Raw genomic sequence first — 72,089 nt, 5'->3', positions numbered from 1 at the left:
ATGCCTTCCTCTGTTTTTCAGCAGAGAGGAGATAGATAAGTGCATGATTAGGCACCTCTGATGATAGGTTCAGGATGAAGCATTCAGACGTGGCCAATGTGTTGATTAGTTTTGCATGATTGTACATACTCATTCCGAGGGAGGGTGAGTGAATAAAAGAATGAAAAAGCATTTAGTAAGCACTTACCAGATACAAGAACTGGAGATAAAAACAGAAATGGGAGACGGTCACACACTATCTCTTTTTTTTTTAACCAAGCATAATTCATTGTTTTATTCATATTTCCAAGTTGTTTTCATCTCTGAGATTCTGTGACTCTCTACAATTCATCACAGAGTTGCATAGATCATGGAGTTCAAATATTACCAAAACTTCAATCCTGCTCTCAACCTACAATTGGTGGTCCAGCTTTCAGTTAAATATCACCTATGACAGGAAAGAACTACTCCCAAGGCAACCCAATTCATTTTTAAAAAATAATTTTATTGGTATATTTTGGCTTTATATTATATAAATTTCCCCCTATACTTTCCTCTCCCAAAGAGCCATCCCTTATAAAAAAGAATTTTTTTTTAAGAAGAAAAAAGAAAAGGAGGAAGAATAGGAAAAAAAAATCAGCTAAACTTATCAACAGGAAAAATCTGATAATGCACAAATTTTCACAGCTGTGGACCCCTCACCTCTGCAATGGACTAGGAGGGTATGTCCTTTCATATCCCTTCTCTGGGGCTAAGGTTGTCCTTTGTAATTTTGTTACATTCACTTTTCATTATTTTGTTGTTCTTTTCATTTACATTGTTGTAGTCATCACATCTATTGTTTTCTTTGCTCTACTCACTTTTCATCGGTTTGTATAAGTCTTTCCATGCTTTTCTGTATTCATAATATTTGTCATTTCATACAACACATTAATAATCCATTCGTGTACACACCACTTTTGGAAAAGTTAAGATTGCTAGGAATTTGTTCTTTATATTGAGCAAGTTTCTCTGATAAAAGTATCATTTGCAAGCCACCTAGGGAGCTGATTTTTTTATAAGAAAAATAAGGCCATTCCCCAATCATATAAATTATCTAAGGATATGGACAAACAATTCCCAAGGAAAGAAACCCAAGTTATTTATAGCCATGTGGGAAAAAAAATGCTCCAGATCACTACTGATTAGAGAACTACAAATTAAAACGACTCTGAGGTACCACCTCGCACCTATCAGGTTGGCTAATATGACAAAAAAGGAAAATGATAAATGATAGAGGGGATATGGAAAAATGAGACACTAATGCACTGTTGGAGTTGTAAACTGGTTCTATCATTCGGGAGAACAATTTGGAACTGTGCCCAATAGTTATGCCCCAACTATAGCCATATAAAACCGTGCCTACATTACTAGTATATGTATCTACTACTAGGTCTATATCCCAAAGGGATCAAAGAAAAGGGAAAAAGGCTTATTTGTACAAAAATATTTATAGCAGTTCTTTTTGTGGCAATAAAAATTGGAAATTGAGAGGATGCCTGTCAAATGGAGAGTGGCTAAATAAGTTGTGGTATATGATTGTGATCAAATACTACTGTGAAGAAATGAGCAGGATGGTTTTGGAAAAACTTGGGAAGACTTATATGAACTGAAGCAAAGGGAAGTAAACAGAACCAGGAGAACACTGTACACAGTAGTAGCAATATTGTAAAGATGATCAACAGTAAGAGACAGCTACTCTGATTAAGACAATGATTCAAGACAATTTCAAAGGACTCATGATGAAAAATGCTATCCACCTCCAGAGAGAGAACTGTTGAACTCTGAGTGCAGATTGAAGTATACTTTTTCACTTTCTTTATGTTTCTTGCTTTTGTTTTTATTTTGGGTTCTTTTTTGCAACATGGGTATTATGGAAATATGTTTTGCATGATTTCACATGTTTAAATAATATATTGTTTGCCTTCTCAATGAATAGCGAAGGAACAGGAGGAAGAGAGAGAATTTGGAACTCAAATTTTTAAGTGAGTGTTAAAAATAAATATATATATATATATACACATACATAAATATATATATATTAAAGAGGCAGTTCCTGCCCTCAGGGATCTTATAATCTAACAGATTATAATCCACAAAATGAGACTAAATAATATCCAATGTTCCTTCTAAGTCTAGTATTAAGGTTTTGTGATTGTATTTAAGTGGTTGCCCCACAGAAAAGAGACTAGATGGGTCAATTTATCCCTTGAGAGCAAAGAAAGGACCAATGGATGGCAGTTATAAAGGCAAATCTTAGCTCAATATCACTTTTGAGTGTAGGACTATCAGTGATATAGTCAGGTCAGAAGGCACATACTATTTAGTAAATTGTAAATAATTTCAAATTGCTTTGCAGAACAGGGAGGCCATTTTGTAGATCTACTAACAGTATATGAGCATCCCTGTTTCCCCACAGCTCCTCCTTTTTTGGGGAGGTCATATTTGTCATTCTGATAGATGGAATTTCAGAATTGCTTTAATGTGCATTTCTCCAAGTAGTACTGATTTGGCCAGTCCCACTCTCAAGAAGCTCCCTCTGCAATTGGGGGAGACAAGTTCAGCAGCAAGGTAACTAGAAAGGCCCTCAAGTCCTGAGAGCTCAGTACATAGGTGCCTGACAAGTCTCAGTGGCCCTGGCTATGTCAGTAGGTCAGAAGACAGTATTGGGAGGTCTGCAGGGTGTAGAGACATCAGAGATTGTAAGGCAGGGCAGCTCCATCTCACCAGAAGGAATGCAGATGGTGACTCCCATTTCATCCACACTGTGGGAGCATTCAAGAAGCTGGGATAGGTTCTGAGGGGCCCTGCCTAGGAAGCTGTTGATGGAGGAAGGCCATGGGGCAGAGGATACTTGGTGGTGGTGGATGTGTCTCCAGTGGGTTCTAGTATGGTCCAGGGCTGTAAAGGGGGGATGCGTGGGTAGGGAGGGGTAAGGCAAGGGGAGGGGAGGATTCATTGAGAAATCTGAGTGACACAGAGAAGGGAAAGGAAAATAATAAGAGAGGAAAGAGGTGATAAACTCCTGAATTTTATGATTTCCTCAGTTTCCCAGGAAAAAAAAGCATAAAGGAGAACAGTCACTTCTAAGTAAGGAAATATCAAGTCCTGTCCTAGGATAACTACTCTGTTTTGTAGTGTTGCCACAAAGACCGAACAAAATCTTGGAGCGTCAACAAAAGTATTTTACTGGGTATGATTGGTAATTAACCTTGTAATCTCTCCCTTTGAAACAACCTTTTTATAAATGGAGTACAACCGCATAAGAAACCAACATTTATTTGTCTGTATCTTACTTTAAAGCTTTACATTTTGAATTTGGATAAAACCATCTTCTTTACCCCCATAAGAGGCTTCGAAGGCTAGATGAGGTGAGCACCCTGTTGCCAGTTAAGAGAGCTGTCTGCCATGATAATGAGACTGCAGAGAAAATGGTAATGAAAAGAGAAGAGGAAGAAGCAGAAGGGGAAATTAAAGGTAGCGCGAACATAGACATGTAATATGCATGAGTATTCTACCCTGGCAAAGAATGATGGGAGTTACAGCCTGTGCTAAATTTGATTTACTAGTAGATTAAAGATGATCCATCTCCCTCCCACCCCCACACTCACTCCCTGAGGATAACAGAGCTTCAGACAGGGGGCAAATATGGCAAACTATGGTTAATAGGTTTGGATACTGCTTTCAAACATTAAGCCATGGCGTTGCTTTACCAAGTGTTCCCACTAGGTGACACTCTCATCCTCAAAACTGGATTCATATTTTCCTACGTGGCCAACTTTTCTGTGGCTAATCGACTCGGGTGTTAGAAACACCCCTGCAGCTGGAACAGGCCTTGAAGGTCGTTTGATCCAACCCCTTCATTAAATAGCTGAGAAGGGAAGCTGCTCAACGGAAGTCTTCTGACTATAATTTCGTATTCTTTCCCCTTGTGGCACTTACTGAGATAGAGCTGGAAACTCAGGAAGGAACCGTAATGGCAGAGGATGGTCACTCCATACCATCCTTGGAGTGGCAAAAGCTTTCCCTGACCATCCACTCATTTATGTGTTCATTCAACATTCATTCATTAGACATTTATTGGCACTATGTATGAAGGACTGTACTAAGTCCTTGGGGTTGATACAGTCCTGTCAACAAGAATAAGTCAGTCATGTGGCATCCAAGTCCATAATTAGGAATTTGGGCACCCAGGGCTAATTCAGTTGAGGAGGATGGGAGGAGTGTTGGGAGGAGCTGAAGGGAAAGAGATCTCATGATCCTGCTGGGAGAGCTAGCATAGGTCCACCATCTCATCTCACCACCATTCATACCTGCCTGCTTGTTGGGGGAGGGGCGAAGGGCAGTGAAGGCAAATACCAGGAAAGAAATGTGATAGTGAAGAAGGGGGGTGGGGCACAGTGCAGGGCTGGGCAAGAAGACAGGTGAGGCAGTCAGGCAAGGAAGTACAAGACTATCATAGGACTGCGTAGTACAGAAGACTGTCACGAGGAGGAGCTATACTCTTCCCATCCCCAGATATTGGCATCCATGGTCTTGCCCCATACTGATTATGGTCTGGCAGAAGCCAAAAAAGCTAATGTTATTTTAGGCCACATTAACAAAAGAATAGTAGCAAGAATAAGAGAATTTAGAGTTGCTAACCTCTATCTTCTCTGCTGATTAGACAACCTCTAGAGTATTAGGTCCAGTTCTTAGTCCGTACTTGAGAATGGATATCGACAGCCTGAACAAAGGTCCAGAGGGCAGTCGCTAAGGCGGTGACAAGACTGGAAATCCAACCAATATGAGAAGCTCATTAGCCAACAGGGGAAAAGCAAAATGGCTTATGCAAGCCAAATACTTGAAGATTTGTTATTGTTCAGTTGTGTCCCACCATAGAAAACCATGGGGTTTTCTTAGCAAAAATACTGGAGTGGTTTGCCATTTCCATCTCCAGTGGATTAGAACAAACAAAGGTTAAGTTCAGATATGAACTCAGGTCTTCCTGACTCCAGGCCCAGCACTCTATCCACTGAGCCACCTAGCTGCCTTCCATACTTGAAGATAGTGATCGTTAAAATTAAGAGCTGTCATGTGGATGAATTTAAGAATTGTTTTTCTCAAAATGTTAGAAGTTATGGAAATGTAGACTTCAGGTCAATACAAGGGGGAAGGGAAGGAAATAAGCATTTATTAAGTGCGTACTGTGTGCCAGGAACTTTGCTAAGCACTCAGTGCTACAGTGGGTAGGACCCTAGACTTCAAGTCCATAGACCTGGGTTGGAATTCTGCCTTAGGCACTTCCTAGCTGCATGACCCTGGGCAAACCATCCAATCTCTTTCAATTTCCTCATCTACAAAATGGGCACCACAGTGGCACCTCCCTCACAAGGTTGTTGTAAGGATCGAATGAGTTCCCTGACCTCCTTCCAGTCTCAGCTATCATCCCATCTTTTACAAGAAACCTTTCTTGTCCCCCTTAGCAAGTGTTCTACAACCTCAACATGCTGTCTAACTCATGTTTTAGGGATTCGTGATACAAAAGATCCAGATTTGCTTTCAGGAATTTTACTCTTTTCTTACTCGTTGCCGCTACCATGAATGTTAGGTAAAGAAGGAAAGTTTTATGGAAAGACAGAGGCACAGAAAGAACAAAAAAACAAAAAGCCTCCAATGTTTAACTCTCTTCTAAAGATCTACAGAAATCTCAACCACTCTGTTCCAGATTTACAGGTTTCCTTCTGCAGTTCCATTTGCTTCCAGCAGGTGTCGGTAGACATTGTTCTCCATTTTGGTTTCTTCTGGTAATGACCTGTTGCTGTCAACTAGGGAGGGAGGGGTCGTTCTCTATCCACCCCAACCCCACCAACTTAATAGAGGAGTTAGTTACTGATAATGTTAAATTGCTGTGCAAAGGTGATTCCCTGTGCTGCACAGTAGCGACACATCCCCCTCTTGTCTTTCTTTTTCCCCCAAGGTAGACCAAATATGCTCTCATTCTCATTCTCACTCATTTTTGACCAGGAGAGTCCAAGAAAATCCTCTCTGTCAAGGAGAAACATTTTGGATCCAGTCTTCTTCCTCAAGGGGAAAAACCTCACAAGTTCTCCCTTCGTCAGGAAACACCTTTCTCTCCGCTCCCTGAAATGCACAGCAATGTAATCCCTACCTTCAAGGAGCTCAGTTTGATTTTATATGCCCAACTCATTTCCTCTGACACTGCCACCACCCTCGTGCAGGTCCTCATCACCTCGTACCTAGATTAACTAATGCCAACAGCCTGCTGGTTGGTCTGTTTGCCATAAGTCTCTCCCTACCCCACTCAGCTGTCAAAGTGACCTTTCTAAAGAGAAAATCTGGCCATTTCACCCTATTCACAAGGAGAAAGTGAGGCATTGCACAACCCTCCCTCACTTAAATCCGATTCACTTGCATGTCACAGTCCTTTCTGACAAACAACAGCAACCTCAAATAATTTCAGTGGCTCCCTTATAACTTCCAAGATTAAATATAAAATCCTTTGTTCGGCATTCAAAGCGCTTTATAACCTGGCCCTCCCTACCTTTCCAGTCTTCCTACACCTTAGGCCATTGCCTCCACCCCCAAAATGTACTCTTCAATCCAGTGACACTGGTCTCCTTGATATTTCTTGAATAAGACACCCTATCTCCTCACTCCGGGCATTTTCATTGTCTGCTCTCCATTCCTGGAATATTTTCTCCTATCTCTATCTCCTGGCTTCCCTGACCTCCTTCAGTCTCGGCTATAATCCCATGTTTTACAAGAAACCTTTCTTGTCCCCCTTAATTCTAATGCCTTCTCTCTGTTGATTAACTCCAATTTATCCTGAATACCTCTGGTTTGTTATGCTGGTGTTGTTTCCTCTGTTCCCCAATGCCAGCTTCTTGGGAATAGGGACTGTCTTTTACCTCTCTTTGTATCTCCAATGCTTAGCACAGTATCTGACCTATGTTATTCAGTTGTGTCTGACTCTTTGTGACACCATTTGGGATTTTCTTGGCAAAGATTTGGGAATGGTTTGCCATTTCCTTCTCCAGTGGTTTAAGGCAAACAGAGGTTAAATAACCTAGGCTCAAACAGCCAGTGAGTATCTGAGGCTGGATTTGAACTCTATCCACTGAGCCTCTAGCAAGTCTGCATCTGACAGGTGCTTAATAAATGGTTATTGACCCACTAATTGACTCTCAGCCTCTTTGTCTCTCAGATGGAGGTAATAAGAACAAGTCTCATAGGATTGTTGTGAGAATCAAGTGAGATAAGTAAAGGCTTTGTCCACCTTGAAGCACTGTATAAATGTGAGTAGTTAGAGCATCTTCCACCCAAGAGAATGTCCCCAAATTGTCCAGGAGCTTACAAAACATCCCAATTTTTTCCCTAATAGCTCTATGAAACACTGCAAATTGCTGAGGTTGTCAACAATCTTGCAGCAGTTATCACCAGACATTCTTCCCTGTCTTGGCTCCTTCGGTCATTGCCTCTTGCTGCCAACTGCGGAGGGAGGAGACTCTTCCCACCTAAAGTGGGGGCTGTGCTTCTAACAGCCTTCAGGCATGAGCGCTCTTGGACAGATACCATTTATGGGGTGACATTCTTCCAAGTTGCTTACTAGGAGAGGGGGAAGGGAGAAAGTTCCCACTCCCTGAAGGCCTTCCCACCCCTCCACTAGTAGGTTCCTGACACTTTCCATTCATACTGTAAATATCTTTTATTTCCCTCCTTACTCACATATTGTCTCCCCCATTGGAATGTGAGCCCCTCGAGGCCAGGGAGCTACCCCGTATCTTTGTTTCCCAGAGTGCTTTGGCCAGCATTATTTCAAAGAGCTAGGCATGGATTTTCCATGATTTACTCTTGGTTTATTCTGCTGTAGGAAACTGTTTATATAGAGGAATGGGGAAGAAGAGAGGAGAATGAAGGAAGAGCTAAAAAGAGAGGAGTGGAGGGTGATTAGATGGAGGGCCCTAGAAGCCAGTACACTGGTAAACAGAAAATCAATTAGTGGGGCAGAGCATTTGCCCTGGCCCCTTCAAGCATATTACATCTATACTGTTAGAACTGAAAGGACACCTCAGTTTAACAATGCGGAAACTGAGATGCACCCCGCCCCCAAGGAAAATGACTCATTCAAGAGCACACAATGGCAGAGGTAGAACTAGACCATCCAGTGTCTCCTAATTATCCCTTCCTTATCTGAATGTGGATTCTTCCTACCAAGTTTAACAACTGGTTTAGGGCCTTGCCTTTCTGCCCTTCATTTTATTTTAAATTGTAATATTAGCCACCAAAGAAGCTGTATGTTTAGCTTTAGAATACAGTAAATGATCCTATCCCCACCCATGGCCCCCAGCAGATTTATCCAGTGTTTAGAGAGCATCCAGTTCAGGTCAAAGAGCATCAAGCAGGTAGATAGATAGAGCACCTTTAGCCAGGAGCTCTCCCTATGTCTTTGACAAGCCCTTCAGAAAGGACTGGGTGGTTTCTCTGCATTCGCTGACTACACACATTAAGTTTCAGGCTCAGAGTTCTTAGGAATCTTGAAGAGCTCAGATTTCAATAACGAGCTCTAGGCCTGGAGGGCAGCCTGGTAAATGCCTAAATCTTTGATAATAAAAAAAAATGATTGGGAGAAGGAGACAGGAGACAAAAATTACAAGGGGGAGGGTGGGGGCAGCCGGGGGTGACTACATGATGCTATGTCAGCGGGAAAGCTGCAGACACAAAGCAAGGAGCAAGATTAATAAAGTTCAGATTGAAAAAAAAAACAACAAAACAACATTAAATGCAAATGCCTAGCCATAGGATATTATCCTGGGTTCCTGAAGAAAAACAGAAAATAAATTAACCTTTCTCTGTCCCTCATCTGCCACCCCCAACCCCCCAACCCCAAAGCCATATTGCTCCCGTAGGGCCTCAGGCCTGCTTTGTTACTATGGGCTGAACCTTGGTTTCATTAGTCCCTTGTGGTGGCTGATTTCATTCCCTTCTCTTTATTGAGAACGGGGAGGGAGTGGCAAATAAGATCACGTCAAAGCTGGTTCTGGGCCCAATATGTGTGGATGATAGAAAGTAATGAGACTGGGGTCTGAGTTGCTGGGTTTGTTAAAAGGAAAAGAAACTGCTCATTGTTTCAGAACTGTACATCCAAATGAATGTTGGCCCTCCCACTGGGAGGCTGTTACTTGTTATAGGTAACAGCACCAGCATCAGAAACATCTTTATGAATGTCATCCTTGCTAGAGGTGCTTAACCAAAGATATGTGGCCAGTGGGTTGATTTGTTTTGTTTGATTGTGCTTATTTGTGAACAATCTGTGGAGCAAGGTTTCTATGGCAGGCATGAAGAAACCAGTATGATTTAGTGAAAAAGTGAAAGAGATATAAAAAAAAACAAAAGAAAACAACAATATAAAAACAAAAGGAAATATAAAAAGAAGTTCAGAAATGGACACAGAAGCAAACTGAACAATTTTATTTCTGCCATATTAAATTATATATATGTATATATGTAAACATGTAAGATGTTTCAAACTATATAACAAAAGTTTATAGTTTCACATACAATCCTCTTTTGCTTGCATATAAATGAATTTGTTGGTAATTATTAAGTTTATAATTAGCTTAAAAGGGCTAAGGTCTCCCACTGCCTTCTGGGCCATCTCCAGTTGTCCTGATCAATATCTGACCACCTTGACTTAAAGAATACTTGAATCCATGAATTCATTCCAGATGACCCTCTCCCATACTTCAGTCCTTGAGGGGTCCCTGAAATCCCCCTTAAACTGCATCAGACCCAGATGGCCCTGGAGAAGAAAGTGAGGCTGGTGACCTTGCACAGTCCTCCCTCCCTCAGATCAAAGTCAATTTCAAGTCATGTCATCATCTCCCTAATGTCATGGTCCTCTTCAAGAACGAAGGACAAACCACAACTTGTGAGTAGTCTGAGCTGCCTGAATGGGGACCCAGCTGGCCAGTTCCAGTTGGGCAACTCAACTCATTTTCCCCTCCCCTTTACCTGAGTGTGTTCTACCCAAAGGAAGGTAAATTTTGTTGGCCAAAAGCTACTTAGTTAACTTGGGGTTTACTGGCTAGATTTCTTTCTAAGACCAAACCTTAAAGACAATTCACTTGGCATCTCCTGGATTGGACAACAATAGGTCCCTGCCCAAGCATCACTTAATGGTTGTTTTTGGGACCCCCCCCCCCCAGCTCAGAGTAAATATAAATAGCAACTTTTGGTCAGCAACCCTGAGGGTCTTCCTCTCCCAGTTTTGTTTTGTTTTTTTATTATTAAAAGGGCCATCCCTTGACTCACTTCTTAAAGAGGCCTATTCACTGAATGGTCATTGCCTCACTCAAAGTAAGAACCCACAAAGACCTGAGCTTCAAAGGGCCAGGGTCTCCCACTTCCTCCTGGGCCATATCCAGTCATCCTGGTGAATATCTGGTCACTGGACCCAGATGGCTCTGGAGGAGAAAGTGAGGCTGGTGACCTTGCACAGCCGTCCCTCACTCAAATCAAAGTCAACTGCAAATCATGTCATCATCTCCCTGATGTCATGGTCCTCTTCAAGAACAAAGGACAAGCCACAACCACAAGTTCATAATTTAAAAGAAAATGTTTAAATTTTAAAAAGAAAGAAAAGGATCCCCCCATATCAGAAAGTCTCACATGACACAAAGAGACCCATGAACTCTGGGGCACTTTTTGCCATCCCAGACCATACCATCCACCCAGAAAATACGTGACAACATCTTCATGAGTCCAGAGTGCACAGTCTGCAAGTTTCTCAAGTGAAGTTAGTAAGCTTCTACAAAGGTTTCTCTAGTCCTTCTTCGCCATTTTCCAAATGCAGAAACTGAGATGAACCCCTCCCCCCGGGGAAATGACTCATTCAAGAGCACACAATGGCAGAGGTAGAACTAGACCACCCAGTGTCTCCTAAGATGGTTGCCATCTTTCCTCTCCTCCCCCTTGATGTCACTCCCAACAGGGGATCTCACTGACACAAGCCAAAGGCATTGAGTGCAGAAAGTTATGTCTGTGTGCGCAGTGGAATATCACTGTGCTATAAGAAATGACACACAGGATGATTATAGAGAAGCTTACATGAACTGAATCTGAGTAAAGTAAGCAGAGTCAGAAAAATTATATATACAATGACAAAAAGAAAAATAGCCACAAAATAATTCTAGCTTGTTGTTGCAAAATTATAAAGAACGACTTTGACCGCAAAAAAGAGATGTGAAAGGACATTTACTCCAACTCCTTTGCAATCCTTTGTAAGGGATACATGGGTGTGGGAACATTATAGATGATGTGAGATTTGTTCAATATATTGATTAGTTTTGCAGGATTTTGTTCTTTTTTCTCTTTTCCTTTTTAAGTTCTTTGTAATTAGGGATGATTTTGGGAGGCAGAAGGGAAGAGGGTATAGAATTATAATTTTCATATTAATGATATAATAGATGTAATGAATGTACTAATAGATTTGATTTTTAGAATTTCTTTTTCCAGCTCTGGATTCAGAGCTTATAATGCAACTTGTAATGATCCATCAGAACTTGACACTCCAACGATCACTGACATCACTGCCTATGTACCTGAAGTACAGCAAACCAAAGATTGTAGAAACTGTTCCCGTCACAGAACTATGGTCCTGTGACCCACGAAGTAACAACCCCCAAAGACTTAAACAATGCTGTTCCCAAAGAACTTCAGGACACCTGTGCCTTAGTTTTGTGGCCTGGTCCTGGGAAACCACTCTGGCCCTGGGAACCATTGTCTGTAATCCACCTTCCCTCTTCCATTCCCATTGTGATTTACATATATTATCTCTGTCTTCACTTCAGCCAGGTAGAATTCTGGCCAAGAAAATTTCAGGGTGGGGGATGGGAGGGCGGAGTGGAGCCAAGATGGCCCAGTAAAAGCAGGGACTTGCCTGCGCTCTCCCCCAAACCCCTCCAAATATCTGTAAAAATGACTCTAAACAAATTCTAGAGCTACAGAACCCACAAAATGACAGAGTGAAGCAAATCTCCAACCCAAGACAACCTGGAAGGCCAACAGGAGGGGTCTATCCCACCAGGCTGGGAGCGGAGTGCAGTCCAGCCTGGGCCATGCTGGCACGGACAGGGCTGGAACAGGCCTCAGAGGATTGAATCATTGGCAGCTGTGGCAGTTTCCAGACTTCTCAATCCACAAACACCAAAGACAAAGTAGGTCAGTGAGGAAACTGTCAGACTTGGGGGAGAGAAGAGCCAGCTGGGCCCCAGTCCCAGGGCAGCAGAGGTGGCTGCAGAAACAGCAGCAATAGCTGCTGCTTCCAGAGCTCCAGGAGCACAGATGGGGGCAGGGATCGAGCTGCTGATCAGAAGGGGATTGCAAGGATCTATTTGCTGGGGCTAAGGCAGGATTCTCTTGCTTTGCCCTGGTTGGATCTGGGTTGCAGTCCTGGGTGGTGGCCCTGGGGTGAGGAGGAGTATTGGTATGGCAGAGCTTGTGGTAGCTGTGGAGAGAGAATCCTCCTGACAGTTCCAAGGCAGAAAAGAGTGCTTGTGGTTACTCACAGGCCAGGAAAGGAATAAACACCTCTCCTTTGATCATACCATCTTGGAAGAACTGAAAATTTTTACAGGTGCCTAGAAGTATCTTTGACAGCAGCTGTGCAAAAACCCTGAAACTTGGGACAGAGCACTCACCACTCTGGAAGCAGAATCCTACCTTGACAAAGAGCTCAAAAGACAAGTAATTGGCTGGAAAAATGAGCAAATAGCATAAAAAATCAGACTATAGAATCTTACTTTGGTGACAAAGAAGATCAGAACATACAACCAGAAGAGGACAACAAAGTCAAAGTACCTACATCCAAAGCCTCCAAGAAAAATATGAATTTGTCTCAGGACATGGAAGAGCTCAAAAAGGATTTGGAAAATCAAGTAAGAGAAGCAGAGGAAAAATTGGGAAGGGAAATGAGTGTGATGCAAGAAAATCAAGAAAAACAAGTCAATAGCTTGCTAAAGGAGACCCCCCCCAAAAAAATACTGAAAAAAATAACACCTTAAAAATAGACTAACCCACAAGAGGACCTGAGTTCAAATCCAGCCTCAGACTTGACACACTAGCTGTATGACCTTGGGCAAGTCACTTAACCCCAATTGCCCTGCCTTCCCCCCTCCAAAAAAAATAGATTAACCCAAATAGCAAAAGAGGTCCAAAAAGTCAATGAGAAGAATGCCTTAAAAAGCAGAATTGGCCAAATGGAAAAGGAGGTCCAAAAGCTCACTGAAGAAAATAATTAAAAAATAGAATGGAGCAAATGGAAGTTAGTGACTTCATGAGAAATCAAGAAATTATAAAACAGAACCAAAAGAATGAAAAAAATAGAAGACACTGTGAAATATTTCATTGGAAAAACCACTAACATGGAAAATAGATCCAAAAGAGATAATTTTAAAATTATTGGACAACCTGAAAACCATGATCAAAAAAAGAGCCTAGACATCATCTTTCAAGAAATCATAAAAGGAAAACTGCCCTGATGTTCTAGAACCAGAGGGTAAAATAGAAATTGAAAGAATCCACTGATCACCTCTTGAAAAAGACCCCAAAAGGAAAACTCCTAGAATATTGTAGCCAAATTCCAGAGTTCCCAGGTCAAGGAGAAAATATTGCAAGTAGCCAGAAAGAAACAATTTGAGTATTATGGAAACACAATCAGGATGACACAAGATCTAGCAGCCTCTACATTAAGGGACTGAAGGGCTTGGAATATCATATTCCAGAGATCAAAGGAGTGAGGATTAAAACCAAGAATCACCTACCTAGCCAAACTGAGTATAATACTTCAGGGGGAAAAATGGACATTCAATGAAATAGAGGACTTTCAAGCATTCTTGATGAAAAGACCAGAGATGAACAGAAAATTTGATTTTCAAATACAAGAATCAAGAGAAGCATGAAAAGGTAAATAGGAAAGAGAAATCATAAAGGACTTATTAAAGTTGAACTATTTACATTCCTACATGGAAAGAAACCTTTCTCAGTATTAGGGTACTTGAAGGGAATATATGTGTATGTGTGTATGCACATGTGTGTATGCATGTGTGTATGTATATGTATATATGTGTATATATGTATGTATATGTGTATGTATGTATTTATAGGCAGAGGGCACAGGGTGAGTTGAATATTAAGGGATATTTAAAAAATAAAATTAAGGGGTAAGAGAGGAATATATTGGGAGAAGGAAAAAGGGAGAGATAAAATGGGGTAAATTATCTCACATAAGAGGCAAGAAAAAGATGTTACAATGGAGGGGAAGAGGGGGGAGGTGAAAGGGAATATGTCAGCCTTACTCTCATCAGATTTGGCTTAAGGAGGCAATAACATACACACTCAATTGGTTATCTTCCCCTACAGGAAAGTAGGGGAGAAGGGGATAAGGGGAGGGGAGGATGATAGAAGGGAGGGCAGATTGGGGGAGGGGGAAGTCAGAAGCAAACACTTTTGAAAAGGGATAGGGTCAAAGGACAAAACCAAATAAATCGGGGGGGGGGTGGTGCAGGATAGGATGGAAAGAAATATAGTTAGTCTTTCACAATATGACTATTATGGAAATGTTTTGCATAACTACACATGTATAATCTATATTGAATTGCTTGCCTTCTCAATGAGGGTGGGTGGGGAGGGAAGAAGGGGGAGAATCTGGAACTTAGAGTTTTAAAAACAAATGTTAAAAATTTTTACATGCAACTGGGAAATAAGACATACAGGCAATGGGGTATAGAAATCTATCTTGCCCTACAAAAAAGTAAGGGGAAAGGGATAGGAGGAAGTGGGTGGGGTGATAGAAGGGAGGGCAGATGGGGTAAAAGGGTAATCAGAATGCATGCCATCTTGGGGTGGGGGGTAGGGGAGAGATGGGGAGAAAATTTGAAATTCAAAATCTTATGGAAATGAATGTTGAAAACTAAAATTAATTAATCAAAAAAATTTTAAAAAAAGGAAATTGCCAATTTGCAAATCTGTTCCTCATAATGAAATTAATTAATTAAATGGCTCCCTGAATACTAGCACTTTGTCTCTGGCCTGCTATTCTGTACTCTCAGGTTATAGACTGGCACAGTAAAATCCTGTTAAGAAGGGATATAGAAAAAATCTAGATGATATAAAAACAAAAAATATCAATAAAAATCCATTTTTAAAAGCTAAAAAAAACCATAGTTGTATATGTATTCCTTCAGGACACAATAGTCTTTCTATATCCTCAGCCTCCCAAGGTCTGTTTCTAAACTGGTTACATGTTTCTCCTCAGTCAAAAAATTTATAGTCCTTATAAATTACACTGGATGCACCATGTGATGTTTCCATATAATATATCCACACACAGGTGACTAATAATACACAATGTTCATGAATAGAAATTCATATACAATAAAGTTTACATGCACCCTATTATTTGCACAGCATTTCCCCAGAATTCAATAAGCTTCCCTGTCCCAGTAGACATGTGAATGCTACATAGGTGGCTTCCTTGCTCATTATGACCAGGGCTACCATATGTTAGGCTAATTATTGTCAGGAATGTCTAGACACTTCTACAAGGAGTTGCAGTTCTTTATGATTGCCCTGTGCCTGTTCTATCTGCAGAGGAGAGCCTGCCTTTGGGTCTATTGACCTGGAGCCAGGTTCTACTTGAAGTATCAGGGTTGTCTGCTTTCCCTAGGTGGTTAGACCATTGATCATGTTCTTCTAAAGACAAGAAGTCTATGTATACCAGCTTCTTTCCAGGATAGCAGCTCAAATTGGAAGTGCCTTGATCTGAATCAACCTCACACTTACCTCAGGTACCATTCGTTGCCATTGGAACCTATTCCACACCATTTTTAGTGTTTCCTTTGACTTCAGTACATCAGTATGCTTTGCATAGTAACATTTGCTTTTCTCTGTCTCTCCTGGTGAAGGGGTTTGGGGTTGCTGGGAACTGCAAAATGTCAGGGTACAGGGTGGTGTCTACCTGGAATGAATTCACATACTCAAACCATCTTCCAGTCAGTAGCAAAGTTTATTGTAACTCCAATAGTGGCAGGCAAGATTCTTAGGAAATCTGCAGCATAATGGAAATGAAACTGATACTTATATATAAAAAAAGGGACAGTGAAAAGATCTGAATGGGATTAAGGAGTGGTAAATAGCCCGGGCTGGGCCAAGAACAATAGTGAAAGGAGTATTAAGTAGTCTGGAGTGGGGCAAGAGCAACTATGAAAAGACTGTCAAGTATCTAGGTGGACTGGGGTGGGCCAGGTGCCTTGGGCAAGACACCAGTGATCTTGGTGGCTGAAATGTATGGGAAAATTCAGGGACTGAGTTGCTTTCAAAGACATGGTCTTTTCCTTTTAGGGATCCAGGTCCCATCACCCCATCACTGGGATGGTTTACTTTTTAGTATAATATTCCTTCATCAAGTTGCAGTTTTTGCCACTATGACAGCAGTTTGGCTTCAGGTGAACTAGGCCCAAGTCTCACTTGCCTTCTTTTCACCCCCACTCAAATGCCATCATCCTATAACTTAGCCCCCACTTCCAGTTATTCCTATTCAACATGGATATGGAAAATTGGCTTAGGGTTTTGTAGTTTACTTGCATAGAAATAGGCTGGTGATGAGCCCAGGGAAATAGGATACTTGTCCTCTCCCACCATAAGGTCCCTAGCTCTAGTCTTGGTACCATGGGCCATCACAAGCTGAGTGATTTGACCTTTGTCTTGCTGCTGGTCTCTGATAACTCTAGAGAGAGTGAGGCTGACAACATTGCGAAGCTCTGCCTCACTTAAACCCAAATCACACTCAAGCCAAGACATCACCCTTGTGACGTCATTTGTCCTCTTTGAACATGAAGGAGAAGAAAACAACAAAGGGGTCTACATGAGGTCTCTTCAAAGAAAGAAGGGCTTCCAGTGCAGGTGTTGTGAATTAAACCTCTGTTATACATATTTCTTACATGTATGCCTCATTACTATTACTGTCTAAGTTTAAGCTTATTTGTGGAAAGGAGTGAACCAAACTGTTAGGAGAATGTTTTGTATGAACTGTCTTTACCGTGTTATCTGTGAGTAGTAGTGGCTGCCCTCTATAGACCCAACTTCACAATTCAAGTTGGAGAGTGCTGCTATTTCTCCTTCTCCTCCTCCTCCTCTCTTGATTTGCCTGTAAATTGGATTTAAGTGAGGTGGAGCTGCACAAAGTTGCCTGCCTCACTCTCTGCTCCAGTCATCAGAGTCCAGTGGCAAGACAAAAGTCACAAGTGGCCATGGCCCAGGATGCAGTGGGTGACCTTGGCCTTTTAAAATTAAGATCTTTCCCAGGTCTTAGTTTGTCTGAGGCAACATCCATCCAATGACTGAAGGCTAGGTAATAATTGAAACAAAAGATGGCTTAGTTTACCATCACAAAAGTATCAGTCTGGGGGAAGACCCTCCAAGTTTCTGGCCACAAGAGAAAACAATTGCTATTTATACTCCCTTTAAGCCATCCCCACCTAAACAATAAGCAATGGAGGCTTGGGCTGGGGGCTATTATTGGCCATTCAGTGAAAGCCAGAATGATTTGGATTAAAAGGTATAGTCAAGTAGCTCCATTTGAGTCACAATGGACTTTTTCAAAGCCTGTTTTTTCAGAGCTATATTTCAAGAAATCATAAATGAAAACTGCACAGGACAAAGAAAGTAAATTGTCCCAGCATTTTGAGAAAAAAAAAACTAAGAAAAATAAATTGAATAATTTTAAAACTCTAGCTTCTGAACTCAAAAATATCTTACAAAATATAAGTGACTAAAAATTCTATTCCTATAGACAGGACACCCACATGTAAGGGATCCCAAGTGAAGAGAAGCACCACGTGTCAAGAGAAGGATAGTTATATATTTCCCACAGATATCTCCTGAAGTACAAGTGATACCAGTTGGGGAAAAAGAGAAAAGAAAAAAACCAGGAACTCCTGAACTCCCCAAATGGTCATTCCTTAAAAGTCCATTTCTCATGATTATTGTTTGATCACCTATGTTCAAGGAAAGAAACACAAAGCAGCAGCAGCTAAGGGCTTTTGGCCCAGGCTCAGGGTCCCAGAAGCAGCACATACACTAGGCTGCCATGAGTGAGGAGTCAATAGAGAAAATACCTTCTTTTCTCCTCCTGCCATGGGAAGTCTCAGTACCACATCACACATACTGAAGAATGGAAGAAAAGAGTAAGAGCAAAAGTTGTCTTTCTTTTGTTACAAGGATTTTCTTTCTTTCTTTCTTTTCCAATGTGGGATGGGGGGGGGGGGAGCTGGGGGAATGTGGAGGAATAGAAAATAAATGCTTATTAATTGAAATAAAATAAAAATATATTTAAAAATATAACGAAAAGTTTCAGGTCTACGTAGTGGACAGCTCATCCTGACTCAGTAGCCAATCAAGGGGTCAGAGTCCTTCAGTGTTGAGCCATAGCCCACCAGAAATGGGTAAGGGTCCTGAAGATCAGGAGGCCTCATGTGTTGTGAAATGGGGATAATAATACCTCAAACTTGTTGTGAGGATCCAAATGAGATAAAATACGTAAAGCGCTTTGTAAACCTCTGTGGACTATCTAAATGTCATCCCTTGTTATTATTGAGATGATCTAACACTGCTGACTACTAACTAGTGATACCCTTCTCACTGTCCTACCTTATAGCTGTGGCATGCATTTTAATTACTGCTGTTAGACACAAAGCTGCATTCCAAACCGTACTCTACAGCCTGGGGTTTAGATTGCAAGGAACTCTGTTATTAGGTTGAATCAGGGCTTGTTTACCTTGGATTGAATTTATTTGCTTTTCTGCAAGAGGGACTTCTTGGTTTAAGTAGTTAATCCATTGTAAGTTTGGATTTCCTATGGAGAAGATAGATTTTCCCCAAATAGAGTTCAACATATTTTTTTTACACTTGATTAAATAGCTTATGTCATTTAATAAAAAAACAAAACAAAATACAAAGACTAAATGGACTCTATCATAGCTTGGCTGTAGGCCTGCCAATTTTCTTCTGGAATTCAAGAAACGGTTTCTTATGTTTCCACCTGACTGATAACATAGTCTCTGTGGACGGCTGTGAATCCACACCATGTGGAAGGTATCTGACCCTAAACATTCCCTGAGGAGGGACTTTATAATACCCAAGGAGTTTGGAAGATTAGGAAGTAAACTATTAGCACTTATGCTGATCCCCTAAGGACTTTTATATCAATTAATTCTACACAACCACCTTATTTCAGGTCAACTGTAATCTCCCTACTTGCCCAGGGACCAAAAAGAATCTTCTTCATAAGTTCGTTCCCCAAGGCCAGTCAAATGCTCGGTGTCTCTCTTTTTCCTCCCCTTTCTGCCAGTACTGTAGCAGTTAGGACTTCATAGAGTTACAAGTTTTACTAAAGGACTTTAGCATCCAACGTTGTGCTGAGGAAGATAACAGAAGTGGTAGAAGATCCTGATCTCAGGAGATTACCATTTGTTGGGGAGATGAGACACAGAGGAGATAAAAAGCTGAAAGAACAGGCTTTGGTAGTGATTGGAAAGAACATTTTCTAGAGTTTGGGGAGTTGATGTTTTTCCCAGGTAACCCTGATTATTAAGAAGCACAGAATGCCCACAGGGCTATGTTCCTCTGAGTAAGTTATAACTTTGTTGATAGCTGTTACTCTATTCAAAGAGTGAACCTAGGGAGCCTGTCCATCTAGAGGAGGGCTTGTTAACCTGGAGACCACAGGCCCCCAAGGGGTCCATCAATAGATTTCAAGGGATCTGTGAACTTGGATGGGAAAAGAATTACATCTTTATTTTCACTGATCTTTGGCTAAAATTTAGCATTTCCTTGAAGTACAAATTTTTTTTTAAATTATTCAGAGAAAGGATCCATAGATTTCACTGGACCGCTGGAGGGATCCATGTCACTTAAAAGGGTAAGGACCTCAGATCTAAAGGCACATAGGATCAGATCTAAAGCTAGGAGGAACATCAGAAGCCATCTGGTCTAACCTTCTCATTTTTCAGATGAGTAAATAGAAATTATGAGAGGTTAAATGTAAATATATTTGGGGTTTTGTGGTGATTTTCAAAATTGCCCAACCTGCAGGGGTAAAAAGCCCCACTGAGGCAGAGCTCTGAGCCAATGGCACTTTATAAAAAGGTCCGTGGCCCCCTCTAATGAAGTGAACTTCAGATCTTCCTCAAGGGCCTTAGTCTTATAGTGATTGATAACCGGACAATACAGGTGGAGCAAGCCAAAAATACAGTCTGATTGGTGGATACACCTTGCCCATGACTCTCCAGGAGGGTCTACACAAAATACAGGATCCCATTGGTTGACAAATGGGCTAGCAAGCAGATCTCAACAGACCTATCTTGACCTTTCAGGAGATCCTACCAAAGCCAATAAGCACACCCATGGACTAGTAGAAAGGCAGGCCACAAGACTGGCAGCCAGGGTCACTCATTGGCTATGTGTTCATGGTCATTCCCCCATGTTGGGCAATACAGGGATGACAAGGGATGGAGGGGCAACAAAAAATAGCTTGGGGACTTTCTATGGAATTGAGTCACCTCTGCCATGCTGGGGTTGGTCATCGTAAAGAAAAACAGGGTGAAGGTCCTCTAGTTTGGCTTCATATGATTAAGAAGTGAACTTACAATCTGCAGTTCACAGCTCTGAGGCCTACTATCAGAACTAATAATCACCACCCTTGTGGAATCCTATCAAACAGATTGATATTGATAGGAATAAAATAGGAATCCAATTAATTATCTAGCAAGGTTTGGGGGGGGGGAATAGGGGAATACCCACTTGTAATAAATAAATGGAGAGGGGCTCCAACATGATAGTTTTCATGGAGGCAGGGAGCTATCACTAATGGTAAGGAGCCTAAGAGGAACCTCATGTAAGGCAGATGATCCCCTTTTCTGGGTATACTGTCTTGCTTTTGCCTCAAAGGCTTATGTGAACCAGCTCTAGGAGTCAATTTATAAACTCTTCTGTTTATGGAAACTTGGTCCCACTTAGGAATACTGTACCCATGTACTTTCATTATAGCTTCCAGTTGGCATCACTATCTGCTTCTCTTTTAAAAGGTCTACTGAATCATCAGCTTCTCCAGTTCAGCAGTCAATATGGGGACTTTTAATCATCTTGCTCTATATGGCCATCCAAAAATAGGAAGGGCACTTCTGAGGTCTTGTTACATAAGTGCCTTATGGGGTCGCAGATCGAAAGCTGGAAGGGACCTCTAATGCTGTTTAGTACAGCCTCTTTATTTTATGGATGAAGAAAGTGAGGCCTAAGAAAGGTAGTGAAGCACTATATAGAGGTATATATAACACTGAGGGATTCAGAGGGGCGGAAGAAGTGTGAATCCTGAGAGGTCATGAGAGGCTTCCTGAAGTGGGACTTAAGCTGAGCTTTGAGGGCAAGAAAATGAGGCTGGGTAGAGAGGGAAGAAGCCGCAAAGGAATTCCAGGTGAGTGGCACAATGCCAGCGAAGGCTGGGATGGGGAAGTGGAAAGTGTTTGTGAGACAGTGTGGAAACCAGCCTAGCAGAGGGTATGTTCTAGGGAAGCACGGAAAACACAGGTGGGTGGAAGAGGTTGGAGGAGATTGTAGAAATTCTTGAAAGGCAGACAAAGGATGTTTGGACTTTGTACATCTAACCTGCCAGAGAACCTTAGAAGGTGATTTTCCCTCCTGAGGCACATTAAGGGGGTGTTCAACATCAGCCTTGGAATTGGAGAAGTAGGGCATAGGAATGCGTGTGAACATGGGCAGTTGGACAAAACAACCCAGAAAATACAATAGGGAAACAGCACATTCCTGCCCTAGGAAAGTAGGTTGCTAATTAGTGGAGGATGATGGCATTAGATCACAATTAAGTTCTATTTAGATGGTGCAGCTGATCAGCGTGGAGATGACCCTGAGTGCTCAAAAGCTATGTCAGCAAAGCGCAGGACTCACAACTTCTACCAAATTAAAAAGACTTCCAGTGTGATTCTGGCAACAGGCTTGGATCCTGTCATCCGAAGAGCAGTCTAGCTAAAGAACGTATAAATGAAAACGCATTTATTAAGCACTTACTGTGTGCAACGTACAATGTTAAACAATTAGGATTGAGAGAGAAGAGAAGCCCTATACCCAAAAATAGGAATGGGAACATTCTAATAAGGAAAGACAAGCCATATAGGAGGATTCAGTGGCAAGTAGCCCCTTAGGCTTCGGATACAGCAGCTGGGCAGTTATGGTAATGTATCTTCCTTAATGTCATTTCCAAACTACATTCAGTCCTGCTGTTAAGCCATTTGATGATGCTACCAAGGACTTTGGTGGCTGCTAAGAAGGTAGGAGCTATATTACTAGTAGAAGAAGTTTCCTAGTCACATCTTCTCAAGGGTTGTTTTCCTGGGGGCTGGCTGGGCAATAAAGAAGATCTGGGTTCAAAGTAGGGCTGGAGGTGTGCGTCTGGTGGAAGGGTAGTGCTACTGTTCCCGAAGCTCTTAGACTTACCTCCCCATCAGGGCAATTGGTGTTGTTGGGCATGATGGATCCCTTCTCCACAAGGCTTACTCCCTGGAATGATGACTCATAGGGTGAGGGGAGAGAGAATGTAGTCAGGAAGTAGGGCCGGCAGTATGGGGCATGTTGGGCAAAGGCTGGCTCCATTGGTGTGTGAAGGACAGTGGTCATGGTAGTCAAGATTATAGCAGGGGTTTCACCCTTTTGGCACATGTTACCTTTTGTGTCACCCTCAGGACAATCTGTCTCTTGTTTTCTCTCCCTTGTGGTTTCACCTAGGCTACCTTGCTTGCCCTGGCAGAGCAGCCCATGAAGAGACTGTCTACCAAGGAGCCACAAACACTGCAATCTGTATCCAGACAGGAAGGAGCCACCCTAATCCTGAAAATACTGGGGTGGTGAAAGGGCAAGTAAAATGGGACTTTTTACTGTTTTTTCTTTTGGAGTGCTTCTCAGCACTAAGGCAAGCACGTGCCTCTGACTGAGTCTTGCCTTTGTTTGTAGGAAGGCCCACACCCTTTTGCTAATTAGGTCACAAGAGGTGTGAACCCCTAGAGAGGTGTGAAGCTCTCTGACCCTGAAGAAGTATATATATACTCCGAGGTTAGCATTCGTTTGGGGCTCACTGGAAGAGTGTTGTTGTGAAGACTCTGGGTAGCCATTAAGGAGTCCCCTGGCTTTGAAAATCCAGATGTTGGTGCTTCTTTCTCTGGTAACCATGTATGTACAGCTTTGATCACACAGCTAGAAGCCTGTCTGTTGATTTGTGTTATTTGCTCTATTTATATTTTCTCTGTAGTTTCTGTTTGTATTTGCTCTAAAGTTCAGGGTGCTGACTTCCCCCACCCCCAAACTAAGTGAATGATATATGTATGTTTAATTAAAGTGAGATTGTAGACCCCTTAAAGTTGCTTTCCTTAGAAAAGCAAATCAAAGAACCTAGCAGCCCTCCTGTGTGCTGGTGTTATTGGCCTTATACCTCGACAGCAGCTGCAAGTAACATTGCCGTTACAGGTGGAAATAGTGCCGTTGTATGATGCAGTTGTACAAAGGCAGGCACAATAAAAGGTGAGCAGCCTTTTGGCCTCAAGAAGGAGGGATACCCTGAGAATGAGGAGGAGAAAACAATTTAATAAAAAAGAATACTGAATTAAGAGACAGAGCGTTCACCAATCTGTTTGTGCCCATCATGCTGCGCCTCCTGCTCTGGAGAATAAGATGGGGATGGAGGCTGCTAAAAGCAGAGCCTCAAAATGCTTGAATCTCAGGTTTTACCTGTTATCTTAAGGGAACTGATGAGTTGGAAAGAGTTCCATGTTCATAGGGAAGGGGTACTTTCTCTTTCAAGTAGGCTTCTAGGTGGTGGATAGAACACTGGACCTAGAATCAAGAAGACCTGAATTCAAATCCTGCCTTAGAAACTAAACTAGCTGTGTGATCCTGGGCAAGTCACTTACATGTCTTTCAACCTCCACTTCCTCATCTGTAAGATAAGGATAATAATAGCACCTGCCTTCCAGGGTTGTTGTGAGGATAATATGAAATAACACATGTAAAGTGTTTTATAAATCTTAAAACATTATATAAATACCAAATGAAATGGGATTTTTTTTTCATTTTTGTCTTTGTACCTCTATACCTGGCACATTGCCTTACGTATAAAAGACACCTAATAACAAATGTTTGTTGAATTGAATACTCACCAGAACCAAGGCTGACTTAACAGAAGGGCCAAGGACCCCCTGCCCTTGAGGGAATTTTGTGTCTCTAGGCGGAAAGACCCCGGCCCTTGCCCCCAATCACCCCATCGCTCTATATCAAAGCTTTAATTTAACCAGGGACCAAGTCTATTCTGGCTATGTGGGAGCTTTGTGCTTCTGACCAGACAGGACCTCCTTGGGAACATCCATCTGGAAAGCTTTAGAAATGGACATTTCTGTTTATACCAGCAAATCCTACTGCTCTAGTCCAGTGAACTTTGACACTCCCCAATTAAAATCTTCCCTGTAGGAACTGGAGATCCAGAGAGTTGCTGAGGGTTGTTATTTACTGTTTCTGTTGCTGGAGTTGGGGAGATGGAGAGAATATGAGATGGTACAGAAAGTTCAGAGTGGTCATATACTAAAAGAATTATTGAACCAGGACAGTCAAGATTCTTTGTCCCAGCTCTAGTAATGTGTTGAAAGAGAGGGAAGTACATGCCAAGAAAGTAATGCCATTTTAGAATAAGCCTTCATTTCAGTCATATCCAACCCCTATGTTTTGTCTTCTTTTACCTCAGATCTTGGGCAAGAGTAGCCAAAAGACAAACAGTGCACCCTGGCTCAGACCCCAGAAGTCAATGACAGACTGGCAGAATAAGAAGTCTCTGACCTCTTTTTCTGAAACATGACAGACTTCACCCAAGGCCGGTGGCCAACCTGTTATGAAGCCAGCACAATTATGTCTTTTTTGTACAATAAAACTCTATGTGGGAAATGGCTTGTATTTAGAAGCCTGCTTGCCTCATAGAGATTCCCTTCCCTATGTACCAATCTATGCTTCTTCCTGCATTGGACTGTAACTAGGGATGAATTAAAGACTTTTGCTGACTTATACCCCGAATTGTAAACAGTAGGTTGGCTTTCCACAATGCCAGCTCTATGATTTTGAATAAGGCAGTTCATTTAGGATCACCAGGTCAGAGAATTGAGAAACAGAAAACTATTTGCAGCAGTAATTTTTATTGAAGAAAAGAACTGAAAACAAACTGAGTGCCTGTAAATTAAAGGAACAGCTAAATAAAGTACGATGGCACAGTGGGTAGAGTGCCAAGCCTGGAGTCATGAAGACTCATCTTCCTGAGTTCAAATCTGACCTCAGACACTTTATTAGCTGTGAGACTCTGGGTAAGTGACTTAACTTGGTTTGCCTCAGTTGGAGTGGCAAACCACTTCAGTATCTTTGCCAAGAAAACCTAAATGGGGTCACAAAGAGTCAGACAGGACTGAAACCACTGAACAACAATATAAATGTAATGGAATATAATTGAACCATAAGAAATAATGATAGGATGGTATTCAGAGAACAAGTGAGCAGAACCAGGAAAACAAGTTATACAATGACTAGAATATTGTAAAAAAAAAAAAAAACAACAAAAAAAACTTTGAAAGACTTATGAACTTTGATCGATGAAATGACTAAGCAAAATGACAGATGATGAAGCATATTTCCCACCTCTTCACAAAAGGGGAATAGGAGTGGCCTGTAGATAAATAAGATATGTATGTTCAGCCACGACTAAAGTATGAATTTGTTTTGCTCAACTGTAGTTACCTGTTACTCTGGAGGGCTTTTATTAGGTAGAGGGTAGAGTTGTTTTGGAGAAAGGGAGAGTGATAGTGATAAAAAAGAAAAAAAGTACTATGGAAATATTTAAAAATACACAGAAAACAACAGAAAAAGAGAAGTAGGCCAATATTGATACTACCATGTTAAATTTAATATATAATTTTTAAAAATAGGCTGTCTAGAGATTTAGAGCATCATATACAGTCTTTCTGTTCTTTATATGTAAAAATAAAACTCAATGTCTGTCATTCAAAATTTTTTAAAAAGAAAGAAAATTTTTTAAAGGATTGAAAGCTGGAAGTGACTTCAGACATCACTTAATCCAATGCCCTCCTTTTACAGATGAGGGAGCCAAGGACTAGGGAAATACAGTGATCTGCCCAAGGTCACATAGGTAATAAGTATCTGGATGACTTGAATCAAGGCTCTTCCATCTATAAATGCATTACTCTTTCTAGCTCTGCCTCTCAAGAAATGCTTCTCTTTCAAATTCAGGAGTTCAGATTACCCATAAGTCCCTTTTGATCCCTAATATCCTAGGTTCTAAAGAAGAAGCTGTCATGAGTCAATGCAAATTCTGGGGGCTCTGCTTTCAGTTATCAGAGACTTCTCAGGAAAGAGACTGGTGGGCTAGTAGGGGGAAGCAGATGCCAGTGCCAGCTCAGTGCCCATAAAAGAGTCAGGAGCATCCACCTGTGGTGGATGCTGTTCCAGAGAACAAACATCCCCCACTCATTGTCAGCAATTGGCTCCCCAAGAGCATGGCAGTGGGGGAAAACAACATTACAGGGAGGATACAGTATTAGGAATCTTAGGTATGTTTGCTGGGTTTGATAGCAGTGGAGTAGATTTTTTTGATAGCCATCTTTAAGTATTTGAAAAGCTTTTTGTAGGGAGATAGAATTAGGAAAAATATGTAGAAGGTGGGGGGGGAGGGAGGGAGAGACAGAGAGGAGGGAGAGAGGGAGGGAGAGAAAATGTGTAAATGTGAGGAAGAGGGAGGAGAGAGGGGGAGGGGGAGAGAGGAGAGGAGAGATTTATGTTCAATATAAGGAAAACTTCCTAAAAATGAGAACTACCCCAAAAATCAATAGTCTAACTTAGAAGCTAGTGAATTCTCCCTCATTGGATGAGTGCCTTAAAGAACAGGTTGGACAGCCACTTTTTCTGGTATGTTGTAGTGAGGATGGCTTCATAGCTACTTTTGCAGTATGTGGTCTCTAAGGCCCCTCCAACCAGTGGTGCAGTGGTGTGCTAGTAAATGTTTAACTACCAGATCTGGGAGGGGGGAGGGAGGAGAATTGTATGTACAACACACTTTAAAGTTTAAACTTCATTAACATTTTGACCATGTAACAGCTCATTTTTAGTTGTTAAATATGGCCAATCTAATTGATGTTTAGACCTTCTCCCCTACAACCTTAAATTGGATGGATCCTTCATCCCTTAATGAAAATTTCCTCATAGCCCACCTCCCTTTAGTCAGCAGGGAGGGTGTAGTGCCCTTGACCTAAACCCACAACCTGCTTGACAGCTTGGGCCAGCTTTAATTTCATCGCATCCCAGCGACAACCTCATCACTATGGCAACTGAAGACTGGTCTGATGAGAATCAAAGACTCATAAAATGAGAGCACTGAAAGGGACCATAGAGATTATCCAGGCCGTCCTCCTTATTTTACTGGTCAGGAAATTGTCATTAAGAATTTTGTGACATTGAGCAAGATACTTAATATTTATACTACCTACTTCACAGAACCGATTCAAGGAAAACAACCTTAGAATATAATCTTATAATGTAACCCTTGGTGTGTCTGACACAATTCTTACTGGACCATACCATAATTGGTATATATTGGTGGTACCTACTTCTTTACCCACCATATTTTATGGTACCTAGGTGTTGTGGTGGATCATGTACTGGACTGAAAGGCAGGAAGATCTGAGTTGAAATCCTAACCTCAGACACTCGCTATGTGGCCCTAAGCAAGTTCTTTAAAATCTCAGTTTTCCTCCATTTCCTCATCTGCAAAATGGGATGATAATGATAACATTTACCTTACAGGGTTGTGGTAGGAATTCACAGACAATAAAGTCCCATATTAATGCTAGCTCCTATTATGTTTAAAATCTCCATTGTTTGATAAATTCATATCATATCATTATTTTTATCAGAGTATCAATACTGTTATTTATAGGATCCAAAAATCATGAGATAGTGAAGCCTTTAAAAATCAGTCCCATGGCTATGTATGGATGACCACTAGCCAGGAATATTGTAGGACAAATTCTTATATTGGATAGAAGGTTGGATTAGATGTCCTTTAAGATCCTTCTTAGCGATAAGATTCTATGATTCTATATTTTGTTCAAAATAAATCCAGGACTAAGAATATAACAGCAACACGCATTTATTTAGCACTTATTAAACGCTAGGTACTAGGCTGGGAAATGGAGATACAAAAAAATAGCTAGTCCTTTCCCTCCAGGAGGTTACTTTCTACTGGGAAGAAAGCCCAAAGAAAACTAAATACGAATATGTGCAAGGTAGATACAAAATACTTTCTGATGGAGGAAGATTCTAGCAACTAGGAGGATCAGGATAGGTTTCCTGAGCTGAACCTTGATGGAATCCAAGAACCCAGTGCAACTGATACTTGTCTTGCCCCAGTGCTTCTCCACTGCTTCGCTGGAAACAGCTTGCCAATTAGTTTGGAAATTAGTGCTGCACTTGTTTCCAAAGTGATGAGTAATACCCAAATCTGCAGGAAACCTTAGCTTCAATTCTATTCAGTTCAGTGAGAGGCATCCTTGTGCACAGCCAAGGAAGCAATCCATAGCAGTCCCTCAACATGTGAAATGGTCCCTGCCCTCAGGGAGCTGAGGATCTTGTTTTCTCTCAGGTAAATGAACCAGGCAATCCTCTGCCTCACTCTATGATTTCTAGGCTGGTTCTGTAATTATTGTGCAATTGTTAAATCCCAGCCTTTCTAATTAATAAGCTTTAAAGTTACCTCATCACTAAATAGTGCTGCCCTATTTCCCCTTATAAAGTCAGATGACATATTTTTAATTCCCTGGCATATTGGCACTTTTGTCGGGGGCTCCTGATGAAGATATTATAAACATGTGGAGTGCTTAAGAAAACATAGAGTGACGTTGCATTCAAGATTCTGGGAGGTAAATATTGACTTGGTTTTCAAGCCTAGGCAGTGTTTACCTCCTAAGTCAATAAATCTTGATTATTTTTCCCTTTTAACTGAAATCAATATATGCTTAGAGTTTATTCCTCTTCTTATATTTTAGGAATTATATCTGAGGAGATCTAGCTACATCCTGAGAGCTCTCTTTTTCCTTTCTCCCCATCTCACATCATTCATGTCTTCTTCCTTTCACTTTTGTCTCACCTGAAGAGGTAGCCTTTCTCCTTGCCAAGCCAAAGGCATGCATCTTATTCCATCCTTTCTTCTCCAACTGATCATCTTCGCTCCCTCACTCTCTCTTTCTCTCTCTCTCCCTTCTACCTGAGTGTTCCTTCTCAGTGACTGCAGATATCCTCTAAGGGTCTGTCCTTGACCTTCTTATTTTTGTTTCAGTCTCTGGGGTTTTCTTGGAAAAAATCCTGGAGTGCTGTGCCATTTCCTTCTCTGGCTTCTTTTACAGATAAGGAAACTGAGGCAAACAGGATTAAGTGACTTGCCCAGGGTCACAGAGCTAGTAAGTAGCTAAGGCTGGATTTGAACTTGGGTCTTCCTGACTGGTATCATCGGACTTTATAAGGGGAAATAGGGCAGCACTATTTAGTGATGAGGTAACTTTAAAGCTTATTAATTAGAAAGACTGGGATTTAACAATTGCACAATAATTACAGAACCAGCCTAGAAGTCATAGAGTGAGGCAGAGGATTGCCTGGTTCATTTACCTGAGAGAAAACAAGATCCTCAGCTCCCTGAGGGCAGGGACCATTTCACATGTTGAGGGATTGCTATGGATTGCTTCCTTGGCTGTGCACAAGGATGCCTCTCACTGAACTGAATAGAATTGAAGTTAAGGTTTCCTGCAGATTTGGGTATTACTCATCACTTTGGAAACAAGTGCAGCACTAATTTCCAAACTAATTGGCAAGCTGTTTCCAGCCAAGCAGCGGAGAAGCACTGGGGGCAAGACAAGTATCAGTTGCACTGGGTTCTTGGATTCCCTCAAGGTTCAGCTTAGGAAACCTATCCTCCTAGTTGCTAGAATCTTCCTCCATCAGAAATTATTTTGTATCTACCTTGCACATATTCGTATTTAGTTTTCAGAGACTCCAGGCCTGGAGCTCTACCCACTGCCCCACCCAGTGGCCCTCAACACCCTGGTGCAAACCCTCTATTGCAATAACCTTCTGATTGGTCTCCTTGCTTCAAGTTTCTCCCCATTCTAGTCCACCCTCCACTCAGCTACCATAATGATTTTCCTAAAGTGCAGGTCTGACCATGTTGCCCCTCTACTCAATAAGCTCCAGTGGCTCCCTATGGATTCCAAGATCAAATACAGAATCTTCTGCTTGGCCTTCAAAGTCCTTCACAACCTTTCCAGTCTTCTTACACTTTTCTCCTTTCCCCTTCCCCACCCCCACCATAATCTATGGTCTAGACTCTAGTTAGTAATTCTGGCTTCCTTGCTATTCATTGAACTGTACATTCCATCTAAGTGGTACCATGGATGAAGCACTGGGCCTGGAGTCACTAAGACTACAGTCTCAGACTCCAAACTGAATTAAAATCCAGCCTCAGACGCTTGCTAGCTGGGTGACCCTGGGCAAGCTACTTAACTTCTGCTTGCCTCAGTCTCTTCACCCATAAAATGGGACTGATAGCAGCATGTCCCTAGAAGGGTTGTTGTAAGGATGAGAGCGTTCAGCATAGTGCCTGGCACATAACGGGTGCTATCTAAATGTTTAGTACCTCCCTCTCCTCAGTAGCCCAGTCAACTAAGAGATATAGAGATTAGTTAATGAAATCTTCAGGTCTGGCAAGGGTGATACTTTACATGTAGCTTCTTTTCTTTGCAAAACTAAAAGCTTGGGTTTGCCATCGCCATGGAGCCGGATGGGACTTATGAGCTGGGTTTGGTGCCAGGATCGTAACAACATACTTTGCCCCAAGGAGGACAAGGAAAACCGCATCCTTCTCTATGCTTGTCGCAATGGTGACTACCAGCAGGAAGCAGACAACAGCTGCATCTATGTGAACAAGATCACCCACGAGGTGGATGAGCTGACCCAGATCATCACGGATGTGTCGCAGGACCCGACTCTTCTGAGGACCACGCGTGGCAGAAGCATGGCCACAAGGAGGCCGTGTTCTTCCAGTCCCACAGCGAGGGCCGACAACACCATGAGGCTCTACTATGTGTGCACCGCCCCCCACTACGGCCACCGCTGGACAGAGTGACCCGAGCCTGGCTGCCCGCACGGTTTCTTTATAAAGCATTTTATTTTTGGCAAAAAAAAAACCAACTAAAAGCTTAAAAATACAAATTATTAATAAAATTCACAAAGCTCTGAGCCCTCAGACAATCCTTTGATTGCTAGGCTGGAAGGGAGGCTTACTAGCTAGCTGAAATCATGTACTCAATTGTCTGCTTTCCCCCACTTCATATCTCACTCTCTATATAAAAATACCAACTCAGGAAGCAATTAAAATTATTTTATCTTTAGGAAGAAAACCATCATTAACATTTTAAGAATAATTGAGAAGTGAAATTTTAATAGCAAGAAATACTCAGTAATAAAACCATGTTTCCTATTGCATAAGGGGAAAAAAACAGGAGAAATTGAGTAAATTTGACATTATTCCAACTGTTATCCAAGTAGGGCTGGGTCAGTAACTCCCCCCTAGATTTTCTTAATAGGCTGGATCACAAACCATACAAAAGAAAAGACTCCTCCAGCCACTGCAAATCATAAAGTCAGTCTCCTGGAAAGTGTTCTCCATATGGTACTGTTGTGGTCAACTGGCTCTGTCTCCTTCAGCCAATCTCTCAATTATCTCCCTCCAAAGAGGTTGTGAAACTGCCCCAGCTTCAGTAAAACTTTGCCCTCCAATCTGAAACCACAATAACTTTGTCTCTTCCCGAGGCAGAAAAAACTACATCTCCCAGGGTCTTTAACTATTCCTCCTTCCTCACAAACCAGCTAGTCTGATGCCTGACTATTACACTTAGGTGCTTTGGGGTCCAGACCTGTGATTTCATCTCCACCAACGGAGATGAGCAATTTGTCTGTAACTTTTGCCCAAGAGAGACATCTGAGACACGGGGAGCTTAAGTAACTTGGTCACAGATATTTCATCAGTATCTCTCAGAGGAAGGGCTTGAACCCGGGTCTTTGATTTGTCATCCATGATCAAAATCAAAATTAAGCCTTTGTCTGTGAGGTTGCCAACTGTTTTTCCCTACAGTGGCCATTAGCCTACCACGTAGTGTTTTGTGGCTGTTGTGTATATCTGTGAGTCTGGGTACGTGCATAAATGTGTATGTGAGTAGGAATGGGTGTATGCTAAATATTTGCGTGTGCTGCCCTTTGTACCTGAAAATACGAGTTCTGATTTTTACATAGGAAGGGGAAACCAAAGACTGATCAGTAGTTCTTCCTGTGGTCAGCAGCTGTACCCATTGTCTGTACCTGGGCCTGGTTAAATGATTTCCCCAAGGCCACACATATAGTTAGTAGGAGAGCTGGGATCTGAACCTGGGTCATCTTACTGAGGTATATGATACGATTCGAAAGAGAGAAATTTTAGCTCTCCTTCAGTTCCAACAAAGGGGCAACTGCCTACTCTAATCTATTCATAGGATCAACCCTGTTCTTGAATACCCAAAGAGGGAAATTCATTAGCTCTGCGTCATCATGCTTTTCCAATCAATCAACATGCATTATTTTTTTCTTTTCCCCATATCTTACTGTAATGTTAACGGAATATGAAGATCTTCCCAGTCCATTAATAGGCTTATGTGACCTGCTTTGAGCTCTGGCCCAGCTCACAGCTGTGATACATCCTGAGTCACAGAGCCCATTGGAGGAAGGACTTGCCTAAGGGGGAGCTTGCTTAGGTGGAGGCTTGTTTGTAGGAAGGCTTTCACACCTATTGCTAATTTCTAATTAGGCACTGAGTCACAGGGATTGTGATACCTTCTGGCTCTGAGAAGTGTATATATACTCTGAGTTGGTATTTTGCTTTGGGGGTATACTTATGAGAAGGACCTTATGGTTCCCTGGACAGGACTCTGAGTAGCTGCTTTCTTAAGAGCCCCCCAGCTACCCAGAGGTCTGTGCTCCGTTGATCCGGTGGTGTATGTAAAGTGTATAGCATTATTGCTTTGGTCAGGCAGCTGGAGCCCTGTCTGTTGATTTTTGTGCTTGTATTTTTCTCTGCTTGCATTTTCTCTGATGTTCAGGGTGCTGACCTTTCCCCTGAACTAGTGAATGTAATTAAAAGTAGGATGGTTAACCCCTTTTTGATCAGTCTTTCCTAGAAAAGCAGATCAAAAGAACCTGTGCTACCAGGCCATCCTGGGTAGGCCAGGGTGTTTGTTGTTTGTTGTTACACTTACCCAGACTAGGAGTGTAGTGGCCACTCACATGGTAAATCCCAGTGCTGTTTGGCACAGAAGCTTTAACCTGCTCCATTTCCAGCCTGGGCAGGTTTGCCCCCTTCCTTAGGCAGCCTGGTCGACCCACCCTGGCAAACTCCCCTCCCAAAGACTTGCAATACCTTGCTTAGCATACCCCAAGTCCCTCCTTCTAGGTGGTTCTAGAGCTAAGTCAATCCTTGAACCTCAGAGCTGTACTTAAAGATGCACCCATGAATAGAGCTGGCAGACACCTCAGAGATCATCTAACCAGGATTCTTCACCTGGGATCCAGGTTGTTAGTTTTATTTTGTTTTGTGTGTGTGTGTGTGTGTGTGTATTTTATCAACTGTGTCCAAATGTAATTGGTTTTCCTTTGTAATCCTATGTTGCTTATTTTGTGCATTAAGGGAACCATGACCGACACAAAAACGGTTCAGAACCCCTGCTAGAACCTTCTCTCTCCATTTTATAGGTGAGTAAACCAAGAAGGCCCTGAGAAGTGAGAAGGAATACAGACAGGATTTGAGCTCAGGTCTTCTGACTGTAATACTATTTGAGACTGGACCATGATGCCATCTCCAGATGCTGATGTTCAGCTCGCATCCATTCAGCACCTTATGGTTTACAAAGCACATTCCTCACAACAATACCAAGAGGCAGAGAGATGGGACAAATATATGTTCTCTCCATTTACATATCAGCAAACAGAGGCTCATCAAGATGAAATGACTTACCCAAGGTCATATAGGTCATCTGTAGCAGACCAGAGTTTGGAAAGCAGATCTTCTGACTCTCCTCTACCTCTATCGCTATGAGGCTGTGTACCCCTCCGTTCATTATGTTGTGGAAAACTCTACAAAGAGGAACCAGTTACAGGGGCTTAGCTGAGCTGGTCTAGGGGCGAAACAGATGAGAACAAGCAGACAGACTATGCAAGGGAGCTCTGCTAAGTCGGACTCTGAGTTGAAGTCACTCAGCTCTAGGCTCTGAGAATGAATGCCAGCTCCATTCTGGCTGGGCTTCAGGCCCAGTGCCTGGTTTCATAGTAAGTAAAGGCATCAGAGCCTTGACTTAGAAGTGTTTTGGGTTTTGTTTTGTTTTTTATCATAAAGAGCACTTTTTTTTTCCAACTCTAAGAACATTCACTGTTCCTGCCCATACCCTGGGCTCTCTGTGATCTTTCCTATTATTCATTCTAGGAGCCCCTTTTTCCTCTTGTCTATAGGCAAGTTCTTGCCTTTTATCAGTCAGCAAGACTCAGACATCAATTTCATTTTGTCCTGGTTCACTTTTCTCCTTTCTTCTTGTTCTGATCCCTTCTGCCCTTGTGTGTTATGAAATCTCTATTTCTCCTATGCCATAGAAAAAGGCAGATATCATCCCTCTTATGACATATGGAAATATGGGTTAAGGGGAATTTTATTATAATATACATGTAGTCAGGCAGCTAGGTGGCACAGCGGATAGCGTGCTGGGCCTGGAGTCAGGAGGACCTAAATTCAAACCCAGCCTCAGATACTTACTGTTTATGTGATGCTGGGTAAGTCACTTAATCCTATTTGCCTCAGTTTCCTCATCTGTAAAATGAGCTGAAGAAGGAAATGACAAACTACTCCAGTATCTCTGCAAAGAAAATCCTAAATGGAGTCATAAAGAGTTGGACACGACTAAATCAACATAACAACCAAAATACATAAAATCCTACCAGGAGCAGGTTATTTTATAATAGTAGCTAACATATATGCGGTACTTTAGCAAAATGCTTTACAAATTTTATCTCATTTTATTTTCATAATAACCTTGGGAAGTAGGTACTATTATTATCACCTTTTTTACAGATGAAGAAACAGAGGTAGACAGGTTAGGTGACTTGCTTAGTGTGTGTCTGAGACTAGATTCAAACACTTGTCTTCTGAGCCTAGGTCCAGGATTTTATCCACTGTACCTCCCAGCCACCAAGGTGCCTATTAATCACAATATTTAAGAAAGAGCCCAACTAATAAATCCTGAGAAAGGTAATCAAAGCAACATGGTGGCTATTAAATAAAACCAGCTATGCTGTGGATAGAGAGACCGCATCTAGGTAACCATAGCCTCAAAAGATCCAGCTAGAAATACTGACTCTTAGGATAACAGAACCACACATTATGTAGTCCAATTCCTCACTAAAGCAGGAATCCCCCTCTACTTCATCCCAACCAGTAGGCGTTGATCAGTGCATCCCCCTTCCCCAAGTGCGCCTTGTATCTATCTGCTGTGTATGTGTTTTGTAGATACAGAGAGATATGTACATGCCTCTCCTATTAGAAAGTCTTGTAAATTTGAGGACAGAGACGGCTTCACTTTTGTCTCTGAATTCTGAGCACTAAGCAGAGTGCTTGACACATTTAAGTACTTGTTGATTGATTGATCCCTCTAAGCTCAACAGTCCCTAGAATATAGTGGATCTGGTTGATTTCCCCTGGGGTCTTAGCTTAGGGAAACCCTCATCATGATAGCTTAGAAAAGGTTCATCAGGGTAGTCAGTAGAGGAGGTAATGAGGTTCATATGGATGCACAGCCTATAACTTCTACTATCACCAGAGCAAACAGGCGGCATGTGCTAAAAATGCATTCCTGATCAACAGTATCCACCAACTTCAAGAATGGCAAAGAAGTTGCACCTTTCTGCCTCTAGCCACCATCCCCAGGTTGCTTTTTCCTGGCTTCTTTTTCCCTTCAAGGCTACCACTGATGCTTATTTTAATGATTTCATTGATGTGAAAATATTTACAGGTGGTAAGAGAAGAAAAAGTCTCACAATATGATTTTCCCTTGGAACCCTACCATCCTAGAGATTATTTTGCCTCAAGGTCAACATCTCCAAGCCTTTTGCATTGCTTCCTGCAAAAACAGGTATTAGAACTGTCATGTTATTGTTAGAAAGGCATCGAAGTGGTATTCCTTCTAATGTAACATATCAGGTTTACCAAATGATTTTTCTATGTGACAAACATGACCTTCTCCCTAGAAAAACTTCAGAGTTGAAAAAAAAAAACCCAGGAACAGATTACCTTCTTTAATGATATCTCTGGATGCTAATACCACCAACCAAGCAACAGGAGACCAAGAGCAAGGCTTTCCTTGGTACTAATAGCTTACTCACAGGATTAATTAAGTAGTTGAGAAGGTGGAACCCTACTCATAATCCTTTTATCCTCCCCACCCTGGCCACCACCCTGAAAAGAGGAGGCATCACCTTCTACTAGAATCAACAAATTTTCTTTTCTTTTTTGCTACAGTTACGGGCCCCATTTTGGCAGAACCACTTTTATTCAATTAAATTGAATGGGGTCTAGAGCAGAGATAAGAAAATGTACCACCTTCCCTTTGCATAGATGAGGGACTATGAATGTAGACCTTTTCATATACTGTGGGACTCTAATGAAGTGTTGGTTATAGGTTTGTTGAAATGCCTTCCCACCCTTTCTTCTTCATTCTTTGTAAAGGTGAGGTAAAAACAAAAATCTCAATAAAAAAATAAATGAAAAAAAATAGGTCAAACCATATGATATGTAGAAATTCAGGCCAAGCTCGAAATGGATCACCTTTGACTCTGAAGGACAGCATGGACCTTCTTTGTCCTGTGCAGCCTGCTTGCCACTGAGCATGCTATATGCTGTTTCTCTTAGTTCCCCCGATCCCATAACACTGAGCTTTTTAACCCTGTGAGCCGTCCACAAACACCATATCTTCAGAAGGACTCTGAGGAAACAGGGCAATTGCCTCTCCTTCCAAGGGTTCCCTCCATCAGCCATCAACTACCAAATGGATCTCTAACTCTTTCTTTGCTCCCACCACCCAAGAGGAGATTTTTTTTTTCCCCTCCCAAATCTTGGCTCTTCTCTTTTCAGTCTCATAGACTTATTACATCTAATGGAATTACTCTTTTCCTTCTTTGCCACTGCAGTCATCTAGTACATGGAGTGTATGGGGTGTTCAGGGAGGACTAGCACCTGTGGTGTGAGGGCCTGCTGAGTGTGTCCCTGTCACCCAATTCCCACTTGTGGCTCCAAGAAGCTGTAGCATGCCTAGTGGCCACACCCTGGTAAAAGAGTCTCACCAGACTGGCTAAACCAGGTTGAGGGTGACAGACGAGCCTCAGATCTGTTGGCGAATTAGGGGGACATCTACCCCAAACATGTGAAGACTTCCCCTGGTATGATGGGCAGATGACAACAATTTATTCCAACGGCCATGAAGGCAGCTGAAGCAGGCACTGTGCAGTGCTGGGAGCTTGGTCAGGCATTGAAGACTCCAAGGCCATCTACTTTTGTCTTGCCATTGGATCTCAATGACTTTGGAAGAGGGTATGAGGCTGACTTGGTCAACTTTGTGCAACTCTGCCTCACTTAGATCCAATTCACAAGCAAGTGAAGACATCACTCCAAGATGTCATTGGTCCTCTTCAAAAACAGTCTGGTACATCAACACAACTGAGGTGTGCAACTTAACTTCAATGCACTGTGAAGGAATTTCATGCAACAAAGTAAATGCAACTGACATTCTCTCCCAAGCTATATTTTCACATTATTTGGTCTGATTAGCTCAGGTTTAAAAAATGATCATCATAATGATGATACTGTATAGAGGGGCTGCCTACTCTGGGGAAGGGAGTATCCTCCCAGATGAGATCACAGATCCAACCATGTAAGTAGTTAATAAGTAAAAGTCTTCAGTTAGATGCTACAACAAAGGGGGTGGGCAGCTAGATGGTACAGTGGATAGAGAAGGTGCCTGGAGTCAGGAAAACATGAGTTCAAATCTAGCCCCAGACACTACTAGCTACGTGACCCTGGGCAAGACATTTAACTCCTACTTGCCTCAGTTCCTCATCTATAAAATGAGAAAACACTGGAGAAGGAAATGCAAACCACTCCAGCATCTTTGCCAAGAAAACCCCATAAAAGCCCCACAGACTTTGTCAAGTAAAGTCACTGAACAACCACGCCAGATAGGTGGGACTGATACTGTTATCACTGCTTAACCCGGGAGCAGATTAAGTCTCAGAGAGGTCAAGCGACTTGGCGTAGATCCAAACTTGGGCCTTCTGACTCCAAGACACCTGAATCATTGCATTGCTAAAGCACTACACAGTGTAAATGTAAAAGGACTCAACAGGCCTTCCCTGGTGCTACCTGTCCTCACTCCCCTCTGTGGTATTCCCAACTTTTACCCTTCAGCCCCAGGAGAGCTACTACCTTTAGCCTCCTTTCTGGTCTCTAGAGGAGTTCTATTCTTTTCTATTTAAGCCTCAGGGTTATCCTCCTGGCTTCTGGTAGAAATCCCACTTTCACTTTCTGGCCACCAACTCTCCCATTCGCTGAGAAAACAGGATTTCCCAGGATCAGAGCTAGATAAAACAGCTCTCTTCCCTGACTGGTGTCAAAGGCCGTTTTCTCTCTGTTTCAAGTATCCTGATTTTGACTTTCTATAAGACACTGACACTGGCTTCTGTGCTTCCCCCTTCTCTATCCACCCAGCGTTTCATCCTGGCTTTAGCATAGCTAACTTCTTTCTCCAGCCTTCTCACCACCCTCCCCACACCTCTGCAGAGCTGGAGGCTCCAGCTCCTCTTTTCTTTTCTTTTTTTTTTCTGTTCATCATTATCATCATCATAAATATTTTATGGAGTACTTACTATGTGTCACGTGCTGTATGATATTATCTCGTTTTACCCTCACAACAATCCTGGGAAGTAAGTGTTATTATCCCCATTCTACAGATCGGGAAACTGAGGCCGACGGATGTTAAGTGATTTGCCCAGGGTCACACAGCTAGTAAGTTTCTGAGGCAGGATTTCAACTCGGGTGTTACTCAGCTCATTGCTCTTTTGCTGCTCCGAATGATCCCTTCTGACCCAAAGACCCACCATGCCCCTCCAAGAACCCTGGTGGCAGAGGATCCCTCCCAACATATCAGTGCTGGGTGGGTGTATCTGAGGAACCTCTTACTTCTCTGGTTTATCGCCTCCACCCAGATGGCAACAGTACTGGCATTCCCCCTTCCCACCGAGGGTATCAGTTCCCCGTCTAAGCACCCCGGCTCAAAACATTAACCTTGAATTGCAAGTTGATGTAAACAGAGCTCACTTCTGAGCCTCACAGATTAGCCGGTAAAGCTGTGTCCCTGTGAACCACCCTCCCCAACGGAAGATGGAAGTTTAGCGTTTTGCATTTTCTCTGCCCGCTGCACCCTCAGCTCCTTTAAATGTGACCTTCTCATCCTCATAAACATTTCTACCGTGCTTACCACGGGCCAGGTGAGAACGTCCTGCTGCTCTCAGGCAGCTTCCCTCTGCTTCCCGCAGGCACAGGGGCTCCACAGCCCTCCCTTCCTGCCACTTAGCTCTCATTTTCTCACCTCTCTTAAATTGTGGGCTTTTGTAGTTCGGCAATTCTACTTTCCTCAGGCAGATGACAGGTCACCCTCTGCCTTTGGCTAGGCTTTTTTTTTCTCCTGATGTTTACCTTATCCAGTAGATGACATTTTTCTCCTTTCCCAGGGGACCAGCTCTCTAAATTTGTCCTATATGGGATAAGAGTCTGAAAATGATTTTTTACAACTTAATACTCCTCCAAAACAAGCAATAAAAAATCTACAAAACCACCAAATATCCATAGTTGTTTAGTTGTTTTTCAGTCATATCCGACTTTTCGTGACCCTGTTTGGGGTTTTCTTGGCAAAGATAATGGAGTGGTTTGCCACTTCTTTTCTCCAGCTCATTTTACAGATGAGGAAACTGAGGCAAACAGGGTTTAGTGGCTTGCCCAGGGTCACACAAATAGTAAGTATCTGAGGCTGCATTTGAACTCGAATCTTCCTGATTCCAGGCCCCTAGCTGCTCCAAACATCCATACCTCTGTTAAGCCTTTTTCTCTACATCATCTTCATAGTTTCAAACCTCACATGGTAAGTTTCTTATAGGGGATTATCAGCACCCCTCCTTGTACCACATAAGCAAATCTGCCTCCATTCTCATTTGGTTTATGATAAAGCACCACTACCTGCTTCCTCTCTCCCCCAGTATTCTGTTCACATTAATAACAACTACTATGTCTTAGGATTGGAGAAAGGACCTCTACTTTCTGTCCAGTTGCCCTCTCTAGATTATGTTACCAATTTTTAAGCCACTTCCCAGAATATAAAAAAGAAATAGAGATGGCACCAAATCTACCCCAATACCCCAGAAACTAAGAAGAGATGGATTTCTAGTTTCTGCTATAAGCCTATCCCTTGAAAATCTTTAGGAACTGGAAAGTTTCCAGCTAGCAAGGTCAAATGAGTAAAGAACTCTCCTTTGGTACCCAGGGTAGGAGCAACAATTTCAAACTAAGGTTAAAAACACTCACCATCTCCTAGTTATCTCTTCAGGTGATAGAATTATTGTCAATACTGGTTCATGGACAGCTTCTAGACAGAGCAGGCTGAGACTGGCTAGAAACAGAAATCTAGCTAGTTGGAGATGCCTGTCAGAAAGTATGCCATCAGACTCAGAATCAAGGCCAGGGAGTCAGTAGGCAAGGAAAAAGTATATCAGTAGCATAAGGCCAGCGTTCAAGGCTACTTTCAGAGCCTGAGCTCTCCATGGCAACATGAAAGGGGATGGGAGAGAACAAAGCCTGAATGAGAAGGCTAAAGCTGGCTTCAAGAGACTCAGACTAAGCCAGAAAGAAGAAACAGGAAAAAAAAATCCATAAAAGCAGCCCAGAGTCAGTGTCCAATGGCTCAAACCAAGGGGAAAGGAAGATGGGGGCATCCTGGACGAAGAGCTCTGTACCTGAGAACAGGGCCATACCAAAGACGTACATACTATGGTTCTGTCTATGTTTGCCGGGCTGGCCTCTGCCCTCATCATCTATTCATCAGTGCAAGCAGACCAGCCGTTTGGCTTGAGGTGCATCTCCGGCTACATGAGGAGCAACAAGAGAAACCCTGGCCCTTTCTGGCTGCTGGCAGGAGGAGGCTTGCTGAATCCAAGTGTAGGATAAGCTGGCTGGGAAGTCATTTTTACTGAACCCTCTCATAATGGCCAGAACACTGAATTGAGAGTTCAAAGATCTGAGTTCAAATCTCAGCTCTGACACCTATGAGCTAGCTATTTGACTTTGAACGAATCACCTCAGTCTCCTGACCTACAAAACAAGATTGGAGGAAAAGAGCTCAAAGGCTTTATCCAGCCCCAGATTCTAAAGTGTGATTTGCTAAAGTCTTCCAAGCCCATTTATAATATCTCCACATTTCCCATACTCTTGAGAGGGACCCTGTAATTTTTCCCCATCCAAATTCATAGACCCCGCTGAAATCTGTCGAATGGACCCTACATTAAGAAACTCTGATTTAAATCAAAGTCAAACCAGAATCATTCCATGCATGGTCCTATCCATCATTATGTCTCCTGAGGCTGGGCTTTTGGAGTGGATCTACTTTGCTGATCATTTCACCAAATTCACTGAACTCAACCAGGCTCAGCAAGGACCCATCTCAGTTGGAGACCCAAGGGGCTGGGGGGGGGGAGGGACCAAAACAGACCCATGACACACTCAAAGATGATTCAGTCTTGGATTGGGAAAATAACGACCAGTCTTCCCAGCTAAATAGTATATAACACACACACACACACACACACACACCCTTTGCACTTAGTTCACATTTCCATCAGCGTCATAGTTTCTTCGGCCAAAAGGAGATGATTACCAGGCAAGCTGTGGGGAAGTACAGACTACTTTGTTTAGAATCTGGATAAACTTGATTTGGCTGTATTTGGCTCAAAGGGCCACAACTCAGAAACCACACAGTGGCCCTCCTCAGTTAGAGGAAGTCAAAAGGAAGTGCTTTGTTTGACATTTCATTTTGGGGGAAGATAAACACAGAGGACTTTCATGATTTTGTCCCTAGAAATGCCAAAGTCAGCAAACAGACAGGCATAGAGGCTAAAGAAAAAAAAAAATCCCCTTCCACATTTTGGTTTCAGTGATTGACTCTCCCGGTACAATGACCTTATTCCATCCTTAGCCTGATGGAGTCAGTTGTTCCCACCTCAGGGCTTGCCATCCATTACTGCAAAGGACAAATGTACACAAACCTGACAATCTCTCATAAGCAACTTATCGCCTACATAAGCTCCAAACCTCCAGCATTCTTTTCAAGATATGCTCTAAGAAAGGGTGGCCTTGTGCCTGGCTAGCAACTTGCTCCAGAGAATAGGTTTTCCTGCTCATTTTTAGCCTCTAGGAACCTACTGCTTAACTTATGAGCCAACAGTATAAGATGCCTTCGAAGCTGATGGAACAGCTGACTTTATTAATCCCTGCTTGGAGGCACCACACACCAGAAGAATGACCTTTAATCATCGTTTCTATTTTTCAATCTTGCATTTCTCTCTTTCTCTTTCTCTCTCTCTCTCTCTCTCTCTTTAAAAAGGAACATCAGGGTTGAAAGAGGGCTCTGCATTTTGCCTCTTCTGTAAATGCCACACCTATGTTCACTTGGAATATTCCTTCCTAATTCCCAAATGAACAGCTCCCTTGCCCTGGCCGTGGGAGGTTTTGTTTTTTGTTGTTTTTTTTTTCCCCAGCCAAAATGATAGCTTGACCTAATGAAGTCACATGCAAGTCATCCCAGTTACATTAACTAGGACTGATTTAAGCAATTCTGTTTATAAGCTTAACTTCTATTCTAAGGAGCTTCTTCTTTTCCCTCTATTATATATAATTGCTTTTAAAAATTCCTTAGTCTTGAATTTTTTTATTTTGTATATACCTAATTTTTTTTTAATTAACAAGCACTTTTTCTCCCTCCCACCTCCCTGATTATTTTTTTAATCACAAAAATTGCAGAGTTGGGAGGGACCCCAGACACAAAGTATGAAATATCCCTTCATCTGAAAAGAAAAATGGGGGGGGGGGGGCAGCTAGGTGGCGCAGTGAGTAGAGCACCAGCCCTGGAATCAAGAGGACCTGAGTTCAACACTTGACACACTTATTAGCTGTGTGACCTTGGGCAAGTCACTTAACCTCAATTGCCCTGTCTTCCGCACTCCAAAAAGAAAAAAAGCAATAAAAAGAAAAATGCAGTAATAGAAAAAGAGAAAGGGGAAGAAATATTCTCAGAGAGCGATTCAAGGCAAGATACATATCCATCTCTAAAAATCATGCTTCTAATCTCCCTTTGAAAGAAGGGGTATGGGAGGGAGGGAATAATGTTACTAGCAGTTAGAGACAGAAGAGTGTGCTTATATTTCCTTCTTTGATTCTCACAAACAAGGAGGGTGCCTTGAATTTGAGGATAAAGACATGGGGTAGAAGTGGGAAGAACAGGTTCAGTAAGAGCTCTCTGCATAGTGCTGCTTGGACTGTGGCAAGGGAAAGGCAGGAAGGGTGGAGGAGCTCTTTACCCTGATGCCTCAGGGCTGATGGTTACAATTGAGAGAGGCAAACATCCCATGTTGGTGGACCACACGATATTTGGAATACATGTGAGAATCTTTCAATTATTGTCCCCTCTTCTCAGAGCTTCTCCAGGACTTTTCCCTGATTGCAGGATCTTGGATTTAGATTCAGAGAGGAGAATAGAGGTCATCTAATCTAGTGGTACCACATTCAAATAGAAATGGGGTTACTAAACTATGCATAAGGAGCCCTGTAGATGCATCTTAACTTAGAAAATGACATATTGACATTATATATATTCTGTTATATTTTATTTATTTTGTCAACTTCCCAATTACGTTTGCTTCTGGCTTGGTCCAGTCAGGAGTGTTGTGGGTTGCATGTCCGACACCTCTGATTTAATCCAGTCTCATTATTTTATAGATGAGGAAACAGCCCCAAGGAGTTGTGGTGGCACAGTGGATAGAAAGCTGGATCTGAAGTCAAGAAGACCTGAGTTCAAATCCTGCCTCAGACATATATACTAGCTGTGTGACCTTGGGCAAGTCACTTAACCCTGTTTGCATCAGTTTCCTCATCTGTGAAATGAGGATAATAATAGCTGTTAGGAGGATCTAATGAGTTAATAATTATAAAACCTTTAACACAGGGCCTGGCACATGGTAAGCACTACATAAATGTTAGCCATCATTATTATCACTCTTCCCAGTGGTTCCAGAGGCAACCAGAGATGCAGAATATGTTTCTGTACGGATGCTTCTTCTACAGGAAACACTCTATAGGGACTGTGAAAGGTTTCATGAATTAAATATTTCCTTATAAAAGATACTAAACTCTTGAAAAAATAACCACAAAGTTCATTTGGAAGAACAAAAGCTCAGGAACTTCAAAAAAAAAAAAACGAGGGGCTAAAAGACGTAAAGGAAGCAGATTCAGTAGTATCAGATCTTAAACTGTATTATAAGGTGAGAGCACTGCTGAAGTGCAGAATGGATAATTTTGATTATTTTAAATGAACATTTTCTTGTATAAATAAAGCCTATGCTACCAAGAATAGAAAGAATGCAGAAAATGGGGCGGGGGGAGAACTTTCTTAGACAATCTCTCCGATAGAACATGATTGGGCTGGAATATTGCTGTGGAATAGGAAATGATGATCTGGCAGATTTAGAAAAACATTGAAAGACTTGGACTTAGGAAGGAAGATGCTGGGCAGCTCTGCATCAGCGAGGGATGTTTCCTATGCTGATGAAATCAGCCGATTTTACAAATCACAAAAAAAGCTAATTATTTAATCATCAGAACCTCAATTAATTGGATTCCCCACCCTCACCCCACACCTCAGCATTCACCTAATAAGCAAGAGACAAACGAAAATGCCAAAATGCCAAATCCAAGTTAATTTAGAGGTTTTATCTCCAACAGCAGCTCTTGGAGAATATTCTAGACTTGATACACTTCAGATCTGAACTCTCACACTTTTCTACATTTCCATCCACAGTCCTGCTCAGTGTTGATCATGGTGACCCTAGGTCCCACAAGACCCCTCCTAGGAAGAATTCAATTGAATTCACTGGATTCCCCTCACTAGGGCAGGAAAGTTGATTCATATTTTGGAAACATTTTCAACATGAAGAGTTAAAACAAACCAAAAAAGAACATTTTAACTACAAAAATGTCTTAATCAGAACCCATTTTCTTTTAGAATTCCCACTAATTAAGAATGTTTTGTGGCTTTGTTGTAGTTGTCCATTCCATGGTGTTGAGGAAGAATATTGGATTGCTTTCCTTGACTTGTTAAGGTATGTTTTTTTTTTCTTTTAAAAAAGAAAAAATGTCTGGAGAAGGGAAAGAAATACAAAGGAGTTTGTGTAAAAATACGTGAGCAAAGGATGAATTCCACCCATCTAGATATTCCCCTAGAATGGAAACAACTACTGTAATCTCCCATCTTCTACTCAGATCAAAGAGATAAACTGCTTACAGATGTTAAAGACCATATCAGCCCTCACTCAGCCCACTCCCACCCCCAGCACACACGATTCTTTTGTATTAATGGTACACAGCACCCCATCTTCATCCCCTCGTTCCCTCCCTGCTTCAGCTGGCTAGAGAGAAATATCAACTGAGTGGTTTCTAGCCTAGCCCTGACAGAACCATTAGAGACCCATTCTGCCTGTCATTCGGAATCAGGGGAATCAGTCTTGGCCCTGCCTCAAAGTGGCCAGATATCACTTCGGCCAATGTCTAAGCAAATGAAGTCAAAGAACATTTATCAAGTGAGTCACACATGGTGCTAGCATTGAGAGACAGAGAGAAGCAGAGAGAGACACAGGGATGAAGGGGGAAAGGAGGGGAGGGAGGAAGGGAGAGGGAAACACAGGGGAGGGGGAAGGGGAGAGGGAGGGAGAGAGAGGGAGAGAGGAGAGAGAGGGAGAGAGGGAGAGAGAGAGAGAGAGAGAGAGAGAGAGAGAGACAGAGAGAGAGAGAGAGAGAGAGAGAGAGAGAGAGAGAGAGATGGCCAATGAGGAGTATAATGTATTTTTTTCCTCCCAGTTTTTCCCTTTGGGGGCTTCCGTTGGAAGCTAACAATGCACCAAACCTCAGTGGGCTATCAAGACCAGAAGATCTTTCCTTAAGTCTCCCTGCCAATGGCTGTGGAGGCCTGAATGGGCTCAGGGAGTGGAGAGTAATGGGATTCTCTCCACATAGACACGTTCTGTCAAATAATAAGCCGGCCGACAGCTTTATCTGCTTCCTGCAGCTGGTCTGGGAAGGGCTGTGTGTACAGCAGTATTACCCCCTACAGTTCAACTGGAGCTTCCCAGTTTCTCCCTTTGCTTCCCCCCAAACCCACAGTGAAGGCGCCAGGCCTCCAAAAGATTTGCATATTCAAAGCATGCCCTAATGAGCAATTACTCTGAGAAGCCCCCAAGTCAACTGGGCTGTGAGCAAACAATGATCGTTGTCAGCGGAGGAGGGCACACCGGAAATCTGAAATGTTATCCTTGCATTTCTGCCTAATTAGCTTTCTGGTAACGTTGCCAGCCTCTTCCATAGCCCGTTTTTTTTTCCTTTCTTTCTTCCTTTTTCAGTGTCAAGAATGACAGCCGAGTGCATCCTTTCTATGCCCTTGCTTTGACTCCCAGCCCTTTTCCTCTCTCATTGGAGTTTTCTTTCTGGTCCTCTCCCCCTGGCCTCACATTATTAATGGTAATGACGACTGGACACGCAGACTGTGTGGGGGGAGAGGGAGGGTGGGGAGTGAGGACGGTTCAATTCCCCCGTTCGCAGACAGCTGATGATTGTTGTTTCGTTGGCATAGGGGGGCACGTCCCTACCGCCTCTCTCCACCCAAGGGCCTGGGCAGTTATGGCCCTAACTCACATACACCATCTCCTCTCTAGGAAAAGCAGAGCAGTGCCCCCGCAAGGGCAGGCAGTCACTAGAACTGAAATGAATGAAGCTCAGCTGGTTGTGGCCTGTGGATGACTGTTACCTTGGGAAGATCACCCTGGGCTTGGGTTTCCTGAGGTGGGGTGCTTGGCCTCTGAGGTCCCTTCCAGCTCCGGAGCCTGCAAAAATGATAAACATTCTTCAATAGTCTTTTCATTCTTTCTCAAAGCCTGTTCAAATTATTCCTCTCATCTGATCTGGTGTGGTAAAACAGAAAGAAAAAAAAATTAAGTGTTTTTAAAGTACCCAAGCACCGTGCTAAGTGCTTTACAAATACCATTTCATTTGATCCTCACAGCAGCCCTTAAAGGTAGATGCTATTATCATCTGTGCTTTACAGTAGTGGAAACTGAGGCAAACAGAAATGAAGTGACTTGCCCAGGGTCACACAGCTAGTCAGTGTCTGAGGCTGGTTTTGAACTGAAATTCAGCACTCTATCTGCTGTGCCACCTAGCATCTGCCAAGGCACCTAGGTCATCGAATCGTGCCTCTGATGCCTTACCTACCTTCCTAACTTTGGGAAAGTGATTTCACTTCCCTGTGCTCCCCTTTCTTCAATTGTAAAATGAGAGTGGTTGGAAGAAACCCCTGAGTCCCCTTTCACATTAGATCTGTGAGCCTGTGAGGTCAGGAGAGCAGGGGTTCTCCCTATCTCTATAATCCCCGCTTGAAAGACAATAAAAGCTGGGGCTCAGAAGGTGGACTTGATGTTTTCCGAGATCACAAAGCTAGTTCACCGAGTGCTTGACTAGATGGCCCCGGCTCTGTTTCTGGTCTCCATTCCCTCCCCTCGTGATGCAGCAGAAGAGCCAAGGCTGGGGAGCAGCGCTCACTGGGATGCCTTCTCCCACCATATCCCTTTCCTATCCTGGTAGCTGGAGACGCACCGAGGTCTTCAGGACTTTGCTTCATCCTCGGGCTCTGTGTAAATCAGATTTTTGCAGTCATCTCTTAAATGCACCAGGAAAACTTTACATTTAAACTGTCCTACAGGAAAAGATCAGATCTTAACTAAACAGGTTAATTTGGGCTTGGTGAGTCACTTAAAAGTCCTTGAGAGGCCGACAATGGTGCCGGGAGGCAAGAGCTCCCAGCTCTGCAACGTACCACTTATATGACCTTGAGCAAGGCCCTTCACCTTCCTGGGCCTCGGTTCCCTCATCTGCAGAATGGACTAAACTATTGTCTGAGGCCCCTTCGAGCCCTAAATCTAAATCTATGTACCTCATTAGAGAAAGAACAACGTAAAGAAAGAATTCTGGCCTGGTATCAGGAGACTTGGGTTGGTTGGAATGCCTGCTGCCATGCATGCCAGCTATCTGGCCTCTGGGCCTCAGTTTCCTCATGTGTAAAATAAGAATGACAAGCTGTAGAAAAAAGGAATCAAGTCACAGGAATGTCTCCTTTTCTCATCCCTCCAGGCTTTAACCTCCCTGAAGGGCAGCAAAGGGAAAACTGAGTAAGATGACTCTCAGCCAGGACCACCCTGAAGCAGGAAGGAGGATGCTGGGCAGCCAACTGACCTCAGGAACCCTGGATGCCAACAGAGGGAAGTCTTTTTTTAATTTTTTTTAAATGAGTAATTACTCAACACAACTGCTGGTGGGAAGTCAGCATCGGAACCTCCATTTTACAGATAATAAAACTGAAGCTTATTTAGTTGATTCGACCAAGACCATGTGGTAATTTAACAGCTGAGCCAGGGTGAGAACTCGTGGCTGAGCTGCATTTCAATTGTCTGACTCAGGCTGTAGGACCACGTGGGAGGGCAGGGCATTGATTCAGTTCCTCTCTTTAACAGCTCTGTTCCTGCCCTCCACCCCCCCCCCCCTTTAAGAAAACATCAGACCATACATAGCAAGACAGGGCGGGGCCTGAAAGAGGTCATTGAGTCCAACGCCTCCATTTCACCAGTGGGGCCATGAAGGCCTTTGACTAGATAGTGGAAGAGTTGTGGCCCCTCCTCTGCTTTTGGTCTCTATTCCCTCCCCTTGTGATGCAGCAGAAGAGCCAAGGCTGGGGAGCAGCGCTCAGTGGGATGCCTTCTCCCACCATATCCCTTTAGTCAGAGAAGATAAATGACATTTGTCACACAGGTAGGAAGAAGCGAGGCCTCTGACATAGATGCAGGTTTGTCTGATTAACTGCTATGGGCCTTCTACCCAGGCTCCAGCCAAAAAGAGCAAAACCAACAAAAAAAACCTAGCTGCCAGCTGTTCATAATTAGCCTGAGTTCAGCCAGTTCTTCAGAATTCAATTCAATTGAACAAACACTTATTGTGACTATACAAGATACAAAGACGAAAGTGCAACAATTTTGACACTACAGAAGTGTACTTTCTCCTGTGGAATGAAGAATGGAAGTGGAGGAGACAGGACCTATTTATGGGTAAAGATAATAAAAGATAGTGAGGCACATGAGAAATCCAGATGAAGTGCTTGGGGAATATGTGAGGAGGGGGAGAATCCTCACAGATGGAGGGATCAGAATAGGTGTCACCCAAGCAAAGCACTGAAGGAAAATGAATATTCTGAAAGATAGAGCTGAGGAGGGAGTGAGGGGGGAGGGGGAGGACAGCTTCTGAGAATGAACAGAAGTAAAAGCTAGGACACTGAGTGTGGGAACTGTTTATTAGGCCAGCATGGGAGCAATGTGAAATCAAGCTTATAAGATAGGTTAGAACCAGATTGTGGGTACCAGCCACCAATGCCCCATGAGGGTTTATTTTACTTAAGAGGCAATAGGAGGGTGACATGGTTAGCCCTGTGTCTTAGCGAAATTATCTTGGTATCTCTATAAAGAGTGGATTGGGGGTGAGGGGGAGAGGGGAGGCAGGGAGATCAATCAGGAGGTTATTATAATAGTCTACCAAAGGGGTGATAAGGGTCTGAATAGGACGGTAGGAATGTGAGAGAACATAAAAGATATCAGAGATGTCATTGAGGTAGAGGAGGCAGAACATGTCAATTGACTAGATATGGGTTGGGGGGCAGGGGGATGGAGTCAAGGGTGACTCCAAGGTTGTGGACCTGGGCAATGCGGAGTATGGTGGTGCTCTCAAAAGAAACCTCAAAATTCGAGGGAGTGCCAGGTTTGGGGTGGGGGAAGAGAGATGACAAACTCAGTTTGAGATATGTTGAATTGGAATTACCAATCAGAAATCCTGATGAAGCTGTCTAGCAGGCAGTTACTAATGCAAGACTAGGGTTCAAGAAGAAAGTGGGTAGGACTATATACATAGTTTTAAGAATCAACTCTATGGAGGTTCAAATTGAACACAGCTATTTGTAGAAAACCAGCAAAGTGTCGGTAGATAAGAAGTCAGAAAATGAAAGAGAGTGGCAGGGGGGTGGGGGTGGGGTGGGGAGGGACTGATGCAGTGTGGTATAATAGATATGGGACTGGAACTGAAGACAGGAAAACCTGGGTTCAAATCCTGCCTCAGACACTTGCTAGCTATGTGAGCCACAGCGAGTCATTTCACCTCTCCCATGTGTAAAATGAGGAGGTGGGACTCACTCAGCTCTAAATCTACGATCCTGCATTCCTATGAATGAGAAATGGAGCGAGTCCCTAACGGAAAGGGGAGAGAGGAGGTCAAAGGCATAAATATAGATGTGGGAAGTCAAATATATGGTCCATCACCAGAGCCCATGCTCAAATTCTTTCCAGGTTGGATCTATCAGAACCGGCACTCCGCATTCAGACTTCCAGAACAGGGCTATCGCTCCACAACGAGGCACCACAACACTACTAAAGTGGGCAGCAGAGACCTCGGCCATCGTACAGCACAGAGGGGCTTCTCGACTATTCTGCCTCTGCACCTATAAAACCACGGATCCCTCAAATGAGAAAACAAAGGGGCTTATCTTCTTTGGCTCAGCACCTATTGAGGACCAGAGCTCCAGCCCTGGAGTTAGAAGGACCTACCCCTGACACACACTAGTTGTGTGACCCTAGGCAAGTCAAGTAACCTCTCAAAGCCCACAGCTTAAGTTACAGGGCTACCAATCTGCATCAGGGGAGAGTTCCACACTGGAAAATCCCTACATTGATGGGGAAGGTGGAGGGAAGGGAGAGGGAACAAGAATTCATTAATCAGCCATTATGTGCCAGACACTACGTTTACAAATATTACCTCATTCGATCCTCACAACCCTAGGAGGTTGATGCTATTATCATCCTCATTTTACAGTTGAGAAAACTTAGAGGTTAAAGTGACTTGTCTGGGTCACACAGGTAGTGAGTGTCTGAGGCCAGAAATCACCCGTAATCACAGGTCTTGACAAAACCTAGCCAGCACCTAGCAGAGTGCATGATAGGCACTCAGAAAATGCTTGCTGGATTGCATAAAATTGTTGCTGTCCTTCTATCAGAGACTTATTGAAAAACCAACTTACAGAGGTTCCACTGGGCTCAGGACAGATTCAGTCCTACCTCTGATGTTTTGCTCCATCCCTGTGTCTACTCCTGGAGAATGAGGACTAATGACCAAACAGTGATCATGAAGCCCTCAGAGAGCCTCAGTCATTAAACAAATATTCAATTCTGTTCACCAATCCCTGACAGACAGGTCCATGTTTTATGAAGACTGTCAACAAGGGTGGATCTCCAAAAGGTTTCCAGATGGCCCCGACTTAACCCAGAAGATCCAGTTAACCAGAATTTCCTATTCCCCTGCATTATAGCTAACCAAACAAGGTGTGGCTGTACAAAGGAAGTAGGTCATCCCTAGAAAGCCTACTGAAACTATGACATCACTTTGATGACTGTGGATTAACCCAATTGCTAAGGTTTGAGGGTCCCCCGCATCTGTTGAAGGCCATTTCCTCATTCTCTTTCCGGGTACTTTGTCTGGCTATAACTTTTCTATGGTCCTTGGCTCTTAGAGCAAAGGCAGAGGAAAACAGTGTCTCACATTGCCTTATTTCGTTTCCCCTGTTGGCCCTAACAATCAATCAACTCAATCAACAAGCATTTATTAAGTGCCTCAAGTGTGCCAGGCAGAGCTAAGAGACACTGTTGGAGGGTAAGTTAGAGAGTGAGGGATCATGTTAGAGATCTTGTGGAGGGGGCGGGGTGGTGGGCTGGAGCTTAAACTCTTCTTCCTCACTTCTAATCTGGTAAAAGCAACTCTTGAGGAGCCCTCCTACATTTCCTCCCTTTCCTTCTTCTCCTTTTTTTCTGCTTCCCCTTCAACCAGTCCCAACTTTTCCATAAAGTCAGAAATAGCAGACTCAAGAAAAGGAGGAAATGAATCAACAAACATTTATTAAGCACCTACCATGTGCCATATACTGTACTTGGTCTGGAGATATAAATGAAAAACGAGACAGTCCTTGCCTTCAAGGAGCTTACCTTCTACTGGAGGAATACATATACATATACGTATACATACACAAGTAAATACAGGCTATATACAAAGTAAATCTACTGTGTTGGAGGAATGGGGTACATACAGCACACTAACAGTGAGGGAATCAGGAAAGGACTCTGGAAGGTGATGGTCCTTGAAGGGGCCTAGGGGTTCCAAGAGGGGGAAGTGAAGAGTGAGAGCAGTTCAGACATCAGGGATGAACAGCCTAGCTGGAATGTCCTGTATAAGGAAGAGCAGGCCAGTTAGGCTGGAATAGGGTGTGAGGTGGAATTATACACAATTTGCTAGGAAAGACAGGAGAGAGTCAGATAGTGAATGGCTTCTGATAGTGAAGGGCGTTACGTTAAATGCTGAGCTGAGGAGGTTGTATTTTAATTTAAAGGCAGTGGGGATCTTGGGAAGTTTCTTGAGTAAGAGAGTGAACTAGTCAGACCTACACTGAAGGAATTTCAATTTGGCAACTGTGTGGAGGAGATTTGCAGAGGGGAAGGACTGGATCCAAGGAGACCAATTAGGAAGCTATTGCAATATTCCAGGTGAAAGGTAGTAAGGGCCGTGGACTGGGAGGATTGTGGTGTGGGTAGAGAGAAGAGGCTGGAGGTAGGAGGAGACATTGAGGAGTCAGAATCCATGAGACTTAGCAATTGACTGGATATGGGAGGTAAGTAAAGAGTCCAGGATGAGTCCTAGGTTTCTAACTGGAAGAATGGTGGTGTACATGACAGAAACAGGGAAATAAGGAATAGAGGAACATTTAGAGGGAAAGGAAACAAGTTCTGTTTTGGACTGTCTGAGTCTAAGATTCATATTGATGGAATTCTAATAAAGCTGTCCCAAATAAGGCTGAGAATCAATTCTGCTTCATTTAAATCCAATTCACCCAGGAGTCAAGATGATGGAATCCTAATAAAGCTGCCCCAATATTCTAACTTCCTCATGGGCCTCACTGAATATGTCCTGATTTAATATATAACGTCCTGATTTAACCACACAGTCTGGCTTTCACCACACCACAGGCTGCCAGACTCAATCATAGGCCTCACTGAACAGCAGGCCCACTGCCCTTACCTAGTCACTGTGGAACCCCCCCCCCAACCCATATACACTCAATATCCTAACTTCCTTATATATGCCTCACTAGAACAGCAGGTGTGTGCATGTGTTGGAATCCCAGCCACTGCCCTCAAATACATTCTTTATATTTCCCCACAGAAACAGCAGTTATGTCCATGCGCTCAGCCACAACCACATCCATCTAATCTCAGAAAGGACCACAACAGCCAGCCAATCAGAAAGTAGCACCACCAGGATGCTGGAGCAGGATGTGGACCCCACAGCAATAGAAGAGACTTTCCCTAAGTAGGCACCTAAGCAGTAATAGCAAAAGCTGTCCTTTAAGTCAACTTAGGACGTAGAGAGGCTTATTATAATATCATTATACATATATTTCCCCCTCATGGGTTTATCTGTATGCATTGTGGGTAATCACATGTGCAGTTCCACCAAGGCTGAGACCCCTCCCCTATAAGCTAATCCCTTCACAAACCCCTCCTGCCTTTTTAATAGTCATAATTTCTGTTGTATAATCAGCATCATTACACTATAAAATTGCCTATCTTGTCTTACTGAAGTTGCTGGTTCCTCTTGGAACTCAGCCTGCTGGAGAGGTGTCACTCTCAATAAATGCCTTTGCTTGGATTGGAGATGGTCTGAGTCTATGAATTTTTTCAAGATGACCCCCACAACACACCATGAAACCACAACAATATGGGACTTTTGGGTGGAGATGTCAAGTGGGCATTTGAACATGTGGGACTGGGGAGGAGAGATGAGGGCTGGATATGTAGATTTGGGAGTTGACTATGTAGAAAGGCGAGTTGAATCCATGAAAGCTGATGAGATCACAGACGAGAGAGACAGACAGAGACAGAGAGGGAGAGAAGAAGAGACAGAGACCTGGGATATACACTCATAGTGGGCAAGATGAGATTTTGCAAAGGACCCTGGGAAAGATTAGTCTGTTGGTCAAAAAATAACCCTGACCAAGTAGTATAATCAAATCCCAGGGATCAGTGGGGATGGCTAAAGTTGTTAGCTCACAGATAGGGAAGGAGAATGATTAAAAACGGCCAAATGAGAACCATTTGAGGCAGTGGACTACAACAGAAAGGCTGTTGGATTTAGAATTAGAGGACCTAGGTTAGAACCCAAGCGCTTCCATTTTCTGGCTAGGAGACCTTGGGTGAGTCAATGTTACCCGCCTCCATTTCCTCATTTTCAAAATGGAAATTATAAAACTCGTGCTCCACTACCTCAAATGGTTGTTGTTAAATAAGCATTTAATGAGTTAATATAGATAAAACAAAATGGATATCTAAACATTAGCCATCATCGTGATCATCATCATCGGTGTCTGGAAATGCCCACTAGCTGCGGTTTGCTCTTCTAGACGCCAGTCTAGGGGTCAAGAGGCAGTGTTGCATGGTGGAAAGGAAGCTTGTCTTGGAACCAAGAGGCCCGACGCACACGAGGCAGCATAACCCTGAGCTAGTCACCTGCCTTTACAGCGCTCTGGGCAGCTTTCAAAGACTTGAAGTTGTAGAGAAATTGCAGAGCTAAACTGGTAGAGGAAGGTCCTCCTCTGCTCCGCCTGCTGACCTCAGCAGCTTCCTTTAAATCCCAACTAAAATCTCATCTTTTTCCTGGAAGTTTCTCCAATTCCTCTTAATTCTGACACCTTCCTTCTGTTAATTATTTCCTATTTATACTGCATATACCTTGCTTTGTATATATTTATTTGCATATTTGTTCTTTTGTTCAGTCGTGTCCTGACAGTTTGTGACCCCATGACTGTCTGTGGGGTTTTCTTGGTAAAGATACTGGAGCAGTTTACCATTTCCTTTTCCAGTGGATTATGGCAAATAGAGGTTAAGTGACTTGCCCAGGGTCACATAGCTAGTAAGTGTCTGAGGCTGGATTTGAACTCAGGTCTTCCTGACGCCAGGGCTATCCCCCAAGCCACCTAGCTGCCTCCTATTGTCTGTACATGGTCTCTCCCATTATAATTGTAAACTCCTTGAGGGCAGGGGCTGTCTTTTGCCTCTTTATGTATCCCCAGTGCTTACTTAGCACACTACTAGGGGTGCTTAATAAATGTTGATTGATTATATTGATTGATTGAAAATTCCCTAGACCAATGAAATCAAAGGTCTAGTGCCTATTCCTACCCTAGGTGAAATGTGAATGGCCTCCCTGGAGTTATTGATAACCTCCAAAAACAAACATCCTGGTGGTCCAAAAAATGCCATGGAAGTGTGTTACTAACTGGCATTTAAGGCAAAATATTACATAGAGAATCATTCACAGCTTTGTGGATCAAGCGTTCTCTAAGGAGCTAAGATAAGCTGTTCCGTTTAGATTAAACAACTCTGATGAGGAAACTCTTGCTTCATAGCCCTCACTTACAAACAGCTGTATTCAATTCTCCATGCCCCAGGATTCTAGCCCAAGCCTGTGTGACAGAATTGGTCAGCTCCAAAGAGAAGGCTCCCTTCCCTATGGCCTTCTCCTGAGACCAGGCTCAGGGGCCTCCCTCCTTTGTGCAACTTTGACTAGGCCCTCCCAACTAATAGTGTTCTCTCCTTCCCCAGATTTTCCTAAAACACTTTTGTCAATATCCCTTCTTTGCCCCATCTCAATTCGTTATTGTTGTTCAGTTGTTTCAATCCTGTCCAACTCTTCCTGACCGCATTTGGGGTTTTCTTGGCAAAGATACTGCAGTGGTTTGCCATTTCCTTCTCCAGCTCACTATACAGATGAGGAAACTGAGGCAGACAGGGTGAAGTGACTTGTCCTGGGAAACACAGCTGAGTGTCCAAAGCCAGATTTGAACTCAGGGAGAGGAGTCCTCCTGATTTCAGGCCCAGCATCTCACTTGACTTTGTATTACACTCATTTAAGTATCTAACACAGCTAGGCATCGTAGTGGAAAGAACACTAGACCTGGAGTCAGGGAGACCTGAGTTCAAACCAAGCCTCAAACACTTACTAGCTGTGTGTGTAGTCTTGGGCAAGTCACTTAACCTCTGTCTGCTTTGGTTTCCGAATCCGTAGAATGAAGACAAAAACAGCACTTACTCCCTAGGGTTGTTCGGTGAGAATAAAATGAGCTAATATTTGTAAAGCACAATGTAAATGTAGGGAGACCCTGTGTGAGGTGCTAAAGATACAGGGATGAAGTCATGCATAGTCCCTGTCCTAATGGAGCTTACAATCTACTCTTATGCCCTTAAATGTTAACTGAATTCCCATCAGCCAGGGCACCAAAAGGGAGCTTGGACCCACAGAGGTCAGCATCCTCTCCTAGGTCTTGTCTAATAGTGCCACGCCTGTCCTGTGTAAAATGACTCAGTTACTGCAGTAAGAGATTTAGAATTATGAGTAAGAATTGTTCACTTTTCTTGGCCCAGGTTTAAAGAATAAAACCTCCTTCCAAGGGCCTTCTATTGCCACTCCCCTTACACTGATAATTAGGATCCTTTCCATCAGTCCCCTTTCTTCTGCACCCAGGCCTACATTGATAAAAGGATCACAGACTTGGGGCTGGAAGGGACCTCGGGAGTCATCTGGTCCAAACTCTTCATTTTTACAGATGAGGAAACAAATCCACAGAGATGAAGTGACTTGGATAAGGTCGCTCAGAACCAAAATAGCAGAACCTTCTCTCTCGTCAGCTCCCTAGGTCTCTGTGGAAGGGTGGGAAGCGGGTCATTTTCTCTCTGGTCCCTGACCTGCTTCTTTTGGCCTCATCCCTAACCAGTGACCACAACCCTGTTGTCTGAACAGAGAACATCCCTAATTAGTTTTCTCCTGGCTAGGGCAATCAGCCCAATTCTGTTTCTTTGAGCCTCCCCTCTCCTCTTCATCGGCACATCATAGGACCCCTTTCTATCTAGCTATTTTTCTTAGAACTTTTCTATATCCCAGTTCTTACGCTTAGGGTCAGCTCAGTTGCCCTCAGCTCTTCCAGTGAGCTGGGGGCAGCTAGGTGCCTCAGTGAATAGAATGCCAGGCCTTCCTGAGTTCAAATCTGGCCTCAGACACTGACTATGTGACCCTAGGCAAGTCACTTAACCCTGTTGGCCTGTTTCCTCATCTGCAAAATGAGCTGGAGAAGGAAATCCCAAAGGGGCTCAGGAAGAGTTAGATAAAACTGAAATGAATGAACAACAAGCCCCCCAACAAACCCACTGTTTCACCAAAACAAACTATTTCTTGGGGTGAGGGGAGTTAAATCACATCAGCTTACCGGCCACTTGGAATGAGGTATGATCTCACCACATGAAAGGATGAGGAAGTAATTTTTTAAAGGGGGAGGGGAGGGATAGAAATACCTACAGAGTAAATGGAAGGTAATCTCACAGGGAAAGTATTAGCAGTGGAAGAGACCTGGCCTGGGAAGACCTCCTATAGAAGGTGGGCAGGTATGCCAGGAGGTAACGGTGAGGAGGGAGAGCTTTTCAGGCGCTCAGAACAACTATGAAACCTTATGGAGTCAGGAGGTGGCATGTCAGCTGTGAGAAACAACAAGGAAGCTCATTGTGATTACATCACGGAGTACTTGGGGAATAAAGAATTAAAATATTAGGAAGGTAGGAAGAGCTTCAAATGTCAAGCAGAGAATTTTATGTTGGATCCTGGAGGTAATGGGGAGCTGCTCCTGGAATTTGGGGGCCGGGGGGCAGTGAGGAGGGGTGAGAAGGGGAAGTAAGACAAGAGGGTGGCATGATCAGACTGGCCTTTTAGGAACAGCACTTTGTCAGCTGTGCCGGAGACAGCATAAGGTCTGGAGTGGAGTCTGAAAAGACCTGAGGTAGGGGGAGGGGCTGTGTGTGAAGGGAGAAAGGAAAGGACTTGGCCACAAAATGGGTGTACTATTTCTTCTTTCTTCCTTGTTTCCACCTCCTTCCCTCTTTCCTAAAGAATCTTTTTAAAAGATGGCCTTGCAAGTTTGTTTCATAGATCCCCTTAAAATATTTTGTTTTTAAAAAAAAAGTCACTGGTTCCCAGGAATTTGGTTTGCACTTTACCCTCTTTCAAATTTAATTGACCCGACCCCATCTCCCACTGCCCGACCCCTTTTATCTCTCCTTTTGCTTCTGTGGAAGAAAACACAAGTTTCTGTCTGGAGCTGCCTCAAAGCCACATTTCAGAATCACCCAGACAGTGGCCTCACCGTCCTCATTACTGTGGACACAGCACTGGTTCATACAGAAATCCACTCCTATATCACACTCTTTCTAGAGCAGGTTTTGCCTAAGTATTAGGTATAATAGATGCCATCTCTTCTAGGGAGTATGTGTAGGCCTCGGCCCTTTCTGATAACACATGTGCTGTCCCTGGAGCATGGCCCGTTCTGTTCACTTTTCAGTCATATCTGACTCCTTTGACCCCATTTGTTATTTTCTTGGCAAAGATAGTGGGGTGGTTTGACATTTCTTCCTCCAGCTCATTTTACAGATGAGGAAACTGAGGCCAACAGGGTGAAGTGACTTGTCTAGAGTCACACTGCTAGACACTTAAGTGTCTAAGGCCAGATTTGAACTCAGGAAGATGAGTCTTCCTGACTCCAGGCCCAGCGTTCTATCCACTGTCACCTAGCTGCCTGGGAAAAAAGATAGACACAATCAGAAGCTTCTGGTTGATCCCCATATGCCACTTTCCCCTTGCCCCTGTGATGGGACAACTGTGTCAAAGGGTATTTGCCACTGGGCAGCCAGAGCTGATCACTCAGACTTTAAGGGGAGAAATGATTTCTGCTCTTGTTCTCTTCTAAATGTGTGGCTTGGGACTCCCACGACAGGGGAAGAAGGACTCCTCTATAGCCCTGGCAGCTTACACATGGCAGCAAAAGTACCCAGGCATCTAGGTGAGCTTCTGTTTTATGCTTTTTCTCCCTGAACACAGGTGACTAAACAGCAATCCTGAGATGCACAATCCCAACCTTGATGCTTATTGTTGTGGGCTTGAGAGATCTGGAGTCACTGAGCAGGTCAGGTGATTCAAAGCAGGATATGCTTCCTTAAAGGTACTACAGTAATTTCCAAGAGATGTCAATCCACAGGAAGATGATTCAAAGCCGTGGCCCTTGACGGAGCTGCTTGGACAGTGCAGACAGAGCCAAAGTAGGTAAAATGACTGTTTGGCAGAACCATAAAATCTTCACATTTTGATGTATAAAATATCATTCTTCCTGGGAGTGTCTAATGGGAGTTACAGGTTACTGTTTCATGCTTTAAGTCATTGTCAATATGTGTCTTTGAGTATTTTGGGTTTAAAACATTTTCTCTTTTGTGTTTGAGGAAATAAAGTCGCCCTATTTATCTACCTTGTACAATGACTGCCTTTCTAGAAGAGACTCTGATAATCTTTTTGGGGAAGACCACAGACAAAAGCCATGCCTGAGCTTGCTTAGTGATTATCTTTATCTTCCACCCCTACTCTGGGATGGAGCCAGAGACAAATGAGAAAGAGCCTGTCTCCTTTCTGCAGAGACAGGCTCCCAAGGACTAACCTGGTCCATGTGAACTCAGAGGTAGGCCCAGAGATTGGGAAAGGAAAACCTAACTAGGCAGTATGTCCTTGTTATATGGGGATGAGCACAGCTGAACATAGGACAGAAGAAGAGCTTACGGAAACTGAAAAATACAATACACACAGGCCATAACAGACAGAGGAATTCCTATGTGTATCTCTGAGAAACCGAAAATATTTGGTTTCTTCAAGGTTCATTGTCTCATTTCACTTAGGCTTCCCTCATGTCTTTTAGGCCCTGCTATGCCTATTTTTGTAGCTGGCTAAATGCCATCTGGAGCAGGCCCAGATGAAGTGGATGAAGTTTGTTTTGGGCCCCCTCTCTTTTCCTGTTTCTGCTGTTCTCACTTAGTCAGCTCTCACATCCCTTTCCTCCCCCAGTGGCCTTTTGCAGTCCACTGGTTTACCCAGAGTCCTCCTGCCCAATCTTACCAACCCTGGGGACCTTGCCTTTGACCCAAGGACAAAAGCTCTAGGCCAGATTCTTTACTGTAGGGTCTAAATCCTCCGGCCACCTAAGGGGAGGGGCTTCAGCCGAAGCATTTAAAGTTTAAACTACGGAGTGGCTGGAACACCATGAGCAAGCATAATGTGACTGGGCCACAGTGCAGGTTCCCGTTGTCTTTGTTCCCAGTTGTCTGTGTCTCAAGTTCCTCATTCCTATTGACAGACCGAGAATTAGTCACCTATAGAGTTCCCTGTTCACTGTCTCGGACTCTGTGTTCCCAGAGTGTTTTCACTGGCTAGATCTTGATTGTGACACCTTCTGCTGTTTACTCTTAGAGTAAAACCTGAGCTATTCATGTTGACTCTCAAATACAGGTTCTTACATTTCCCATCAGAAACTTCAATCCTTTCCCAAGTGGTGCATCTCAAGCAGGAGGGCGTTGGTAAACGCTTAACAACCAACCGGGGCAGGGGGCAGGATTTACTGAGACATGTTTTATAGTTTAATCTGCATTATTAACATAGTTTCCATCACTTGTAAAAGTCTAAACAATCAATACACAAACCAAGCCCTGATTTTGTAGCATTTGCTGATTTCTAAGGTGTAAATGTGCACATTGAAAATTTAACAGTTGATTCTTGTGAGTTATTTGAGATGGCACCAGCTCCCCTCTGACTCAAGGCTGCATAGGTGCTTAGAAGAAATGAGAAAATGCACCTCTCATGATTCTTTGTGGAGGTGAAGGACAAGGAGTGTAGAACAGTGTCTACCTTGTTTGATGCCCTAGTTTTGAACTGATTTTTTTTGTTTTTTATTTTTCAGGAACTGAGGAGGGATACATTTGGGTATAAAAATTATGTAAAAGCAAAGAAGTCAATTAAAAATTTAAGGAATACTGTTTGTGTTATTAAAATCTACATCTCTGAGTCCCTATCAATGCACATTAAAGCCAAATTAATTCAAAGCAAAAAATACTTAATGAAATAGAGTATCATGGTAAACAATCAGGAATGGTCTCAGCACCCATACACCAAGGACCACTGCCATCATCTTCCCCCTTAAATCTTTCCCTCCTCCAAAATTTCCTGCCCACTCCTGTCCACATGCCACTCAGCTGTCAAAGCAGTCTTCTGAAGCATAGGTTTGATCATAATCACCTTCCTACCCAGTGAACTCCAGTGGCTCTGTATTACCTTCAGGGCCAAATCAAAAATCTTCTGTTTGGTATTCAAACTTGCCTCCTCCCCCTATCTTTCAAGTCTTCTTATGCCTAACACTTCTCCCCACCTTTGCAACCTTCCCCCACAAGACACTGTCTCCTAACTCTAGGCAATTTTGCTGGCTGTGCCTCATGCCTGAAATGTTCTTCCTTCTCATCTCTGCCTCCTGGCTTCCTTCAAAAAACCCTGCTAAAATTCCACCCTCAGCAGGAAGCTTTTCTCAAAGCCCCCTTAATTCTAGTGCCTTCCCTCTGTTAATTATTTCCAATTTAGTCTGTATATAGCTTGTTTGTAAATACCTGCCTGTATGTTGCCTCTCCTATGAGCTCCTTGGGAGCAGGGTCTATTTTTTTTTGCCTTTCTTTGTATCTCCAGAGCTTAGCATAGTGCCTGGCACATAGCAGGAACATAAAAATATTTAGTAAATCATTTAGGTCAAAGACAAGAATGGCTTCATACATACAAAAATATTCACAGCAATGGTTTTTGTGGTAGCAAAAATGTGGAAATTAAAATGGATGTCTATTGATTGGAGAATGGATCAACAAATAGTGATATACACACATGTATATAATGAAATACTCTTGTGCCTTATGAATATAAGGAATTTAGAAACCATAGGAAGGCTTGTAAAAATTAGAGCAGAGTGAAATAAACATAAGCAGGAGAACAATACACTCGATTATATATATATATACATACATATATATAATGTATCTATATATAATATATAATATATACATACAAACATATTTAAAAGCCTACACTTAACAGCAAATGAACTTTGAATTAATTGCAAGGTATAATCTCAGTCCTGAAAAACAGATGTTACAACATCTTTTTTTCTTGGTAGAGAAGAAAAAAAGAAGGATGAGAAGCCTGCTCTAAACTGTTTGATGAGGTTACAGTTTCGGATGTTTTTGCTTAACTGTTTTTCTTCCTCACAAAGTAAGGTTCACCAATGGAGGAGAGGAGGTTTAAAAAGGCATCAGTAAATTTTTTTTTTAATGTTAAAGTTTCTTTAATTAGACCATAATTTCCTTGAGGGCAGAGATCACATCTTCTGTTACCTTCTCTCCTCCCTGCCCCAACAGTGCCTAGCATAGTGTTACTAAACACATAGGACCATATATCTAAATAAGAGTAAAAGAAATATGTGATGAATTGAATTGACTAGATCTTATCATTATTATTCTGCACTTCTACAAAGTGCTTTTAATCTGGTTTTCCAATTTGTAGGAGCTAGGTGCCCGAGCCTCTGGGCCTGTGTATAGTGAGAATACTATTAGCCTGTTAGGAACATAAGGGATCCCCTGGCCTATAAGAACCTCCCAAGCCAATCAATCAGGTCAGAGCCTGTTTGAACAGATGGGCCTATCTCTGTGGCCTGAAGGGCAACAGATTCTAACTCGATGAATGAAGGAGAGGGAATTGGAGAGAAGAGAGTTTAGTCCTTCAGAATGCCCTACAGGGCTGGAGAGTCTGTTTCATCTTATTCTTGGATAGACTGTGTTATTCCTGAAATAGAAGAGCAAAAGAAGCTATCTCCTGTTGGTTTTCATTTACTTCATAAAACTTTCATCAGCTTCTTTTAATTGAAGCCAAAATGTATTCCAAAAGAAAGTTGTTATTGTTATTATTATGGATAGAGATAGGGACCAATGATTTTGTTGCTATAGGGAACTCCCAAATGTGGAAACTCTCTCCACCTATGTGGATTGACACCTCCTCTGCAATTTATAATCTTTGACAATTGCCTAGAGTACTGAGACGTTAAGAGATTTGCCCAAGCTCACACACAACCAGTATGTAAGAGGCAAGATTTGAGTTCAGTTCTTCTTGGCTTTGAGGCTGCCTCTCTTTCCACAATATTATTTTTTATGGTTGCCACATAGTAAAATGACCAATGTAAGTTGTCTGCTCTTAATAACAATGAGAAGGAATGTGGTCTAGTAGACAGTGCTGGACATGGAATTAGGAGGAGCAGGGTTCAAACTCACTAGTGGAGTGAGCATGGTCAGGGCATCAAACCTTTTGAGCCTCAAGCCTCTCTCTAAAGTTGTTAAGTATGGATGGTTTTTATATAACTTAGTGAAGGGATTTGCCACAGGCAGTCATAGATGAAATCGCACATCCTTAATGTTGACCTATGACTTAATGATGATGATCATAACTTAGGTGTAGTGTTTTATATTCATTCAAAGCACTTTCAAAAATATAATTTCATTTGATCATGGAAACTATTCTGGCAAATATGTCAGCCAGAATATTAGTTCCAGAGGACAAATGATAAAACATGCACCCTCATTTTAGCAGAGAGCTGGGGGATTATGCATATAATGAAAACTGCTTATACTGTCAGACAAGGTCCTCTGGTGGTGGGTCCTGTTTAATTGTTTTCTCTGTGACAAGGATAGATTCTTACAGGGGAGAAAGGGAAGAAAAGTATATGCAGAAATGACTATAGTGTAAAAATCAAGCAACACCATTTTTTAAAAGGGCAGATTTTATTATCCCCATTTGACAGATGTGAAAACAAAGGTATACAGGATTGAAGAGATTTTCCTAATTCACAGCTTACTTACCCAGGCCTCCTGTTCCCAGATCAGCACACATTTTGTTAACTGCAATCAGTCATAGCCTATGCAGCCACATCCTAAAAGAAACCAGGATTGAAATTAGGAATAAGGTGTTATCAGTAATTATTATTAGAGTGTTCCCAATAAATAGCACTGGATGAACTTAAACATCATTCAATTATGGGATTTAAAAGTTTCAAGAAACCTAAGACATCATCTAGTCCAACCTCTCGCCTAATGCAGGAATCTCTCCTGTCAAATGGCCATCCAATCTCTGTTTAAATACCCCTACTGGCAGTAAGCTCATTACCTATGAGATGGTAAGCACTCAATTATTGGACATCTCCAGTCATTAGAAAGTTCATTATTATGTTGAGCTTATGTCATCTGCCTTCCTGTAACTTCCACCCATTGCTCTTGTCCCCCTCCTACTCAATAAACCCCAGTTTATTGAGCCTAGTAGCTCCCTGTTGTCTCCAGCAAAAAAATACAAAATGTTCTGCTTGGCATTCAAAGTCTTTTATAACCTAGCCCCCTCCAACCTTTCTGGTCTTCTTACACCTTACTCCCAGGCACACACTCTTAGATACAATGACAATGGCCTCCAGACTGTTCCACAAAAAAGATACTGGACCTCTCAGCATTTCCTCTGGCTGTGGCTCAGAGTACTGACCTCCCTGGCTTCCTCTACATTCCAACTACAATTCTTCTTGTTGCTCGTCCTTCATTTTCAAAGAGGACTGGTGATGTGATGTCTTAGCTTGAGCATGAATTGGACTTAAGTGAGGTAGAGCTGCCCAAAGCTGTAAGCCCACTCTCTCTTCCAGAGTCATCAATGTCCAGTGGCAAGAAAAAAGTCAAGACTTTCTCTTCCTTGTGATAGTCACGTATAACTATATCAATCTATCTCGTCTCCTTGAAATCTTTTCTTTTCCGAGAGAAACATGCCTGTTGCTGGGCCTTCTCAAGATGTGGCGTTCCAGGCAGGGATTCCTCAATCACTGAGTTTAGCGTCTGGATGGAATTACCACCAGGCAGCAGTCCGTGGAGGTTATAATTCGGATTTACGGAAGTACCTCTAATTCAAATATACAATGGAACTTTCTCTGGTTCTGATAGAGTTACCCTTGGACGCCAGTGACTTTTTTTTTTAACTATCCCTCTCTCTAATCTTGCTTGTTACCACCAGAGATGTGTTCCTATTATCCCTAGTGGACACTAGGAGGGCATTTTCCCATGGAAACAATGTTACGCTGTAGTACTGAGTACTGTTGTTCAGTCATACGGAGTCTATCTAATCTGCTATTCCTCACCCAGCTGTACTACTCTGGCACTTGTCTGATTTTTCGTCCATGCCCCATGAAGGTTATTATTGGGAAAATCCCAACAGCCTTGGTATTCCTCTTATCCTCCCGCTCTGTCCCTCTGATTGGAGGGTGGTTCCATGAGCTCCCAAAGCTCCATTTAAGGAGGGAACTTGGCTCAGAACATTTCCTTGTCTCTCACCTGGCTGCAGTACTCTTGGGACTTCTCCCCAATGAGATCTGTAAGGTCCTTGAAGGCAGAGACTTCCTTTCTTTTTCATATTTGTATCCACAGATGCTTAATAAATGTATATTTTGAGTTAAATAAGCATTGGAAAGATGTCTTGACGTCTCTGTCATCATATCTATTTCTACAGTGATGATAAGTTAATATTTACATAGTGTTAAAAGCACACAGTTGATAAGTATGTTCGGGTATAGCAGAGGGTGAAGAGCATTACAAACTAGGCATGAACAAGTTCTTTAAAAAAAGGGCCACCTCAACATGTTTCAGCCAATAACATTTTTTTTCATAAAGATCTTTTGCATTTTCAGGGAGCATTGGATTAGAGATGGGACACTCTGATCCTTCCAGTGAAAACCATTTACAAATCTAAATGCTTCAGAGGCCCTACAGTGAAAAACCACAGACTCATAGACCTCAGGCTGTAAGGGACTTTAGGGATCATTCTTAAGGCCAATCCCCTCATTTTACAGAGGAGAAGTGTATTGGCAACCAAAAATGGGCTCCTTAGCACTTAGTCAACAAGTGCCCTTGACTAGTTTGGCTTTTTCCCCTGAACTGAATGCTGTTTGTAATGTTGGACTGGAAGTGAGCTTGTCGGCCCCTTCACCTTGCTTCCTTTGCTTAAGCTGATGGAAAGAACCTGTGCTTTCCCGGTCAACCCCTTCACCTTGTTTAAGCAGATTGAAAGAACCTGTGCTTTCCCCGGCGTACCTTACACCCCCGCAGAAGCTGGATGGTTAAAAGCAGCTCCCGTTGGAGCCAGAGGCTGCTACAGCTACAGCTACAGCCACAGCCACAGCCACAGCCACAGCCACAGCCACAGCCACAGCCACAGCCACAGCCACAGCCACAGCCACAGCCGCAGCCACAGCCACAGCCACAGCTGAAGCAGGAGCTGCCAGTGGCAGAGCTGACCTACGGGAGGAAGCTGAACAAAGACTTCAGGCCAGTGGGTAATCTTTTTACCATAGAGGGGGAAGCATGATTTTGCTTTACGCAATCATGCTTCTCTGTAGCCTCCTGGTTACTCTTGTAAGGCGTACTTATTGGGCCTGGAAGCTTTTCATTAATATGTCAAAATGGGGATGCTGGTTCATGGGTTGGTTACTGTGGGGCCTAAATATATGTTTTGATTCTTCTGCCTTCTACTTTGAGAGTTTCTTATATCCGGCGGTTCCGAACCTTTCAGACATGTTTATGATCCTCTTTGAGATTATAAACTCTGCCCTCCTAATACAAGAAGTCAAGCAGACACACAAATATTTGACTTTCCCCAAATCACACAGCTGGTGTCAGAAGCATGAACTGACTCCAGGTCTTTCCTGACTCCAACTCAGTGACCTGTCCACGAGGTATGGTCATCAGTTACAAGTCTACACACAGAGGCTTGTTTACCAGAAGGTTGGACTCCACATGAAGAGAGGAAGGAAACGAGCATTTATTAAGCATCCCCTTCACAAATATGATCTCGTGTGATCTTCACAACAACCCTGGGAGGCAGGTGCTATTATCTTCATTCTACAATTAAGAAAATCAAGGCAGCCAGTGGTTAAGTGACTTACCCAGGGTCATATAGCTAACAAGGATCTGAGTCAGGATTTCAGCTCAGTGACTCCTAACTCTAGACCCAGCCTTCTATCCACTGAACCACCTAGCTGATGAACTATACAGGATAGCAACCCATAAGGAAGGCAGCCTGGGGTGGTGGGAAGTGAGCTAGATGCGGAGTGAGGAGACTTTCCAGCCATGACATATTACCTGGACGACCATGAGCAAATTGCTTTGCCTTTTTGAACCTCAGCTTCCTCATCCATAAAATGGACATAATAATATGTATACTTGTCAACCTCACAAGGTTGCTTTAAGGAAAATGTTTCACAAACCTTAAAGCTCTATATAAATGTGAGTTATTATTCTGAGAGATTATAGAGAGCTAAGGGGATGATATGAATCATTCAGCATTTATTTTTGCAGAAATGAGCAGGTAAGAAAATCATATGTGGTCATCAAGTAAACAGCTGTTTTTACACACAAGGTATAATTATGTTTTTTAGTCCTTGAGGCCCCAAAAGTTCAATTATTACTGAATTGTTAAAATGGCGTCTTGTGGGTAGGTGGATGGGGGTGTAATAGACTGGGGGACCTATAGTAATTTGCTACTCATGGCCTTTATCGTTTAAAAAAGAAAAGTTATCTCTTCTACAAAACAACACCCTATGACCTAATTATAAATCCTCACCCTTGATCAACCTGTACTTAAAGGAGCCTAGAGTTCAAAGTCCTCTCTAATGATGTGGCAAATTATACAGGTGAAAAGGCCAATTACAAATCATGGCATTTTAAGGTGGGTATGTACCTTAGAAATCATGTGGTCCAACTTCCTCATTTTACAGAGACTGAGGCCCAGAATTGTGAAATGACTTGCCCAGGCTCCACGAGCCAGCTAGTGACAGCCCTGGGACAAGAAGCCAGGTCTTTGCATTCCCAGTCCCATGCTTTTTTCTCTATACCACTTTGTTCCCTCCATTTACTTCTCCCACTATAACAAGCTTGGGAGGCTACTGGCAAACAGAGAGACCTGGCAGGCCCAAGATGCTGCACAGGAGGATGAAGGATGAAAGAGACAGAGAGAATCAAAGATCAGACATACAGTTTTTCACTCTCTCTCCGTCCGTTTTCTCCCCCCACCCCCATCTATACCCTCGCAGATGTATGAACTTACTGAATCTTAACCTGGCCTTTGGTGTCTATAGACTATTATAAGAGAAAGGTGGAGCTGCATTATATCAGAGTTTAGTTACAGACCTGAAGCCTATCAGCTCATTAGCCTGAGACTTTGAACTCCATGATTCAAAGCCTTCTCAGAAGATTCTAAATCAGAGCTTATAAATTACATATTAGTGTCTTCCTAATCATTAAAATGAATTATCTCAACAGCACATTTGTCTCTTTTCTCTTTCTTTAAGTCAAACCCTTTAGTATCATCTGAGGTTGAAAAAGTCTTTAACATGAAGAGTTTTCAAATAATAGGTGTATCTTCCACTATAGATCTGTTCCTGAAAAAGTTACCAGTAAATCATATCATAGCTTATCAATTAAATGAACCCTAGAGTGAGGACTCCCCTAATGCAGAGAATTATCCACTGATGTACAACTTTTAACAGAATCAGAGAGATCTCCTAGTACAACACCTTCATTTTTCAGATGAGAAAAACATCATTTCCATTCAGCTCTCAAAGGGAGGCTGTGACTCATGCGGCATAATGGATAGAGCTTGGAACTTGGAGCCAGAAGATCTAGGCCTTACTCAATGACTGGCTGTTTGACTGCAGGTCATTGAGTTTGGTTTCCTCATCTATAAAAACAGCATAATCATAACGCCACCTATAATGCTTTGGTTTACAAATGTGAGTAGCTATTTCCCAAAGTCACGCAGGTAGTTAGTGGGTTTTGTGTTAGTTTAGATGTTTGTACAGTGCCTAACATGAGGCTTTTTTCATAGTAGGGGCTCAGCAAACATTCTCTAAACAAATGAATTTCATGCTTCCATAAAACAAGTCACAGTTGCAATTCTCTGAATTCGTTTTTCCTAGTGCCAAACTGTTTTTGAAGGACTGTGCCGAACAGTATCTGATAAGCAGGCTGGGCAAATGCTGGCACTGGAAACTTTCCGGGGATGGCAGGCTTCTAGTGACCTCAATAATTATAAAATGAGCAGATTATCCAGCTGGCTGCTGATCGGTTAATCACTAACCCACAAGCATTTACTAAGCACTCTGTACGTGCCAGCCAAGCCAAAAGAATGGTGCAGATAGAAAGACGATGGGCCCTTGCCCTCAAGAAGCTAACATTCCGATGGGAAAGACAACATGTATTAAAGAGGTGTGCGGGAGATACATTCAGAATAGATGACACAATATACTCTCATAGGAAAAGATCCTCGTGTGTATGGGGACTAGGAAAGGCCTCTTATAGCAAAAAAGACTTCGAGCTGAGTTTTGAAGGATGCTAGGAATGCTAAGAAGTAGAGATGAGGGACAGTATTTCAGGATAGTGGAAAGCCAGTACAAAAGCAGAGATGGCGCCTGGAATGTCATTTGTGATTAACAAGTGACCTGGGACAGCTAGCTGTAGAGTCCAAGGAGGAGGAGGAAATGGAGGACTGGAAAAGAAGTAAAGAATCAGCTAGTGGATGAAATATAATGTCCTCTGGCACATACGGCTCTTCGTAGGCTGGCTCCTTCCTGCTTTTCTCTTTTTCTTAGACTTCACTCCACTCTCTGATCCAGCCACACTGGCCAACTCTCTGTTCCTCCAACACCACACTCCATTTCTCAATTAAAAGCCTTTGCTTTAGAGGTCCCTCATGCCTGGAATTTGCTGTTTCCTCACCTTTGCCTCTTAGCTTCCATGTTTTCCTTCAAAGCTCTGTTCAAAATCCATCTTCTCCAGGAGGTCTTTCCCAGTCATCCAACTGCTAGTGCTTCCCTCTCTGAAATTACCTTCTATTGACTGTGAGTATATAGTACATACCTAGTTACTTACCTGTGGTTTCTCCTTTAGGACTTTAATGCCTTAAGGACAGGGACTGTTTTTCCTTTTCTTTGTAACCTCCAATGCTCCACTATCTAGCACATAATAGGTACTTGACAACTGACTGACTAAAGAGCTTTCAATGCCAAATGAAAGAGTTTATGTTTAACTCTAGAGATAATAGGGGCAGCTAGGGGGCTCAGTGGATAGAGCACTGGGCTTGGAATCAGGAAGACTCATCTTCAAATCCGGCCACAGACACTACTGTGTGGCCCTGTTTGCCACAGTTTCCTCACCTGTAAAATAAGCTAGAGAAGGAAATGACAAACTACTTCAGTATCTTTGCCAAGAAAACGCCAAAATGTTTCATGAAGAGTCAGACACAACTTAAAAATGACTGAAACAATAACAGGAAGCCACTGGAGTTTTTTAAATGGGGAGGGTGACATGGTCAGACCTGTACTTAAGGGAAATCCCTGTGGCAGCTGGGTTGAGGATAGATAGGACAGGGGAAGAGACTTGAAGCAGGGAGACAAGTAATCTAGGTGAGAGGCATCTAGGGCTTGAAACAGGGCAGTAGCTGTGTGAGTAGAGTAATATATCTATATCTATCTATCTATCTATCTATATAAGAGATATCTCAGAGATAGAAATGACAAGATTTGGCAATGGATCGGGATCAATGAGAGCTTGGAGTTGAGAATGACACTGGGGTTTCAAACTTGAATGGCTGGAAGGATGATGGTACCCTCAATGGTTTAAGTTTGGGAGAAGGATGGATCAAATAGTTCATTGCTCTCTGAAGTGGTCTATCCCTTCCTTGGAGTAAGTTAGGCTTTTTTGAAGTTGGACCTTTCAGGATCCCCATTAAAGTAACTCCCATTCCTAACCATTATGACTCATCATTACATTAGGAGGAGCAGGCTTCTGAGGATCAGGACGCTATGATAGCAGGGTGGCAAGAAACAAGGAGATATTAGGGATTAAGGAGTCAAGAAGGAGACTGGGAAAGATCCAAAGCATACAGCACTAGTGGGAATGGCAGGCTGGTACAATGGGAGACCTTGGGCACCATTAGAAAACTAGGGGAATTTACTGATAACTTAGGAGGAAAAGGGGAAGTGAAGGTGTCAGTAGCTCTTCAATTTTGCTAGAACTGACTCAATGTACTATGATATTATGAACTATAAAACCTTGATAATTCAAACTGATTTTGGGGGGAGGGGGAGGGGAAAGAATCAAAATAAGTTGAAAGTTCAAATTATGAAAACTATTTCTTTGTGTGTGTGTGTGTATGTGATTTCCCCTTTTATTTTTTTAATTTAGCATTTTACTTTCCCTAGTTACATGTAAAAACAATT

At 42.7% G+C, this 72,089-nt stretch overlaps 1 long non-coding RNA gene and 1 pseudogene across 1 annotated transcript; one reads left to right on the top strand and one right to left on the bottom strand.

The window, feature by feature from the left end:
• Positions 1-31,002: 31,002 nt before the first annotated feature.
• On the top strand, positions 31,003-31,357 carry LOC118850138 (annotated as a pseudogene).
• A 2,943-nt stretch (positions 31,358-34,300) lies between these two features.
• LOC118850139 lies at positions 34,301-64,721 on the bottom strand. Its single transcript, XR_005010455.1, has 3 exons — positions 64,651-64,721; positions 47,469-47,544; positions 34,301-34,392 (listed from the first exon to the last, which is right to left on the bottom strand). It is a non-coding gene; the product is annotated as an uncharacterized LOC118850139 (long non-coding RNA).
• Positions 64,722-72,089: the final 7,368 nt, after the last annotated feature.

Source organism: Trichosurus vulpecula, chromosome 5 (assembly GCF_011100635.1).
Source record: "Trichosurus vulpecula isolate mTriVul1 chromosome 5, mTriVul1.pri, whole genome shotgun sequence".
In the NCBI taxonomy this organism is placed as follows: domain Eukaryota; kingdom Metazoa; phylum Chordata; class Mammalia; order Diprotodontia; family Phalangeridae; genus Trichosurus; species Trichosurus vulpecula.
This window is presented reverse-complemented; position numbering and strand designations above follow the sequence as displayed.